Genomic DNA, 72,089 nt, shown 5'->3' on the forward strand with positions numbered 1-72,089 from the left:
ATTAGTAGGTAGAGCTTGAGCCTCCACCCATTTAGAGACATAGTCAACCGCCACTAGAATATATTAATTGCCATTAGACTTTGGAAATGGCCCCATGAAATCAATACCCCATACATCAAACATCTCACAAAATTGCATCGGGTTCTGAGGCATCTCATCCCGTCGCGATAGATTTCTGGCCCTTTAACAATTGTCGCATCGAAGAACAAACTGATATGCATCTTGAAATAAAGTCGGCCAATATAATCTGGCAGCCAAGGCTTTTTTAGCAGTTCTACTTGAAGCATAATGTCCCCCAACTAGCCTACGAGTGACAATGTGCAAGAATATCCCAACCTTCCTCCCTGGATGCACATCTTCGGACCACATGATCCGCTCAAATGTGGAACAGGTATGGATCATCCCAAAAGTAATTCCTCAAATCGCTGAAGAACTTCTTCTTTTATTAGAATGTGAGGCCCTATTTAAGTACTTTCTCCGACAAGTAGTTTGCAAAATCTGCGAACCATGAAGTGCCCTCTAATTCTGACCTCTGAATTGCATACAAGTATCCCTCGGGAAAGAATTCGTTAATTTCTTTGCTTGATGGCTCTTGACCTTCACACCCCTCTAATAGAGACAGATGATCTGCAATCACATTTTTGGTTCCTCTCTTATCTTTTATCTCCATATCAAACTCTTGTAGCAATAGGATCTAATGAATCAACCTCAGTTTCGCATCAGCCTTGTTCATAAGATAACGGAGTGCCGAGTGATCAGTAAATACAGTGACCCTAGATAAGATACGGTATGGTCTGAACTTGTCAAAAGTAAACACCACTGCTAACAATTCTTTTTTGGTAGTTGTATAGTTCTCTTGAGCACTTGTGAGAGTCTTGCTAGCATAATAAATCGGTTGGAACTGCATACCTTTCCTCTGACCCAAAACTGCTCCGACAACATAATCACTTGCGTCACACATGAGCTCAAAGGGTTCGTTCCAATCCGGTGTGACCAAAATCGGTGCTTGCACTAATTTCTCTTTCAATAAGTTAAAAGCAATCAAACAATTATTCCCAAAATCAAAGGGGGCATCCTTTCAAAGAGTTTTGTCATTGGTTGAGTGATCTTCGAAAAATACTCGATAAACCTCCTGTAGAAACCTGTGTGCCCTAAGAAACTACAAACTCCTTTTACATTGGTAGGTGGAGGGAGTTTTTCTATGACTTCAATCTTTGCCTTGTCTACCTCCATTCCCACTTGGGAAATCTTATGTCGAAGGTCAATGCCTTCTTGGACCATAAAGTGACACTTCTCCCAATTAAGAACAAATTTGTCTCTTCACATCTCACTAGCACTGTCTCCAAATTTCTTAGACAAATGTCAAAGGAATCTCCAAACACAAAAAAGTTATCCATAAACACCTTCATGATGTCCTCTAGGAGATCATCGAAGATGGTAGTCATGCAGCGCCAGAATGTTACCGGTGTGTTACACAACCGGAAAGGCATTCTTCTGTAACCAAAAGTACCGTATGGACAAGTAAAGGTTGTCTTCTCTTGATCTTCATAAGCTATAGGGATTTGAAAATATCCTGACATACCATCAAGGAAGCAATAAAATTGATGCCCTGCCAATTTGCTCCAACATCTGATCAATAAATGGTAACGAAAAATGGTCCTTTTGAGTTGCATCATTCAACCTTCTATTGTCAATGCAAACGCGCCACCCTGTAACCGTCCCGGTTGAAATTAATTCATTCCTTTCATTTCTCAAGACTGTCCTTCCTCCCTTTCTTGGGACCACTTGAGTTGGGCTCACCCATGCACTGTCGGAGATGGGATAAACAATTCCTGCATCTAGAAGTTTTACCACCTCTGCCTTTACAACTTCCGTTTATATTTGGGTTTAATTTTCATTGGGGTTGAATTACATATTTGTAATTATCCTCCATTAAGATTTTATGAGTGCAAAATGATAGATTTATGCCTTTTATATCAGAAATCTTCCAAGCACTGGCAGGTTTATTAACCACACCCCTTACGTGTGACCCGCAAGTGCATGGGTATGTCGAAGTAATAAATCTCAGGTGAGTGGGGTATCGTATCCACAGGGAATAAGGAATAGAAACACCAAGATTGCTAGTTAACTAACGGGAAATGAAACAATGATGGTGTGGATAAAGATAGATGCAAACGAACTAAAGAAAATAAGAAAGAAAGGCATAAATAAATGAGAGGAAAGGCAATCGATAAAAGTGGGGTACTCGGATATTGTTTCTCCTAGGATTATTGCTTCAAATGCAAAACCAACTATTATGCTTCCTAACTAATGCTTAATAAGTCGTGGACATCCTTAAATACATGGTTCCAAACCTAAGGTCAACCGTGACTAACTCTACACTATGTCCCAACGGAGAAATCAACCAGTCTCAATACCTCATACTGTGTAAATTTGCAAGAAGCTCTAGGGATTCCAAGTGATAAAACCTATTCCTATATGTAGATCTAAACCTTTGGTCCAGGCGAAAGACCCCTAGTCACAATTAAGCCCCAGGTGTTAAAGTCACTTCAACGCTTCACTTTGTTGCTCGGATAACTAAGCCCCAGTGGAGTTCATCCCTTAACCCTTCACTCTATCGTGACCGCAAAGAACTCTTCGAACGTGAAGGTAGGATAAATCACACTGGAGGAGAAAGGGGAAGCTCCGCTACATCTCGACTCACCCTCTCGGCCCTCTCCAATCTTGCTTTATCTAACCCTCATGGTGTGTCACTCACTCACAAGGATTACAAGTGTAGACTCTCAACCCTAGTGTCACTCTAAGTGAGAAATCATTCAACAAGCATTCAAGATTGGAACTCAATTAAAGACATCAATTAAGGAAAGCATAATAAAAGGTTAATGAAACAAATACATCCTAGGGTTCACAAATCCAAGTATCCACTAGGGGTTTTAGCTTTCCATTTAGCAAGATATAATCAATAATGAAATCGAAAGTAAGAATAAGTAATCCATAGGAAAACCCTCTCGGTATTCATGTCGATGGTCTTGTGGAGTGGCCTTGTCCTCTCCAAAGGTCCACTTGTCAAGCTTAGGGCACACCTCGCTGGATCGAAGCCGATGAAAGCTACCCCAATAACTATCTTCCAAGAAAAATGTGGTAGAACCACTCCAAAAGCCTTGCCAAAGCCTCTCTAAACCCTAGCCGCCGGCCTCTCAAAAGTTGGAGATAAGATAGGAAAAAGGATACTGAAATCAGGCTGAAAACGGCTTTAAATAGGCTGGAGTAGGGCATCCACATGGGCTAGTAGAATTTCCACAGGGAATGTGGAATTTTCACACGCCCATGTGGATTCTCTGGAATTCTGATTTTCAGCCGGTTGTGAACAGTAATTGCTACAGTGATTTGCTACATCAACCTGCTACAATACCCCCACCAAAAAACACTCCCAAATCCTCTTTTCATCGAGATAATATAAACGGGTACATGTTTATGCCGTAGATCACGTTGCTTCTTCAATAAATGGGTTCATTGGTGAAAATCTTGCTATCATTGCACAAGTTGGGATACGCAAATATGACTGCCTTCATGGCCCTCCAACTCATCGTAATTGCTTGAATACATGGAGGTTGGCACACATTCACGTATCTTTGAGCCCAACTTGTGTCTTCACATTTGTTCCTTCCAAGATTTCATCAAACAATGCGTTCACTATCTACTTTGGCTTCTTTCTTCCATATTTGGCTTCACACCCCTACATGTGCAAAAGAACACAAATGCACATGTATTAGCACTAAAATCTGATAAAATTATTGCTCATCATAAGAAAAAAATACTTCATATTCTTAACACACAAGCACTTATCATTTATGTCTCTTCAACATGTTCACGGGCTTGTCCTTCTGATCTGTAGAAAGGTTTGAAGCCACAATAACAGAGAGCTTTGATCCTTCCATCTGAAAAGCATATTCCAGATGTTTCGGCAAAGTTTTAAGCTCTGTTCTCCTTCAATCTGTCAATTTCCTTGAACTATGTTAAATCTTGATCAAGGGTGTCCCCTAAATTATCCACTTGCTTATGTGATTCTGGATGATCTTCAATAACAACCAAATTTTCTCTTTCACAAGTTTCCTGGACTGCCTTCAAAATACCCAATGAGAAAATCTCATGCCTTTCTTCTTGATGAAAGGAATTATACTAAGCAAGAACATTTTCCAAACTTCCTTCAATCTGGTAGCCTATAGATAATAGTGCTGACTTTTTAAACTGATCTAACACACATTCTAGCTCACAATCTGTATCCTGAATCTCACTAATGTGATCAACAACTGATTCTTTACCGGGGTGGTTTTTTGTAGGGTATTCTTTCTCGCAACAACATGTAGTGGACTGTATTGCAAATAATTACATCTTTAGTTCTACATTCTCAACCATTCCCGTTATGGTGTCAAATACTTTTGTAAAGTTGATCATCTTTCCTGAAATCAAAGAAAGAAAAACAAATTAGAACGATGGAAGAATAAGAAAGTGTGAAATAGAATAAGTGATGAATAACAAAAATAACAAAGTGCAAAGTGTTTCCAAAGCGCCTATTCCCCGGCAACGGCTTCAAAAACTTGATAATGCACTTTTGTGTGTGAACCGTAAGTGCACCAGTTTGTCAAAGTAATAATACCTTGGTGAGTGGGTAGCCATATCTACAGGGAATAGAGATCAGAAACACAAAGATTGCTATTTAACTAGAATAAAGATGAATCGATAGTGGTGTGAACAAAATCAATAAAAATAGAAGTAAGGAAAGAAGAAGAAGGAGGTGCAAATAAAAGATTGGAGAGACAATCGACAAAAATTGGGACACCCGGACTTTGCTCAACCTAGGACTAATGTTTCAAGTGCAAAACGAACCATTATGTTTCTCAACTGATGCTTAATAAGTCATGAAAATCCTAAAACACACGGTCCCAAACCTAAGGTTAATCGTGACTAACCCTACACTATGCCCCAGTGGAGAAATCACTTAGTCTCGACGCCTCACACTGTGTAAGATTGCTTAAAGCTCTAGAAACTCCAAGTGATAAACGTTATTCCCTAACATAGATCTAACCCTTTGGTTCAGGAAAAAGACTCGTAGTCACAATTAAGCCCCAGAGACTAAAGATTACTTCAATGCTTCACTCTATTGCTTGCGCAACTAAGCCCCAGTGGAGTTTGTCTCTTAACACTTCACTCTATTGTGACCGCAAAGAACTCTTGGAATGTGGAGGTAGGCTATATCACATTAGAGGTGAAAGGGAACGTTCCGCTACCTCTCAACTCACCCTCTCAACCCTCTCTAATATAGTATTATCTAACCCTTCATGGTGTGTGATTGCTTCCCCGCAAGTGTATGGGATCGCCAAGTAATACCTCGTGTAAAAACATGAGGATCATATTCCACGGGGCTAAGGATCTCCTATTACTCCTTCTCGAGCTATTATCTAGCCTAAGATCTCAAATGATGGATTTTTACTCTACTAAAAGCAATTAAAACTAAAACAAGGTTATGAACAAATTAGAGAGCACAAGCAATGAGAAAGCAAGAAATTTAATATAATGCAAAGGCTTATGGATGTGGATCCCCTTGAGGAGTTATCATGCAACATGGATGATGATCTAAAGATGCAAGGGTAAAATGGACCATGAGATTTCAAGATTAGAACAACCCCAATTTCTCGGCGATTGAACCCTAATCCCATACGAACATAGATAGGAATTTCTTCCAAATCTACATTCCTACGATTGCATTGAGTACGAGGAAATCTTACTTAGGATTAAACCTACTCTTCTTCGGATTAAACCTACATGGAGGGCTACCAAACACCCGATTTCTCGGCATGATGATACAAGTATCCCCTTCTAATCCATTCATGATCTAATACATGCGAGCAAGTCACATCTACATGCATCACTCATAAAAGAGCTACGGATTTCTCCTTAGTGTAGCACTTAGCATGAAAACAATGGATTAAATCTCAAAATTACCCAAGCATGGAATTAACAAGTTATCATCCAACATACATGATAAAACCCCCCAAGGTTCACCAACACCACGTGGCCTTGAGGGTCTAGTATGTCATCATCCCACAACAAGCAATACAAACAATCAAAACATGAAACAAAAGCATAAATGACACTCCCTAGATGAAATGGTGAAGGAGGAGGTGAAGAATATGCCGAATGACGCTTTCCCCGCCAAAGGAGTGCCAAATGATGCTTCCTCTAGCCGTGGGTCTCCTTCCTTCAAATCGTGGTAGATCTCCCCTTGAATGATGTTGCCTTCTTGCCTTGAGAATCTTGGACCTTGGGCTTGGATGATCTTCTAGCTTCCTTGCCCTTCTTCTCCTCCCCAAGGTCGCCCAAAAACTCTCAAGTGTTCTCCCAAAGTCGGCCAAGAAAAGGGTCAGCCAAAAAGTCCTCTTTTCTGCCCTAAAAGTTGGTATTTATACCCTCCCGAGGCATACGGGTCGTATGGGGGTCGTATGGGGATCGTATAGCACCCAAAAACCCTAGATTCGCGATCCATACGGGGTGCATACGGCCCCCATACTGGGTAGTATGAAAATCTGGGCAGACACTTCAAATCAATCTGCTGCTACAGTGCATACGGTCCCCATACTGGGTAGTATGGGGGTAGTATGAAATTCCTGTTTTCTTCTCTTTTCGCCCAAATGATATCTTCTTATTCTCTATGGCTTCCTTATGCCCTACAAAGCAAATAATATACGATTAAGCGCAAAACGGGCATCAAACCTCACAAAATATATGCAAAGTGAATACGATATATACATGAAAACATCTACATTTAGACACTTATCAGTGTGTCACTCATTCGCAAAGGTTACCAAGATGGATTCTCAACCCTAGTGTCACTCTAAGGGAAAATCAACTCAACAAGCATTCAATATTGGAACTTAATTGAAACATCAATTAAAGAAAGCATAATAAAAGGTCAAAGAAACAATATCATCCTAGGGTTTACAAGTCCAAGTACTCACTAGGGGTTTAGCTCTCCATAAAGCAAAATACAATCAATAATGGAATCGAGAGTAAAGATATGCAATCCATGAATAAACCCCCATTGGTGTCCGTGTTGATGGTCTTGTGGAGTAGCCGCATCTTCTCCAAAGGTTTCCTTATCAAGCCTAGGGGCCGACAATCTTCTTTACACACAATATTATTACATGATAGGCACATACACTTGCTCTATCAATAAATAACAAAGTTAAAAGTTCCACCACATCATCAGTAGAGGGTATAATGAAATATTGTTGCACAAAAAAATGACATCAATAATATTGAGTTTGAGGCTCCAAGAAATGATAATGATAATAATTATAATAATAATGGTGATGATTATGATAGTGACACTAAGGACAAAGTAATGATCATAATGACAGTCTCCTACTAATGTGGAAGAAGGTGTAATACTAAAGGATGTCATATGTGTGACTATCTCAAATATGATTAGTATAACACAACAACAATTGATATCACAAAACAACATATATCTATTGGAGATGAAGACTCATTAAACTTTGATGATTGAGATGGTCAAATGCTATATCAAAAGCTTAATTCATAGACCTACTTAGTTGATGGCCTATGAAAAGACAGTTACATTTATTTGTGTGAAGAACAATAAGTCCAAATTTATCTGTAACTTGTGTTATTTTAGATTATACTTGTTATCTTCATGCTTTGGCTTCATTTAGAACATCACTATTGGTTGTAAAAGAATCCAATCTGACAATTGATATTGCACTAGAAGGTTGATTTGTGAATTACTATTGATGACATTAAGAGCTGATCTTAGCTTAAGTATAGCGTAAGTGGAACCCAAGGTTAAAGACATTTACCTGGTACATGTTAGTAGTGTAAAAGCTTAGAAAAAAAGAATAAAACTCCTAAAAGTATATTCGGATAATGGGAGCAATCTTATGCTGAATTACGGATATAAGTTAATACTTTAGTCAGTTACAATCTTGGCACTATTGTTGACTTTGATTTTGAATGTGGTCATAAATGGAAGGGTTTAAAGAGAGTATTTTAGGCAGTTGGACCATCTATTATTAATCTCAATTCTTATCATCTTGTTCTCTCAGTAGATGGAACATTTTTTGCATGGGAAGTACCAAAGAACTCTATTAGTAACAGTGGGAGATGATGCTAAAGGCCATATGAAACCTTATGCAAATGCCATAATTGAAAGTAAGAATCAAAAAAGTTGATTGTGATTTTTAAATAATGTATATAAAACACTAGACCCAATTCATCCTATGTTTTATCATCTTTGATTGATTTAGAGGTGATATAAATATCATCCATGATGCTTTCCCTTGGCACTTTGATCATATTCGCTGGTACTACTTGTGACATCTTACTAATAACATTTTACAAGTTTGCAAATGTAAATATTTACCAAATCTCTTTAAGAGATTTTATAGTTCCAACTTATAAGAAAGTTTTAACTCTGCTCTTAGAAGTGCCTATGGTTTACTAATAAGACCTTTTTTTATCATTTACCTTCCACCATAATACAATGTATTTTTTTTTCAAAAACCATGAGCATGGGTCTTGCTATGGAGTAACCTTTGGCAACAAATCAAGAAGAAAGGATACATGATAGTATCTTGAAAGGTAGATATTTAAGTGTGTGGTGTTTTAATCAAAATTTATTTCAAGTTATGGAGTGTGTTAATGAGGAGGTGATTGACTATGAAGTAATCGTCAAAGGATTTTTTTTTTCTCCACATGCACATGTAGGTTTATGGTTACATGTAGATTCCTATGCATACATGTCTTGAGGGGTTGTAAGGTGATAAGTGCTTGTGTATTAGTAATATGAAGTACTCTTTTCTTATGATGAGCATTTCTTTTCTCAGATTTTATCGCTAATACATGTGACTTTTATGTTCTTTTCTGTGCATGAAGGGTTGTGGAGTCAAATGTAGAGGAAGGAAGCCAAAGTAGATTGTGATTATACTTTGTTGATGGAATCTTGGAGTGAACAAACGTGAAGACACAAGTTGTGCATGTGAAGACACAAGTTGTGCTTGAAATACGTGAATGTGTGCCAACCTCCATGCGCTCAAGCAATTACATGGTTTGGAAGGGGCACAAAAGCAGTCACATTTGCGTATTCCGACTTGTGAGGCTAGCAAGATCTTCATCAATATTATCCCTTATTGAAGAAGCAACGTGATCTATGGCATAGGCGTGTGCCCATTTATGTTGCCTCAATGAAAAGTGTAGATTCGGGAGTGTTTTTTTGGCGAGTACTGTAGCAGGTTACTATAGCAAATCAATGTAGCAATTTATTGTTTACAAGCCGCAAAAACTTAGATTCCTGCAGATTTGGAAATTCCACATGCCCATGTGGATTCCCGATTCCAACCCTATATAAAGCCGCGATTCACCCGATTTGAGGATCTTTTTTCCCATCTTTTCTACATCTTTTCCTCAACTTTGGAGAGACCTGCGACTAGGGTTTAGAGGAGTTTTGGCAAGGTTTTTGGAGTGGTTCTACCACTATCGACACCGCGTTCCTTTGGAAGAAAGTTATTGGGGGAGCTTTCGTCGGCATCGATCCAGCGAGGTGTGCCCTAGGCTTGACAAGGGAACCTTTGAAGAGGACGAGGCTACTCCACATGACCATCGACATGAATAGCGAGGGGGTTTTACTTATAGATTGCATGTTTTTACTTTCAATATCATTATTGATTATATCTTGCTCCATGGAGAGCTAAACCCCTAGTGGGTACTTGGACTTATAAACCCTAGGATGTTATTGCTTCATTGATCTTTTATTATGCTTTCCTTTATTGATGTCTTTAATTGAGTTCCAATCTTGAATGCTTGTTGAATGATTTCTTTCTTAGATTAACACTAGGGTTGAGAGTCTATAGTGGTAGTCCTTGTGAGTGAGTGAGACACCATGAGGGCTAGACAAACCAAGATTGGAGAGGGTCGAGATGGTGAGTCGAGAGGTATTGGAGCGTCCCCTTTCCCTTTTATTGTGATTAATCCTACCTTCGTGTTCCAAGAGTTCTTTTTTATCATAATAGAGTAAAGAGTAATAGAGTGAAGCGTTGAAGTAATCCTTAGTGCTGGGCCTTAATTGCGACTAAAGGTCTTTCGCCTGGACCAAAAAGATTAGACCTATATTAAGGAATAGGGTTTATCACTTGGAATCCTTAGAGCTTCTTGTAACTGTACGCAGTGTGAGGTGTTGAGACAGATTGATTTCTCCGCCTGGGTATAGTGTAGAGTTAGTCATAGTTGACCTTAGGTTTGGGACCATGTATATTAGGATATCCACGACTCATTAAGCATCAGTTAGGAAACATAATAGTTAGTCTTGCATTTTATGCAATAATCCTAGTGGGAGCAATGTCTGAGTGCCCCACTTTCTATCGATTGCCTTTCCTCTTATTTTATTGCGCCTCTCTTTCTTATTTTCTTTAGTTCTTTTCATATTGATTTTGTTCACACCACTATCGATTCATTTTCACTTTAGTTAAATAGCAATCTTTGTGTTTTTGATCATTATTCCCTATGGATTCGACTACCCACTCACCGGGGTATTATTACTTCAACAAACCCGTGCACTTGTGGGTCACACGCAAGGGATGTGTCAAGTTTTTGGCGCCGTTGCTGGGGAATAGGCATTTTATAAGCACTTTGCACTTTGCTATTTTAGCTATTTATCATTTAGTCTATTTCACACTTTCCTATTCTATTATCATTCTCATTTGTTTTTCTTTTTTTAGTTGCAGCTCCAAGTTATAACCCTAGGGAGCCCTTCGACATTGGTTGAAGGAGATCCTGAGCTTGAACGAACACTTCGTAGAAGGGGTAAAGAACCTGTGCAAGAACAGAATCATTCAGCTGAAATAAAGAGTGAAGGATCTGAAAACATGGCTGAACATAAGGGCCAACGAAGAACTCTTTCAGATTTTGTTAGACCTACTATTCATGGGACATAATCAAGCATTGTGAGGCCACCGGTAGCAGCCCAAAATTTTGAGTTAAAGCTGGCCTTTATTCAGATGGTTCAACAGTCTGCACAATTTAATGGGTTAGTAGATGAAGACCCGAACAATCATATTAAGAACCTTCTTGAAGTGTGCGACATGTTGAAGATCAATGGGGTTTCTGATGATGCAATTCTCTTGAGGTCTTTTCCCATTCTCTTTGAAAGGAAGGGACAAACAGTGGCTCCATTCATTGCCAAGAGCTTCCATCATAACATGGAATGAAATGGTCGAAGATTTCCTTGCAAGGTACTTCCCTCCGGGAAAATCAGCAAAGCTTCATAATGAGATATCTTCATTTGTTCAGATGGATCTTGAAACTTTGTTTGAGAATTGGGAATGATTCAAGGACCTTTTGTGGAAGTGTCCACAACATTGGTTCCCCGAGTGGATAATCATTAATACATTTTATAACGGGTTGAGCTCAAGCAACAAACAACTTCTAGATGCCACTACAGGAGGTACAATGGGGAACAAGACCCTGAAGAAGCCTAGAAATTGATTGAAAAAATAAGTTTGAATAGCTACCAATGGAATGCAAGAGAAAGGAAGAAAGTGGCCGGATTCCATGAAATTGATGCGGTTACATCCTTGGCAGCCCAAGTAGAGGTATTAAGTAAGAAATTTGATACATTGACTTCACCAAGGGTAGCCGCAATCACAAGTTGTGATGGTTGTGGGGGTTTGCATATGCCATCCGATTGTCTTATTTTGATTGCTACTTCAGCCCCAACTGAACAAATAGACTTTGTGGGCAATTCAGGAAGAGGACAAGGCAACCCTTATAGCAACACCTACAACCAAGGGATGGAGAAGCCATGCCAACTTTTCTTGGAATAACTAAGGGTAACAAAAGGCCATGGCACCACCGGCTTTTCAACAACAAGCCCCAAACATGGAGAACCGAGATTCAGGCTTGGAAACCCGGATAACCTATTTAGAGAAAGCTTTGACGAGATTCATCCAGTCATCGAACACAAGGTTTCAATCGGTTGAAGCTACACTTCGCAACCACACCGCGTCATTGCACAATCTAGAAAATCAAGTGGGGTAAATTACAAAATCTCTATCGGAGATACCACAAGGAAGCTTTGCCTAGTAACACCAAAACCAATACGAGAGAACATATGAAGGCGATCACTTTGAGAAGTGGTCATGAGGTTGAGGGTAGGATTCCAAGTGAGAGAACCAATGTTGAAGCACCCGAGGTCGTGGAGGTTGAGGAGAGAGCAAACAAGGAGAAAGAGGTGGCAACCCCACCTTACAAGCTAAGAATTTATTATCCTTCAAGGTTGAAGAACGTCCAAAATGATGAACAATACAAGAAGTTCCTAGGTCTATTCAAGCAATTGCACATCAACATTCCTTTCGTGGAGGCGTTGTCTCAAATACCTCGGTATGTAAAATTTTTGAAAGATCTTTTAACCAACAAGAGGAAGTTAGAGGAGAGTGTATCGGTGATCTTAGATGCCTCTTGTTCAGCGGTATTGCAAAAGAATATGCCAAACAAGAAAAAAGACCTTGGAAGCTTTATCATCCCGTACAACATTGGTAATATGGGTGAAGAGATGGCATTGGTGGATTCAGGGGTTAGTATCAACGTCATACCATACTTGTTCTTTCAGAAGCTAGGTTTGGGAGAGCCTAGGCCCACTCGGATGACACTTCAATTGGCAGACCGAATGGTTAGACATCCGAGGAGTATCATTGAAGTCTTGTTTATGACGGTTGATAAGTACATATTTCCTGTGGACTTTGTAGTGTTGGATGTCGACGAGAATGTAGATGTTCCTTTGATACTTGGGAGGTCGTTCTTCCACATTTCCAAGACACTTATCGACATGGATGGTGGGGAGTTGACACTGAGGGTTGGCGACGACAAGTTGGCATACCGCCTCACCGAAGCCATGCGACATTCTCTTGACTTTGATGATACTCTTTACTTTATTGACACTACCGATGATCTAATAGATGAATATGTGCAGGAAATGATGAATCCAGACCCATATGAAGGGGTGCTAGACCAAGAAGTGGAAAATGAAGAAGTTTTGATGCTTGGTATAGAGAAAAATGGTACCATCTCTCCCGGGGATCGTGAAGAAGGTTCTCCGAAAGATGAAGCGAACAAGGAGACGCCATAAGAAATGCCCAAGGCTAATGGGGATATACAAGAATAGAGTGAGGGTGACAAACCCTCGTGTGGTAACATGCTCGATAACTCCTCCTCTACCCTTAAAAGATTATGTTCATCATGCTTTCAAGTTATGGGTAAGATGGAAACCTTCATCCATGAGCCCGTGAGGTAAGGAGAGGTATGTCAAACTTAGTGACGTTAAACAAGCGTTTCTTGGGAGATAACCCAAGTCTTTACTGTTTCTCTAGTTTTTAGTTTAGAACATACATGAATAAGGCTTTGAGTGTTGGTGTCTTGATTTTTACATGCAAATTGATGTCTTTTTCTTGTGGATCATTGATGTTTTCATGTGTATAATTGTATTTGGCGAAAGTATCTCGGTCGTTTGAGCATGTTTTTAATGATTCTCTGGGTTACTTGTGCATATTATAGCAGGCTTTGAATAGGTGTAAATGTTCAAAAAAATTTTTGGTAATTCTGTGATTTTTTCTAAGTCATCCAGAGAAGACACATGGCCATGTGGAATTTCCACACGGGTGTGTGTTTTCGTTCAGAGCTCATCCCGAGAGGACATAAGGGTGTGTGTCTGCCCCTGTAAATGACCTTGTGGCGATCACACGCTTGTGGGTAATTTCCACACGGGTGTGTGTTTCTCTGTAGACGTTTAGAGCTCTATCTTGAGAAGACATAGGGGATGTGTGTTTGCCCTTGTGTCTGACCTTGTGCATTTCACATGAGTGTGGGTAATTTCCATACGCTCGTGTGATTTCCTGCAGAAAAGACCTCGCCATCTTGAGAAGACACATGGGGCGTATAAATGCCCCTATAAGTAACGTTGTTAAGATCCACATGCCAATGTGGAATTTCCACAAGGGCGTGTGAAACACTTAGACAAACTTCTCATTTGGACAGAGGAGCCACAGGAGCGTGTGTGTGCCCCTCTGGATCGGGCACACAGGCATGGGGAATTTTCACACGCCCATGTGGATGCGATCAAAGCAGAAAGTATGTCATCCCGAGATCACACAGGGGCATGTGTCTGCCCCTGTGAAGCTCCCCTGTGGAGTCACACGGGCGTGGGTAATTTCCACACGCCCGTGTGGATGTACAGAACACCAAGAAGCGCGAGTTTTCTTTAAAATCTCTTCACATTTCTTCATCTTCTCACTCCTAAACATTTTGAGAATGCGTCCTTGCACTCTCTCGACTTCATACTATCATTTTAAAGGGATTTTACTCGAATTTTCCGGCCGATTTCCAAGTTTTCTATCTTCATCTTGTCAGTAAACCCTTATTTTCTTTTTTCTTTGCCATACTTGATTTTATTCAATTGAATCAGGTGAATGTGCTTCGTTTTGATATCTAAATGATAGATTCATGTTTTAATTTAGAATGAATTTATGATGTATTTTTAGTATACTGCATAGAGGCCGTGCGGCTTTCACGCCCCGTGGATCCACATGGGCGTGTGGAATTTCCACATCACTGTGTGGATTTCTGCAGTTTTGTTCTGTGAGTTTAATTGATCATTTTTCTTTTTCAACACTTGAAGATATGGCTTCTAGGACTAAGAAAGTGGCCGGCAAGCATCCCCGAGAGGCATCTCCCGAGTCAGAGTAGTTAGAGTTTGCTATTCGAGCACCGAGTTTGATTTGTGAGATTATCCAAAACTCAAGTTCGGTCAGACTTGATTTCCAGACTTGAGTGCTATTAGGGAGATGCAGATTAGCAGATGACATGGCTGATGAGGTTGAGTAGCTCCTCCAACATTATACAATTTAGAGCATTCAGACACCACTACAGTATGAGCGTTACACAGTTTTTAGTTCGTTTGGGCTTGTATGACGAGGCTTACATAGATATAGAGGAGTACGATTGATTACCTACTGATTATCCCGGTAGTTTGACCCTGCAGAGAGCGTATAGGATATTATGTGGGTAGGGTCAGTATGAGCCGAGGGTGTCGAAGGCTACTTGTCTATCTTGGCCGAGTTACAGATACATACACACCATCCTGAGTAGATTAGTGAACGGCCGCGGTGACAGTACTGGAGTTTTGAGCAGATAAGAGCTTCTATACTTATATTCCATGGTACAGAGTGAGCTGTTGCATGTAGGGCACATTATGGCCGAGTATTTGAGATACCAGGAACAGTACGCCCGGATCGGTATCCTTGTCTCCGGTCCCTACATTGCGAGACTCATCATGGGTATGGGTCTCCTAGATGCGATTAGAAGGATCGAGAAGGCGATCATAATGCTCCCCTGGGCATAGAGACGATGACGATGAGACAGATGGGGATGGTACGCAGGTATCGGCCGAAAGTTTATGTGTTGATTACACGTGCACCAGAGATAGCTGAGGGAGAGGGTAACCCAGCAGAGGGGTCTCAGCCGGTTCCCGAGCCTTGGCCAGAGCAGATGGAGATCGAGGCACCTCTTGCAGCACAGGAGCCGCCACCAGTGCTCATGTTCTCCTCATCTTGAGCCTATGATCATTTTGAGAGGCTCGAGAGTGCTGTAGGGGATACTCTGGACTGAGATTGCCGAGGTTCACACGACACAGGCCACGCACTACACGGAGTTCATGGTGCGTCTAGATATCCTACAGCAGATCCTCGAGCAAGACAATGCCTCATCTTTATTATGAGATTCAGGACCCCTCAGGTATCTCCAACACCACCATCACCGGTTCCAGCGCCAGTCGATCCACCTATTTCACCAGCACTACCACCAGCAGCAGCATAGGAGCCCTAGCCAGACACCAATGCTTGATGTGTCTTACTTTTCTTTTAGTTTCTTTATATTTTCGTATTTCATTTCCATATTTTATTTTGGACTTATATCACTTAGATAGGATCTTCCTTCTGAGTTTATCGTTTATTTTTGTTTCAAGTTGTATTTCATTGCTTTTATCTTTATATACTCGAGTTATTTTTGTTTTTGTTGAGCTTCACTGAACCCCCTTGTATATATGTGTGGATGGTCTCGTGAGTATGGAATTTGAGAATTAGTCATGAACACGGTCTTTTGGCCGTGTGTGCTCCATAACCCATTGGGACTCAACTCTCAATGAATATAGCTCCATCAAATATACCATTCAGAGTTCAGGGGAGTATTATTTCAATTGCCCACTTCCACATATGCTTTTGATTGATTTATATCTTATTGTGCTTGCTTGCATACATTGAGGGCAATATACAACTTAACTGGGGGGGAGTTTACATTACACATGTTCATTACATAAGTTTTGACTGAAATACATGCTCACATAACTAATGGTGGCTCACCTTAGTTGCAATGATTATATTCTTAAGATTAGGGGAATTTTTAACATTGAATGTTCTCATGCTCTAGTTTTTACTTAAATTTCTAGGAATTTTTGCCCGATTGACAATTGTTGCACTACTCGCTCATTAAACCCTTTTGGAAATTCAAGTTTGATGTTTAAGGTACTAGTTAGTTTTGTTTTCTTGTGTTAATTTTTCTATTAAAAAAATAAAAATGAAAAGAGAATAATACTTGTTTTAGTTGTGCGTTTGGGGTGGAAAAGAGCTACCACCTATGAAGTATGAATCTACTCTTATAAGTTGGATACTAATTATGCCCTAATAAGAGAAAGAGTTATCTCATGGGATGAGTGAAAGCTACTACCTTGGTAGAAAGAGTTACCACCTCGAAAAGTGTGAAAGCCACCTTAGAGGCCATTTTGGAAAGGGCTACCTTAGAGGATGTGTGAAGCTACTACCATCTCTTTATTTTGTGTTGTTTATAGATAAATAAGTCCCCTTATACCTAGAACTTTGAGGAGTATAAGTTGGGTCGACTTGAGTGAGTTTACACACACTTATACGATTTCAGGTTTGTTGCCCTTTTTTATTCGAGTTTTTAGCTAGAGCATTGATTTTTCGTATTTGGTGTTGAAATTTTCCTTACTTGTAGAATGCTTCCCTTGCATGCTTTGGTGAACCTAAGGCCAAGAACTTTTAATATTTCCTTCTTCTATGGTTCAATGTTTTATTTTTTTGTTTGCCAAAAGCTTAAGTGTGGGGGGATTTTATAAGTGCTTGTGTATTAGTAAGATGAAGTACTCTTTTCTTACGATGAGCATTTCTTTTCTCAGATTTTATCGCTAATACATGTGTTTTTATGTTCTTTTTGTGCATGAAGGGTTGTGGAGTCAAATGTAGAAGAAGGAAGCCAAAGTAGATTGTGATTATACTTTGTTGATGGAATCTTGGAGTGAACAAACGTGAAGACACAAGTTATGCAAGTGAAGATACAAGTTGTGCTCGAAAATATGTGAATGTGTGCCAACCTCCATGCGCTCAAGCAATTACATGGTTTGGAGGGGCACAAAGGCAGTCACATTTGCTGTATTCCGATTTGTGCAGTGCTAGCAAGATCTTCATCAATGTTATCCCTTATTGAAGAAGCGATGCAATCTATGGCGTAGACATGTGCCCGTTTATGTTGCCTCGATGAAAAGTGTGGATTCGAGAGTATTTTTGGCGGAGTATTGTAGCAAGTTACTATAGCAAATCACGGTAGCAATTTACTGTAGCAATTACTGTTCACAGGATGTAGAAAATCAGATTCCTACAGATTCACACGGCCGTGTGGAAATTCCACATGCTCGTGTGGATTCTCGATTCCAACCCAATATAAAGCCGCGATTCAGCCCAATTTGAGAACCTTTTTTCCATCTTTTCTCCATCTTTTCCCCAACTTTGGAGAGGCCTACGGCTAGGGTTTAGAGGGTTTTGGCAAGGTTTTTGGAGTGGTTCTATGGCTATTGACACCACGTTCCTTTGGAAGAGAGTTATTGGGGAAGCTTTCGTCGGTACCGATCCGGCGAGGTGTGCCCTAGGCTTGACAAGAGAACCTTTGAAGAGGACAAGGCTACTCCACAAGACCATCGACACAAATACCGAGGGGGTTTTACTTATGGATTGCATGTTTTTACTTTCGATTTTATTATTGATTGTATCTTGCTCCATGGAGATCTAAACCCCTAGTGGGTACTTATACTTATAAACCCTAGGATGTTATTGTTTCATTGATCTTTTATTATGCTTTCCTTTATTGATGTCTTTAATTGAGAGTTCTAATCTTGAATGCTTGTTGAATGATTTCTCCCTTAGAGTGATACTAGGGTTGAGACTCTACATTGGTAGTCCTTGTGAGTGAGTGACACACCATGAGGGTTAGACAAAGCAAGATTGGAGAGGGTCAAGAGGGTGAATCGAGAGGTAGCGGAGCGTCTCCTTTCCCCTTCATTGTGATCAATCCTACCTCCATGTTCCAAGAGTTCTTTGCGGTCACAATAGAGTGAAGTGCTAAGAGAGGAACTCTGCTGGGGCTTAGTTGCAAGAGCAACGGAGTGAAGCTTTGAAGTAATCCTTAGTGTTGGGGCTTAATTGCGACTAGGGGTTTTTCGCTTGGACCAAAGGGTCAGACCTATATTACGGAATAGGTTTTATCACTTGGAATCCCTAGAGCTTGTTGCAACTATATGCAATGTGAGGTGTTGAGACTGATTGATTTCTCCACCGGGGCATAGTGTAGAGTTAGTCATGGTAAACCTTAGGTTTGGGACCGTGTATTTTAGGATATCCACGACTCATTAAGCATTAGTTAAGAGACATAATAGTTGGTCTTACACTTGAAGCAATAATCTTAGGGGGAGCAATGTTCGAGTGCCCCACTTTCTATCGATTGCCTTTCCTCTCATTTTATTGCACCCTCTTTCTTATTTTCTTTAGTTCTTTTCATATTGACTTTGTTCACACCACTATTGATTCATTTTCACTTTAATTAAATAGCAATCTTTGTGTTTCTGATCACTATTCTCTATGGATTCGACTACCCACTCACTGGAGTATTATTACTTTGACAAACCCGAGCACTTCCGGGTCACACACAAGGGGTGTGTCATAATGTTACAAATGCAAACATTAACTCATCCGTGTTATGTACTATAGACTTTTATATGTAAATCTTTGCTCCCTATTTTTATATAGTTTCAATTTCATAGTTTTGACAACCTGTGTCTAAATCAAAAATGGTTCCACTATAGAGCAACACCCCATTGAGTGACCAAAGATTAGAAGCACATGTATACACATGGATTTAAACCTTGATTCTAGTAGGCATAATATATGCTCTTTATATTGTACCCAATCCTTATTTGGACTTAGTGTCTCATTAGAAATTTGTGCATGCATTAAGGGTAAAATTGTCATTTAGCATTAGTGACATTTTTGTATGTTCGCACAATGGTTTTTGTGTGAAATTCAACCAAAACCCGTGGCAATTCGGTCATTTGAACCCTTCTTTATTCTCTCTTTTAATAGAAGGCAAAATGGCAATTTTATCATTTTCTTTTAAAAAAAAAGACAGAAACTTTACCTTACATACACCTCTCTCTCTCTCTCTCTCTCTCTCTCTCTCTCTCTCTCTTTCTTTCTTTCCTTCTTTCTAGCTTCAACTATGAGTCCTCTTCTTTTTCTTTGATTTCAACGGCCGATCTCAATGAATCAATGCCCAAAAAAACTCTCTCTCTCACTTTTTCTTGAGTATGGTATGAGGTCTTACCTTAGTTTTTCCTTTGTATACTCGTTTAATTTCGTTGTTTTCCTCATTTCAAATCCTAGGGCTATAATTTCATGAATATCGTTAAATCATGGGTAATTTGGGCTCAAAATGGAGACCTTGTTTTTGTTAATATTTTGCCTTGAAAAATCCTTTTAAAATGGTGTTGTAAATTCTAGTAAAAATTCTTTGTTTTGGTTAGCTTACTATTGCACTTTCAGGTTACTCAGCAATTTTGGGTGACTGTATCACTAAAATTTTACTCTCATTTCTTTTGCCTCTTAGGTCCAAAATGAAGCTCTTCATGCTTGAACTTCATTAGTATTAGTTTTACTTGAGTATAAGGCTTTTCGAGTCCGAAATCATGTCATTTTGCCCTATATCTCTAGTATTTGTATGTAGAGCACATAAACCCCATGCATTATGCATTTTAGCTTGTCATTCTCGTATTCATCACTATATGAATTCTAGGCATGTGTCTAGGTGGTGAAACATCTTTGAAGAGAAAAATAAATCACCAAAGTGTGGAACGTGTCTCGAGACGAGATGACCTATTCAATGAGTGGTTGATTTGTGTTTGCATAGCCTAATAAGAGTAGTATAGTATTTATTTACATGTTTTGCGTTCTATTTCTCATAATAAATTATATTTTCACCAAAGGTGGATTTATTAGAATGGTTTTTACATATTTTGTGCACTTGAAATCTATGGATGCATTTTATTAAAAACTTGAATATCTATTTTTGTTTATATTGAAAGAGATATGTTCATATGCATACATATTTATACTCAAAAGTGAATACAATTTAATGTTTCCTTGTTTAGCCAATGTATGGTGATTTATAGAGTTGATCTTGAGAGTATGATCTTTGAGTCGAAAATGTTGAATGATGGTTTCTTGAGATGTAAATTGAAAAATGAGATGCTTTATGCATGAGTCTGAGCTTTGATGGTGACTAAAAGTGACGACTCGATCCCGAACTTATGTTTGACATTGTAGTAGGGGTCCCCATGGTCCTACCTAATAGGAGACGGCATGGATGACCCTATGTTTACCTTGGTCAAGAGGTTTGTAGAACCATTGACACGAATCAAGAAAGGTGATATTTTCATTCGTGTGAGAGACTCAAGGTCACCACACGGGGATTTTAGTGCCCAACGCAAAGGGAGGCAACGTTCTGAATTTGAAAATTTAAAACACCTTGGTGGTCTCGTATCTAGTGGAGGCCATGATTAGATTGGGAATGATTTGAGGCCAGCCTATGGTTTGTTTGATTTTGATTAGTGTCTCGAAAACTTTATTTGTATTTTTCAATAATCATTCATATTTGAACCGTCAATTTGTTGAGCTTTTTTTGTTGTTGTTGTTGTTGTTGTTGTTGTTGTTGTTGTTGTTGTTGTTGTTGTTGTTGTTGTTATTATTAGAAAGAACTATTTTTGATGCAATACTATTTATAAATCATTGTGATTATTCTTTTATGTCCTTAACTACATTTGAAAAATTTATTATTATTATGGAATACTTTAATACTCTGTTAAGTCTATGCTGTCACTACTCATTGAGTAACACCCGTTACTCACCACTCTCTACTCTCTCTCCTTTCTCTCGGGTTGCAATGTTGAAGTTAGTTGTGCTAAGCTATTCATCGAGTGATTTGCATTCCCCTCTTATGTCTAGGTCGAATTATGTTTTGGCATGTAGTATATATGGATCGACTAGACCTTATCCTTATGTTTTGTTGTTGTATTCATACTCCCTGTATTTTTAGTGGGCGATAACCATAACTTCATATTTTGATGATGTTCTCTGTATTTAATATCTCTAATATTTGAGAATCTTGATCTATCTTTATTGTTTAGTTTATGATCATCTTTGTGAGATTGTGAATCGGGATTATTGAGCCTTGTGGCGAATTAGGTGTGGGGTAAAATATAGCCCTCTCTCTAGTTGTCGTAGCGATTGCCACGTGTTTGGTTAGGGTCGGGACGTGACATTTTATATAAATAATCTGGGCATTGTAGAACTATTTGCCCAACATAGACCAAAAATAATGTAAGTAAAATGATGGATGTACTTTTTAAACTACAAATAAGTTATTCGACTCAAAAAAATTTAAATAAAATAAAAATTTATCATTGATTTCTCAAATTAATTATTTTTTTAAAATATTATTATAAAGTGTGAAGCCAATTTAAGGAAAAAACTATATTTAAATAGATTTAACAAAAATTAAAAATGAATAGATTTTAAACAAATAAATTTAAAAAAATATGCAAAAAAGTTTCCTGTTTTAATAATAATAGTTCTCAAAAATCAATGGATTTTGAAAAATTAATAAGTTTATAAAAATAACAATTTAAAAAAAAAGGTTTTAAAATTAAAAAAAAATCATTTTAGTGATTATAAGAATAAATTATCAAATTAAAAAAGCCATTTCTTATAGTCCTTGCTAGGTGTTGATTTGGCACTAATGAAAGACTAATGCTATTTAGGCCGAATAGATAGGTCAAATAGATAGTCCGAATGACGTGGATGTTAAGTTGGCATCCATGTCAACATCCACTTTATTTTTATTTCTCTTTTTTGAAAAAGAAAAATTCATTCCATGTAAGTGCATAATTCATTTACCTCACTATTTGTAATTTTTAAAATTTAAGGATTTATACTAAACTCTAAGCCCTAATATTATAAAATCTTAAACCAAAATATTATAAATCTTACACCCAAAATTCAAAAAATCTAAATGCTAAATCCTAAAGCCCTAAATCATAAATCCTAAGGTTTGGGGTTTAATGTTTAAGGTTTAGGGAGGGTGTTTCGAATTTATTGTTTATACTAAGGGGTTGTTTGGTTGGCTTTAAGTCAAATTACATGTAAGTGAAATTTACAGTGTAAGTGAAAATGCTATATTTTAACTTACATTATTGTTGTTTGGTTTGATGTAAGTAAAATGTTGAATTTACTTTTTATGTGTTTGGTTTGAGGTTTAGATGATAAAGAAAAATTAAAGTTTTTCTATAAAAAAGAGAGAAAGAATGATGTGAATACTGACATTAATGCCAATTTAGCATTCAAGTCATTCAGACTACCAATTCAACCTAAATATCATTATTGCTAATGAAATATCTCTAATTCTCATGGACGGAATATTTGTGGTAACTAAAAAAAAAAGAAAAATTACCTTTTGGTCCCTGGGAAGTTTCATTCTTCCTGTTCATTCCCTTTGACTTTTTCCATATTCCATATAGTCCCTTCTTTATTATTTTCATTGCCCTTTCAATCCTTGCCGTCAAACTCGTCAGTTAAGTGGATGTGAATTGTTAAGGTTGCCCTTGTCTCAAAAGCAAAGATTGGAGGGATTTTTCCCTCTATGTCACACCTACTTTTGAAGAAAAAGTAAAGGCAAATTCCAAGGAAGTGTACAATGTCAGAACTTTTCAATTTTTTTTATCAAATTCTTCTTCTTTTTCTTCTTCTTCTTCTTCTTCTTCTTCTTCTTATTCATCTTGTTGTTGAAGCTTCCCGTTTTTTTGTTCTCCTTCGATTCTTCATTGTCCTCGTTGTTATTCTACACCTTCTTGAGGCCTGGAAAAGAGTTTTCTTAGGTTCATCATTGTCTCATTTTTTTATTCTCCATCTTGTAGAGACCGTGGGGAAAGTTTTTTGAGGTTCTTCATTTTCTCATTTTTATAGTAAGTAACAGCCGATAACTTTTGTGGCTTTTTCAAATTTCATACATGTGTTCATAATCAATGGAAACCTTTTCTGACGTGGCACAATATAAAGGAGAAGGACGTATGCTTTAATTAACCATATTCAGTTCATGGGAAACAATAATTAGTAACATATGTGAGCGGTGTGCATTGGATGTTTCCCGAGTAAGGGTAAAGTTCGTGATATTTGACGCGTACAAAATGCTTTGCTAAATCTAGTGCCCATTACCTTTAATTTTCGTGTTTCTGTGTAATTAAATGCTTTTATGTGTATTAAATTAACTTCATGTGTTTCTGTAGTAACAGTACTTGCTGTGTAATACTTTCTGTGTAATATTATGCATTCTTGTGTAATATTATTCATTTCTGTGCAATTTTTAAGTTTGATGTGTAATAAACGTTGTTATTGATATTGTCTGTCATATGTATTGTTATGTAGGGACTCCTTCTCATCAATTATGAACGCCGATATCGAGACTTTCAGTCCCAGCATTCTCCTGCAGGGGTGCTCAGTATTGCCATCATTGAGAATGATGGTGAGCAATTCAAACGCGCATTCTTCTCATTTTGGGCTTGTTTGTTGGGGTTCAAACAAGGGTACATGCCATTGCTTTTTGTTGAGGAAATACATTTGCTTGGCCAGTACGACCGGATTCTATTAGGTGCAACCGGTAAAGACGACAAAGAGGGTATCTTCAATGTAGTATTCGTTGTCGTTGACAACAAAATAGATGAAAATTGGACTTGGTTTCTTACCACTCTCAAGGAGGCATTGTACGGTCAAGACGACTGCGCAAAAGTTGTTACATTCATCTCGGATCGATCCAAGGGTCTTGTGAACGTAGTTGTGAGAGTTTTCATCTCATCGCGTCATGATTATTGTCTGTGCCATTTGGAGGCCAACTTTATGAAGGCTAATGACATACTTGGGAAATCATTGAAAAAACAATGTTGGGCACTAATCATCAAAATTGCGTACGAGTACACATCTAAGGAGGTCGACGATGCAGTCAGTGAACTTTCATTTACTTCGGCCAATGCACACGCTTGGTTGTTACACAAAGTCCGACATTGATCATTGGTCTAACTATTTGTTCAAGGGTATACGGTGGTACGAGATGTACTCGAATGTAGCGGAGTCTTTCAATGACCATAAAGGCAAGACATCTACAAGTAACGAGCATGATCAATTCTATAAGGTTAGATTAAATCTACAATTTAGTGGTTTTCTGTGTATTAGTAAATGTTAGTATGTAAAATTTTTTATTAGTGTGTAAACCCATTTGTTCCTATGTAGTACTAGGCGGTCATGTGTAGATAAAACTGTTAATGTGTAAAACTTTTTATAACTGTATACTACCTAACATTAATGTGCAAAATAGTATTTTCATATGTATTATTTTATGTTTGTGTGTACAATATTACGTTCGTGTGTAATATTATCATTACTTGTGTAGTAAATATAGTTAATGCTTAAAATCGTACATTACTATGTATTATTATAGGTTTGTGTGTAACATTAATTGTTTATATAAATTACCAACTTTCAGTTAGTTTCTCGCATATTAATGTGCATGTTTAAACTTATGAACATGCTAGCAGAGCGGTGCGAAGTGTCGGCCAGGTGGGATACATACCTTTGCCCTGAGATACGCTAGAAGCTTGAACAAATTGTCGAACACAATCGATTTTTGTGGGTGGGCTGATCAATCGATGACACTTACGAAGTCATTGTGGACTATCAATTAAAAATCCTTTATGTAGTTATTTTACTTATTTTGAAGTTTCTACTGTTTACATGTATGTTTACATGTAGGTGTGTGTATACTTTATGTGTTTCCTTTGTAATAAAATGCATTTTTGTGTAATGTTAGATGTTCTTGTGTAGTATATAATGTTCCTGTGTAAGTATTTTTTTTTTTGTTTAATTATGTTTGTTCCTGTGTAGTTATAGTTGTATTTGTGTACTATATAATTTTTTCTGTTTATATGTGTTTGAAGTGCTGAAATAAAAATTTTACCCAGAGAAAAATAAATAATAAATAATAATAAATAAATAAATAATAAATAAATAATAAGAATAATATTAATGAATAATAAATAAATAATAAATTAATAAAAAAAATAAAAAATAAATAAGAAGAAGAAAAAGAAGATAGATGGTAATCTCGCCATTTCGCATGGTTGGAGTCTCCATTCAGAGGGGTAACTTGATAATTGCCACTTAACCCTGTATTTCACACCGTTATAGAATTTGAACTAGATTATAAAAGCTCAATAAAAGAGGGATTTTTAAGGAAATGAGAAACTAGCAGGGACTTACCGGGAAAGTGCAAACTTCTCCGGGACTATTAAATACTTTCTGCTTTTATAAAAGACCATATTTATTTAATTAAATAATTATTATATTGAATTTAATGGCATGCCGTATTTATTAAGAAAGTTAAGGGTAGTTCTGGAATTTGAATTCCTGCTCCTTCTCATGAGATTCATTCCGGGCTCAACATCTCAAGTCTCTTCTCTGCTCGCCATCGATTGAGAAAGAGAAAGAGAAAGAGAAAGAGAGAGAGAGAGAGAGAGAGAGAGAGAGAGAGGGAGAGCAATCTCATCGTCAATGGCATCGCAGCAAGAGCGCGAGGGTTTGGTCTACATCGCCAAGCTTGCCGAGCAAGCCGAACGCTATGAAGGTACGCTTGACAAGCTCTTCCCTTCCGATGATCCGATCTAGGGTTGGCGTTTTTGATCCGATCTTGAACTTCTTTCTTGTTGCAGCGATGGTGGAGTCGATGAAGAAGGTGGCGAAGTTGGGTGTGGATCTTACTGTGGAGGAGCGGAATCTCCTTTCCGTGGGGTACAAGAACGTGATCGGAGCCCGTCGGGCGTCGTGGCGAATCCTTTCGTCGATCGAGCAGAAGGAAGATGCCAAGGGGAACGATAACCATGTCCGACTGATCCGGGAGTATCGCCAGAAGGTGGAGTCTGAGCTCGCGAACATCTGCAGCGATATCATGACTGTGATTGATGAGCATCTCATCCCTTCTTCATCTGCTGGAGAATCGTCTGTCTTCTTCTACAAGATGTGAGTGGGATCTGGGCTTTCTTTGTTGCAATTTCTTGGGATCTGTGGTGATTTTTTTTTGGGTTTTAGATTTCTTCTTTTCATCATTGCAGGAAGGGGGATTATTATCGATATTTGGCGGAGTTCAAGTCTGGAACGGAAAGGAAGGAGGTTGCTGATCTTTCTCTTAAGGCCTATCAGGTAAAAGGCCTTTTTATGGTTTTTGTATTTTCGGTTTTTTTTTTAATTTTTTTCCCCATTTTTGAAATTATTAGAATTAGATTTTTTTTTGTTTGTCATTTGTGCTGCTTTAATTGGAGTTAGGGGTGTATTTGAGCCGAGCCGTTCGTGAGTAGCTCGGTGTTCGGCTCGATAAAGGCTCGTTCGTGTTTAGCTCATATTGTAAACGAGCCAAACTTGAACATCATTTTCAAACTCGATTAATAAACGAGCCAAACTTGAGCAGCCAAAAGCTCGGCTCGTTTTGGCTCGCGAACACAGCTCGTGACCAAGCTCATGAACAAGCTCGTTTATAAGCTCGATTGTGAGCTCGTTTATATATATATATATATATATATTACATTATATATATGTATATGTATATTAAGGTGTATATGTGACTATGTCATTGTTGTCAATTTGAGTTACACATATAGGGCTATAAACTACTATTCGAAGGCTAAGCTCATTAAAAGCTCAGGTCAACTAGTTCATTAAGTTAAATGAGCTCATAAGATAAAAGAACCAAGCTTGAACACCACCAAACTTGGCTCATTTAATCTTGTGAAGAACTTGTTTATTGTATAATTAAAAGCTCGTTTATAGTATCATTTATAATTTTATTTGTAACAATCATTAATATAATTAAACTCAAATCGAGTTGAGTCACACTTGATAATGATTCATTAAATAAATTTACTAAATAAAAATATAAAATATAAAAAAAATAGTCAAGCCTTAATCAAGTTAGCTAGCTAAGTCTAAGCTTCGAATTTTCTTAACAAGTTGAGCTCGAGCATGAAGCTCGAAAGAAGCTCGATTAGAGTTCGAGTTCGGTTAAAATATCCAAGCTTGAACATAAAAAAATGAAGCTCGAAGAAAGCTCGGCTCGAGTTCAAGCTCGATTAAATAGTAATGAGCCAAGCTTGAACAAAGCAAAGCTCGGCTCAGCTTGGCTCGTTTCCAGCCCTAATTGGAGTGCAACTTTGTGGAGTATGTTGTTAGTAGGTTTGCTTCTGTAAAGGAATTGCTTCCTATTTCTTATGCTATTTTTTTTTTATTTTTAGTTTTTTTATACATATAAATGCTTTATTCCTCTGCCTTTTTGAGCTTTATGGAATGTTTGTTTTGATTTTTCAATGATTTTTCTCTAGTCTTGAAGCTACAATAGAGTGTTGTGAATTTGTACTACTGTAATTGGAGTGTGGCTTTCTATAGCATGTTATTACTAATTTTGCATCTGAAAAGTGAATTGCTTCCAATTTATTATTATTCTATCATTATTATTATTATTATTATTATTATTTTTTTATTTTTTTAATATGTCAAAGCGCTTTATTCCATTGCCTTTTTGAGCTTTACTGGAATCACTATTTTGATTTTTGTTATGATTGTTCCCCAGTTATGAAGTTATAATTGGATGTTATAAATTTGTGCTACTTTAATTGGAGTGTGGTTTTTATGTTGTGTGGTGTTAGTAAATTTGCATTTGAGAAGGGAATTGCTTCTTTTTTTTTAAAATTTTTTTTTAAAAGCTTTTCTATCAAAGTGCTTTATTCCACTCTTTTTTTAGCTTTATTGTTATTGCTTGTTATGATGTTTTGTGATTTTTCCCCAGTTTTTAAGTCATGATTGGATGTTGTAAATTTGTGCTACCTTAATTGTAGTGCAGGTTTAGATAGTGGGCTTTAAGTGTTTTGCATCTGGAAAGTGAACTGCTTGTCTGCTTCTAATTTCTTATGCTTTTTTTTTTCAAGAAAAAAAATATATGGCAATAACTTATCCCATTGTCTTTTGGCTTTATTGAAATGCTTGTTTTGATGTTTTATGATTTTCTATAGATTTTGAAGTTATAATCAGATGTTGTAAATTTCTGCTACTTTAAATGGAGTGTGGCTTTATATAGTGTGGTGTTAATAGTTTTTCATCTGATAAGTGAAGTTCTTCAATTTATTAAGTCTTATGTTTTTTTTAAAAGTTCTTTAAAATTTTTCGTTTTTTAATATCAGTTAATCAAAATGCCTTTTTTTTTTAATTTTTTTTTATGTTTTTGGCCTTTATTGGAGTGTCTGAAATTTTTTGTCTTCTGCTTGTTATGCGTGAAGTTCTGCTGGTATTGTATTTAATCCAAGTGTGTTGCATAATTACTTGATTTGAATTTTTGAGTTCTACAAATGTGGTATTTGGTATATTTTGAAGACAAATCCAAAGATTGTGTAGTGAACTGAATAACATTTTTAATCTATCTCAGTCTATGCTATATTTGCCTTAACTTTGCAATTTATCCTTTCAGCTGCAAAATATGACTTATGATTTCTCCAATAGTTTGAGGAAGCAATCTTACTCCGAGTACTTGCTCCATGTTTATTGCGTAATGGCATGATTAATGTTTCTTTTTAAGTCTGTTATCTTTCCAAATGTGTCCTCCAACCTATATAACAATTGTTTATACACCTCTCAAATTTGAAATCATGTTGTCTATTTTAATTTTTATGTTTAATATGTATTTTGTATCTGCAGGCAGCTTTCAGTACAGCTGAGTCAGATCTGCCTCCTACTCACCCAATTCGGTTGGGATTGGCATTAAATTTCTCAGTATTCTATTATGAGATCATGAACTCACCTGAAAGGTGTATTATAATATACCGTAGACTGCCATGTTATCTGCTTCACTATTTTCTTTTCTAGTTCTAAATTTCTCTTTTGATTATTTTATTTTAGGGCTTGCCACCTTGCCAAACAAGCTTTTGATGAAGCTATTTCAGAACTTGATACACTCAATGAGGAATCTTACAAAGATAGTACTTTGATCATGCAACTTTTGAGGGATAACCTCACTTTATGGACTTCTGATATCCCTGAGGATGGAGGTAATTTAATATTCTTATGTAATTTATGAAAGTTCATGGTCACAGTGTTACATTGAAGGTTATTCTTGATCTTCTTACCAACCTTAAAAATCCCTCTATTTATAATGCTTTGTGAACATGCCAAGCTTTATATCAGGATGTGACATGCTCTTGTTGACCAATGTATATATTCCTTCCATTTGGATGACATTTCGATTAGATCTCTGCGATCTTTAAAGACACATCATTGCTATTTCCTAATATCTTGCTAGAAAGGATTGAGGTGGCAATCTTACCTTCCAAGCTTGTGTTTGGAGCCATTGCTCAATCTATTTTGGGTGGTACTTTGCTATATTTTTGGTTTTACATATAAACTTTGTACTATACCATTTTTCATGGATTCTTTATTCATGCTCCCAAAAAATGCTCAGTGTTCAGAGTTCCTCATTGAGCTTAAAAGTTAAAACTAGAAGTTTCTCTTTTGGTTTTTTCAATTTGTTCCTCTTCATTTTGTAAAAGTACAAGGTGTCATATTCATAGGATAAATGATGAAGAATCTAATAGGGCACTGATTTATTTTTACATGGGTTGCAAACAAACATAATAACGTGATCAATTTTGGGACTTATTTGTTTAACATGAAATTGAATGATATTCTTTTAGCTATTGCAATCGGTTTTATCTCATTATGTAGCACCAGGTGTGTATACTATCTTTAGAAAATAAATGGTGTATGATCTAGTGGGTGCTGATGTTATATTACATATGCTGGAGGGAAAATGTAACTTACATTTGAACATTTTACTAATGAAATTCATGGTTACTTTTTCTGGGGAAAAAAATTTCCTATCTTAGTATTCTGAAATTGACGTGATGGAACCTATTTAGGCCTTTGATTGTGTTGACTGCCTTCTTGTTTTATAACCTAGAACTTAAACAATGTACTTGGACGAGATAATTGACTTGAATCAGCCCATCACAACTGATTATTTCATCAGAGAGTGGAAACACATTATGATAAAATTGGAATTTCAAGGCTTATGATCAATGATATATCTATGTTTTTGACGTTAATAGATTACAACCCCAAAGTTTTTAAGTTGAATTTGATTAGAGATACAGTGGCGAACCTAGTGCTGTCATTTTATTCGAGATATTCAACTTTTTTATTTGTTTCTCATTCCATTCTCTTGATTCCAACTCCATCATGCATGATGGATGACGTGACATTGTAGATTTGTGCTTGTTCTAGGCATTCCTTGATTGTTATAGGTGCAGAAGTGTGTTCTATATGCATGTGACCCATGTTTTCTGAACATATCCTCTTTCAATTCCGTTATTGTCATACTTATATATCACGGCTATTCTCATGGTTGTTCCTGTCCACTCTCTGGATGATGAATAGTTAACTTGATAGCTCTTCATTAACAACATTGTCTATTGCTTATCTGCCTTTCTCATGGTTGTTCCTGTCCACTCTGTAGATGTTGAGTGGATAGCTCTTTATTAACAACATTGTCTTTATCTATGTCTGCTATTCTCATGGTTGCTCCTGTCCACTCTCTGGCCTTCCTGCATGACCAATGTACTTAGTGTAGGGGGAATGTTTTCTTTGAAGTCTTTCTTTATGGGTAAATTCTTATTGCTGTTTCATGACAACAGAAGATGTTGTGAAGGAGAGTACTGCAAAGGTTGGTGCAGTGGAAGATGTTGAGGTTGGTTTTGCATGGTTTATATGTTTGACTTAGCTTGTGATAGTAAAGTAAAGCCGCCTTCTTATTTTGACTCACCTGCTTATACTCTTAACCTTTGAATTTTTGGAAAATAAGATGCAGTGAAGGAAGCCACTGAGGACCCCGGACTAGATGTGAAGAAGGCAGCTATTTCTGTGAAGGCAAATGGTTTGGTTTCTCTTGCGTGTTAGATTTTCATGTGATTGTTGATTGTAATGATTGTTGTACCAACACATCCTTCTAGGATTTGTTTTGGCTATCAATGGATTGTTTCTGCAACCTGTTACAGAACTGGTATCAATTGAGAGATCGGTGTGACGTATATATATATACATGATGTGGCTGCTTTTGAATGTTATATTATTTAGGGAAGAGAACTTTAATGCTTTTACTTGTCTACAGGCCTAGCTTTTCAAAAAGGATCAGGCCTGATTGGCCATTGAAAGGGCCAAACTGGAACAGCTTGGACCAGTTTAATCATGCCAAGAACATCGCATTCCAGCTAACGTTGTTTAGTTGGCTGAGGAACAAATTGTCTGGGGGAGATAAACAGTCGAGGTTTTAAGGGTGGTGGTTGCTGGCAATTTTAAGAATGTGGATTATTTAGTGGTCTTTGATCAATAAAAAGGTAGGTTTGCAAAAAATCTTCTAGTAAATGGCCTGCAAGGTATTGAGGTTGTTTCCCTTTTTGCTAAGTGTGATATTTTGATCTAGTGGAAGGAATTGCTCTTGAAGTGTCATTTTTCTAATTGGAGAATAAAAAAAGAAAGTGTTCTTTGAGATCTTGGAAGTCCCTTTGGGATTGACTGCCTTCCTTATCTCATTGCTTCTCATTTTCGATCCAATTATCTTGGATCTATTTCAAGAACAGTATGCAGATTGAAAAGGATTCAAATATGTTGATTTGGCATTCACCAGGCTCGTCAAAGCTTTATTGGAGTTCAGACCAATTGGGTTTTTCATAAATTTATGTATTGGATTTTTTTTCTTTAAAATTCTCGTTGCCTCTTTGCTAACCATATTAAATTATTATCAGGAGGAATGACTAATGGCGCTCAAGCTATGTTTGTTGGTGCTAGACAATTTTGCTTGATAGTATCAAATGATGCAGGAGATGATTCTTTCTTGGTGGTCTTCAAAGATAAACTGAGGTGGTCTTTCCTTTCTGAGGTGTTGTACTGTGGTCTTAAGAGAGGTAAGTTGATCAGGTGAAGCTAGTCGGATCGACCTCGATAAGTTGGACCCAATAGTTTTTGACCCAAAATAAACTTGCTAATTAGTGTGTCAATATTGTCTCGTTTCTTTATCGGTGTTGACTAACTGAATTTGAGCAAAAGTCATATTTATCACCTGCAGACAAATCATGAGACTGTCACCTAGCAAGTTTTAATTTATGCATAAAATTTCCAACATGAGGTTTCCACCTATTTGAAATATAAAAGTGAAGCCCACCCTGAAATGTTGTACTTTTAGACTCTTAAATTTTTGTAGGTTACAAATGGCAATATCTATTAACTACTATTTTATCACATTGGTACTTTAAAAGTCGGTGTAGATGCTCTATTGAGTTTCAAAGCTGGTGAAATGCTATTCTGAGGACTCACATGCCAACAGAAACTCTAGATGGCACGGTCATGATACGGTAGCAGGTGGATGATTGCGGATGATCTTCTCAACAACAGTGGTGTGCTTTTTCTAATGGCTTATATATTTCCAGCAAGTTTCCAAGAAGTGTTTGAAAATAGTGTACTGGTTGATGGAGATGACTGCTATTTGCGGAATGATGCTCAAGATGGAACTTAACAACATAAATGAGAACACTGGGAGGTGGCAAAATCTTGCATTATTACAACTGGGCTGTGCAAACACTTAGGTTATTCGAATTAAACCATTTATTATTATTTTTTTAAATTCTGTTATATTTAACCGAATTTTATATGAAATTAATATTTATTATATTATAAATAAATAAAATTTTAAAAATACTTTGGTATTTCAGTTTTGTGGAACAAATCTGGTTTCCCGTTTGTTACAGAGAAATTTGTTTTTAGTTGTTGACTTATAGATATGCAGACAAAAAAGTAAGACATTCTAATCACGTCAACATTTTTAAAACATATGATGTGCTTGGCATGTTGAAATTTAAATATTTTACTATACATAGATTGTGTTGATGTTCAGATTTATGTATCGAATGGATCCAGATAGAAGTAGTGGTGGCACAGGACCCGTCGGGTTGTGGTTCACTGGCCCACCGACCCGGACCCGGTCCGACTGGGGTGTAGAACTCGTTAGGCCTAGGCCTGCAATCGAGCCGAGCCGAGCCGAGCTTTGAAGTGTTTGAACTCGGCTCGACAGAATTAACTACTGGCTCGAGCTCGGTTCGAGCCCAAAATTGTAAGCTCGAGCTCGGCTCCAGATAATAAAATTAAGCTCTAGTTCGGTTCGAGTTCGGCTCGGAAAAAAACTCATTTATGCTATAAACGAGCCGTGCTCGAGCTCGGCACGAAAGAAGTTTATTTATAATAGAAACCGAGCCGAACTCGAGCTCGGCTCGTTAATGAGCTTGTAAGCTCATTAAATCATATTTAGCTCGAGTTTGAGCTCATTTAATATATCAATATTAATTAATGACTTATGCTTGTAGATATTGGTAGTAGTTAGTAAATTTTAATTAATAACTTTAGATAATGTCAATATTGCATATATAACCCAAATCTAAATGATTACATATATCATTTATATGGTGAAAATCAGTATTATATAACTCTTAATTTATATGTATGATGATAATGTCAATATGGGATGTATATGGTTATTAATAATAGTGCAAGTATATAATATAAGATACTTATTATAGACTAAATTATGTATACATGGATCTATCATGCATGCATAGATGGATGTGTGTGTGCTCCATGAATAATGTAACTATGTAAGATACTCAGGCCTCAGGGTGCGTTTGGTTAGCTGTAATTAAAAAAGCAGTGGATTTCTATTATTAAATTAATTTATAAACATATTATTATATTTTGTAATAATATGGAATTTTAATTTTTCCAAATTTTGTAAATAATTTATTAACTAAATAAAAAGTTAGAGATTAAAATTGAGACGGTGAGCTCAATGAATTAAAAAAACTTTTTATTTATTATTTCTAAGTTGAAAACTTATTTATATTCAAATAATTCAATATATATACAATTGAAGATAATAAATTTGATATATTAACATTAAGCAATTGAATATATATACAATCTCATATTATTTAATTCTTTTATTAATTTTAATACAATAATTTAAAAAATAAGACATAAAAAAAATAATGGGAGGGTTGATAACCCCGGTATCGGGGAGTTAGTAACCACGACACCGAGGGTTATATCTCCATTAAAAAAATAATGGGAGGGTCGATAACCTAACCCCGGTGTCGGGGGTTAGTAACCACGATGTCGGGAGTTATCAACCCTCCCATTATTTTCTTTTTAATGATTCTTTTTTCTTATTTTGAACAGTATTAATTAATATATTCTCACATAAATTAAACTAGAAAAATTTATGCACTAGAATTAAATATGATTTATATACAACAAAAGAATTATGGGTATATAGAAACATTATTAATTTACCATGAATGTTGCATTTCCAGAACATTCATATATATATATATATATAAAACAAAGGCTGAAATCCCAAACAATAAACATAATAAGCAAAAAATTAGACCAACCAAATAAAGAGATAATTATTTTTTAAAATTCTCTCAGTCTCTTCCTTTTGGTTTTTTATTTTTATTTTTTTATAAATTAATGCCAATAGTCTAAAAAACTAGTATTTTTTTAAAAAATATCTATTAAACTTATTATTTGGTTGGTAGTGGTAGATATTTTTTAAATTGGTTTATAACTTTATATATCATAAAAATTTATATTTTTAGAAAATATTTTTAGAAAATCTATATCATACTTGTTAGGAGGCTCGCGAGCAAGCTTGTTAAGAAGTCTCGCGAGCCTGCTCGTTAGAGCTTGTTTGTTATAAGGTCGCGAGCCTGCTCGATAGAGCAAGTTTGTTAACGAGCAGGCTCGCGAGCCTTAACGAGCCGAGCAGTATGTGTCTCGAGCTCGGCTTGTTTATAACTTCGAGCTCAAAATTCTGGCTCGAGCTCGGCTCATTTAGTTAATGAACGAGCTTTTTCGGAGCCGAGCTTCGAGTAGCCCATGAACGGCTTGGTTCATTTGCAGCCCTAGTCAGGCCGGGTTGGCCCGTCTAACCTGACGAGTTCGGGTCACAGAAAACTGGATCCGGAACTGGCCCGGTTTCCATGTTGACCCGGCGGGGCGGGCATGTTGAGCGGGTTGGGTTGGCTGGTCAACCCGGCGGGCCTGGCAGGATTGGGCCACTCGATAAAAAAATTAAAAAAATTCTAAAAATTTCCGAAAATTCAAAAAAAAATAAAAGAGAAAATTTCTGAAAATTCAGGAGAAAAATAGATGAAAAAGTTTTTGAAAATTCAGAATTAAAAGAAAAAAATCGGGAAAAATTTCGAAAAATTCAGGATTAATTAAGACCCCAAGAATTAAAACCTCAAGTTTCTAAATAATAAGAGATGTCCCAAGTTGAAGTTGGGAATTAATGAAATTAAGAGAGAATAAGAGTAGGAGTTGGGAAATATTGAGATTAAGAGAAAGAGTTGGGGAAGGATGATAATTGGTAAAAAATAAATAGGGTGTAGATGAGAGGTATATATATAGAAGTTTATTAAAAATTTAAAATTTGTTTTTCTTTTATATATTTTTATTTTAAAAAATATAAAATAAATAAAAAAAAACCCAACGGCTTTAATAGCGGTTGGGTGGCCCCAAATTTTCAGATTTTGAAATTTGGAGCCGCGTTGGCTCCAAATTTCAAAATATGAAATTTGGAGCCCGGTTTGGAACCGGGTGTTAACCCGGCTGGTCAACCCGCCGGGTCACGGGTTGGGAAAACCTCAACCTGTAACCGTCCCGTCTACAGTACGGGCCAGTTACAGGTCAATGAACTGGTCCGTTGTGTCATTGAACCGCGGGTTGGTTTCGGGCAGGGCCGGTTTTTCGGACGGCCTGTGCCTATCTCTAGATAGACACTAGCATAAGGTAGGAAATCATCTGTTCATTTTCCATGACTGTATTTTACAATCCTCTTATTTGTAACTTTTAAGCTAAAACCTAGTTGAGATATGTTTATTCATTTGATTCCCAAATTAAAGTGCTCATTAAAACTTTCGAGGTCCTTTTTTTATTAAAAGGAGAAGATTGTAATTAGGGTATCTTTAATAGTCAGATTATTTAAAAATTTAATATTCATATCACTTTAGAAATTCATTAATCTTATGTATATAAAATTATCTTTGATAATGGTTTTACCATAATAAGCAATCAATAATCATTTCACACATCATTTCAACTATTCATAATATATGTTTTCTAATAAATATTTTTATCAACCCAAATATTTCATTATTTAACGAGAATAGATAGTCAATATATATATAAAAACATTTTTAAAAATTATACAAATTTTTATAAAATAATATATTGTTAATTTTTTAAAAATTATTTAATTCTTTGTCAATAAAAAAAATAAAAATATTATGTCAAATTGATGAAAAAAATAAGAAAATATAAATTAAGAATGACAAAAATTATTACACAGTTAACGCCATTATTAATAGATACAATAAAGCGAGAAGTATTATGACAAATAATACTAATTTTCATTTTCATTCCCTCCGAAAAGTTCCCAAATATGCTCTATTAAATCTGATTGAAGTTGATAATGCACTTCTTGAACATGTTGTTATGTTCTTCTTCTTTGCTATTATTTTAAATCTTGAATACATCCTTGACTAGCAAGGATTGGAGCTTCACTTTCATTGTCATCTCAATTTTTTATTGTATGTCTTCCATCTTCAATATTCATATTATGCAATATTATACATGCTATATTATATTTAGGGGAGAGCAAAAAAACCCTGATCCAATGATTCGATCCAATATTCCATTTTTTAACCTGTATTTGCGATTACCTGATACAAATTTTTAAGATGAAAACCAGATCGAATTTGGGTCGGGAGAAAATAAAAATTGGGTACCCGAATCTGATCCAATTTTTAGTATATTCTTATATATATATATATATAAATTTAAATTTTACATGGCTAAAAGTAAAAAAATCCAAATTCATAATCTAGCCCCTTTAAAAGTTATATGTATACATTAATAAATTAAATTTTAAAAGGGTTAAAAGTAAAGAAAAAATAATCTAAATCACTAATATAATTAGGAGTTATATATATATAATAAATTTAAATTTTACAAGGGTTAAAAGTAGAAAAAAAATCCAATTACTTAATACAATTTCTTTAAAATATATATTTTTTCCTTTTTATTATTCTCTTCTGGTCCTTATAGCACGCTCTCTCTAGTTTCATTATTGATTAGATGTTTGATGTTTTTGAAGATATTTGATTTATTTTTTGTATTGTTTAAGCTTTCAAAAATATTTGATTTCTATTTTGTATTGCTTAGAATTGATAAAACTTTTTTTTATTTTTGTTGTGTAGAAAATAATATAAGATTTTAATCTTCTTTGTAAATTATAAGTTTGTTATATTTATTTTTTTATTTGATGTTATTATATTCAAAAATTACATAAGGCCAATAAAACTTAAATCCGGATATTCAATATCCGATCCGGTTTAAACTGGTTACACGGTTTTTGGTATCTAGTTTAAACCGAGTTGGATACGGGTCGAGTTTTTGTAGATCCAAAAAATCGAGTACTTGATCAGGTTTTCAAAACCAGATCGGGTATCTGGTTTTGCTCACCCCTAATTATATTTTTCAATTTTTTTCCTATAGCAAAAAGTGGATAGGGCTACATATAATTGCCCACCGAGAATAAAGCACACCGAATGCTACCTCAATGTCCTTTCATGGAGTTTCTTGCATTTGTTTGAACTTGATCCTTTTCAGGTCTTTTGGATATAAAAATCCTTTAACAAATATTGCCACATTTGGATAAATACAATCAACAAGATAATAACATTTTGTCTATTTTGTACCGTTAAAGGTGAACTGAATTTTTTGAGCATATCCATATAATATGTTATTGAACAGAGGAGATTGGTTGAACACATTTATGTAATTATTAGACATGCAAATATGAAAAACACATGCCAAATCTATAAGTCGGTTGAAGCAATTGCTTCTGGCATAATTGTTGAAACCCCTTGATCACTTTGGATGAATCAGCCTCTTTATGTAATTGAGCATTTTTCGCAAATACCAATGCATACAACCTATACTACCAAACATGCCGAGAAAGCCATGACGCTCAAAATGCAATTGAAATAAATGCTCAAAGTCATTATTATTGGGTCTTCTAAGATACTTTACTGCAAAAAAATCAATCACACATCAACAAAAAATGAATAAACACTCAATTACAATACATTCAATAATCCTCATACACATGCAAGGTTGATCAACTAGTACACCATATGCTAGTTAATGGATAGCAACAAACAACATATTTCTCACGTAGTGAAAGTCCCCATTTAACAGTTACATCATCTCTCAATAGGAAATATTCTAAATGATTTTCAAGAGTTTCTACAATTTGCAAAAACATTACCTTGAGCATTCAAAATCTTTGAAGGAATATATTATTAGGATAAACTGATTTATCAACTAAAAAAGTCATTGAAAAGCATTTTGTGTCCTACTTTACGATCACAAGTCAAATGTTTTTGGTTTCTTCTATGGCAACTGGATGTCTTACTTTGTTTACATTTTTCCCATTCTTCTACTAACATAAACATCTTCTCTTTATAATCTTTAATCAACTCTTTTATTAGAAACTGTTTGATTTGCTCTAAATGAGCAGGGTTCATTTTCTAGGATGTAACAACCTAATATATTTCTTGCAAAATTACAAAGTATGTTGAGTAGAAAAATGTGGAAATTATTATCATTATATATAGAAGTATAATATAAGCTAATTTCATTATGGCTAGCTAACTTTACAATGGCTAGTTTCATAATTGTTAATTTTCTAAGAGCTAGTTTTATAACGACTTGTTTTATAACAGATAGTTTCATAACTATTTGTTTTTTGACAGTTTGTTTCATAATTGCCAGCTTTTTAATAGGTAGTTTTATAATAGTTGCTTTCATAAATTAATTTACATTACTTTAAAATTACATATTAATTAAATCACATTAATAATAAAATTCATTAATTGCAAATTACATAATGATGAAACTACATTACACTAGTTTGCCTTAATTTGAAATTACATAATAATAAAATTACATTGCATTGAAGACCTAAGAAAAAGGATATTGCATTTAAAATACAAGAGATAAATATTAAATATTATATTTTATGACATTGTATATTAGACTATGATGCTTAAGTTGCTTTGCATTAATATGGCTAGTATCTGTGGTTAAAATTTAATAATCAACCACCATTTCAAAAGATTTCTTCAAACTTTGCTCTTCAGCTTATTTTGCATTCCTCCATTCTCTTAGTTTAGCCATTTTCTTCCATTTATTCATTCACATTTTAATCAATCATCTTTAACTTCCCCTTTTACTTTGCCTTTGCTACTTTTTGAACAATTGGACAAACTTGAACTTCATTGTCATCTATATTAAGACTTGTATTAAATTTAGTTGAAGAGGTGAGGGCATTTGATGCATGGCATATGCGCATTCGCATAAGTGCACGTGTCGTACAAATAATATAGTGTGCAATGAAAGCAATATTGTCGATTCCACAAGAACTAGGAGCACTAGTTTTACAATTTACTCATTATCTAGCCAAATAACAACTGGGTTGGTTAAAGCTAAGATCTAAGTACAGTAGAGAAGAGCTATGATGAGTGCAATTCATATATTGTTTTTCTTACTCCCAATTCATTCATTTGCTTATCTTTTTAGCACATTCTGGATATATTTAATGCTATTATGGGTATAATTGTTCCTGGTGCTGGAATTTAGGGTTCAATGTAATTGGGAGTAATATCGAGGATGAAACAAGCAAGGAATGTAGATTTTTCTAAGTGTCCAAGCCAAACACGAGCAGAGCATGGTCGTGCTCTGTCCCCATGATAATCATTGTCAGAAGACGCCTGAGTAGCTGACCAAGCAAGGGGGTGCTTCCAAGCTAAGCATAGTCGGAGCACGGACGTGCTCCCTCCCGGTGATTTTCTCTAAATTGAAGCACGCTCTTCTCACAGGAGAAGCACGACCAGCGTGATCCTTGCACGGTCTTGCTCAAGCGGAGTATAGGCAGAGCACAGTCGTGCTCTCCCCATGATTATCTTTGGTAGACATTTAGCCAATTCAATCAGAAGTCCCGCAGAAGAGCAAGATCTGAGCATAATCGTACTCTGATCGTGTCAAACCTAAAAATTCTTTGTTAACTCCTAGAATTAGGGTTTCTCCTCATCTTTTGTTAGGGATCTTTCTTCTACAAAGAGGGGAGCTCTCAAGAGGATGATAACCAAGCTTCACCACACCGTCTGAGGGGATCAAGTTTGAGTTGGAGAGACAAGGAAAAGTGAAGTTAGCTCATCCATGAAGCTTTTGAAGCACAATGAAGAGGAATTTGTAAAAGGGAGAATCATGTTTTCTTACATGTTCTATTAATTCTTCTTCTCAGTTGTATGAATTAATGAGGGGCTAACCATTCCACGGTGCCTGGGATGTCGAACTATGTTGCATTTATACTTTAACTATTTGATTTTAATATGTATGGAGTCTTGTTGCATTCTTATGTTTAATCATGTGTTTGTATAACTTGGCGTGCTTGATTTGCGTGGATGCTTGTGTAAAACTTGGCATGTGTGGATTATCGTAGTTGTGATTACCTAGTGTAGTTGCAAAACTTGGGGTGTATGAAGCCCATAGTTACACTTGCAGTACTTGGCATATTTGATACCCGTAGACGCAACATTGCTTTAGAGCGCCCACAAGGATCTCAGGATGTACCTGGTAGATATTAGAAGAAAGTCAGTACACTATAGCATATAGGAATCATCCCGGTTCATTGCTATCTTTTTGTTGAATACTCGATCCTAATCTACCTGATCTTTTCATCCTTATCTTTTTATTCTCGTTTAGTGATTGTTCTACTAATCAATTCTTGTTCCACTAGACATTAGAGAAGTAATTAGTACTAGAAGTATAGTCCCTGTGGTTCGACAACCCTACCCCTCGTGGGATACCACTTTATTACTGGGTACAATCCATACACTTGCGAAGAGTGCATCAAGTTTTTGGCACCATTGCCGGTGACTGGTAACTTTTAGAAAAATTAGGATTCTAGTGATCTAGTTTGTTTATTGAATTCATATTTGTGAATATCTCTTTTTCACTTTTTATCATTTGTTCATCTTTCTTTTTGTATTTTGATTCTAAATCTTGAGCTCATTGTGTTCTTTCTTATATTGTGAAGGAAGAATTGTATGAACCAAGGGAGTACTTTATCTCCATTGGAAAACCCCGATCCAGAAATCGAAAAAAAGTTTTTAAACAAGTTTGAGGCAAGTCAATCTAAATGAAGCTGGGTCTGTGGAAGTTAGTATTGAGGTGAATCAAGAGGAAAAAAATGGCCGGGAATCAGTAGCAAAACATTTCAGATTTTGCCTGACCAAACTTGGAAAGAGTGGGGTTTAGCATCTTTCATCCTACTGGTACGGCGAACAACTTTGAGTTGAAGCCCAATTTTATACAAATGGTACAATAGATGTGCCAGTTTGATGGGTTTCAAGATGAGGACCCATATGAACACTTGAAGAACTTCTTGGAAATCTACGACACTTTGAAGACAAACAACATGTCTGAGGATGCTGTTCATCTTAGACTCTTTCCATTCTCTATGAGAGGAAAGGCTAGGCAATGGCTAAATTCCTTGCCGTAAGGGTTTATCACAACATGGAAGTAGATGGCCAAGACTTTTCTTACAAGATACTTCCCTCTAGCAAAAATTACCAAGTTGAGGAGTGATATCTTCTCTTTCCTACAGTTGAAGCCCAAATCCTTGTATGATACTTGGTAGAGATACAAGGAGATATTGAGGAAATACCCAGAACATGGAATAGTGGAATGGATGCAAGTCCAAATCTTATATAATGGGCTGAACTGTGCCACTAAGAAGATGCTCGATACAGTTTTTGGGGGATTCTTATGCAGTAAACAACCAAGTGCAACATACAATTTGATCGAGGAAATAACAAACAATGGTTATCAATGGAGTTCTGAATAGAATAAGCCGGTGAAGTCAGTCGAGATTTATCAAGTGGATGCATTACTACCTTGGCAACACAGGTTAAGGCAATTACAAAGAGACTAATACTATACAATTAGGTTCTCAAGCACTAGTAGCTCCTTGTGAGAATTGGGGGTCCTAGATCAATACTATATGTTCTTCTTCTAATATGGATGCAGGGTAGATTGAACAAGTTGATTTTGTTAAGAATAACTATCATCATCAGAACAACCCATATAGTAACACTTACAATGAGGGTTGGAAGAATCACCCGAACTTTTCATGGAGCCAACCAGGATAAGAACAAGTGGCATAACAATAGCCTACGCACCCACAGCAGAAAGCTCAACCATCCCCTCCGCCGGGACCTTCTAATGAACTCACGGTTTTGTTGACTCGGTACATTAAGGACAATGAAATTCATTTTTCAGGGCATGAAGAAATGATGAGAAATACCAATGCCACCATGAGGAATTTAGAGCATCATATGGCTCAGATGTCAAAGTTATTTGAGGAAAGACTTCAGGGCTCTCTCTATAGTAACACGGAAGTCAATTCCAAGGAATTGCTGAAGGCCATTACTTTGAGGAGAGGCAAGCAACTTCCAATCCCTATTGAGATGGAACCCGAGGTTAAGATTGTTGAGCCTCCGTCAAGAGCAAGGCAAATATTGGAAAGTGATTCTAAGGCTCCAGTTGACAGTGAGGAGAAAGGACAGGATCAGGGTAAGGAAAAAACTGAATTACCCAAGTACCAACCCAAACATTGTTATCTAGTGAGGATGAAGAAAGATCAAGAAGAAGAGTAGTAGAAGAAATTTCTGGATGTGTTCCAGGCCTTGCACATTAATGTCCCATTCGTTGAGGCTCTTGCACAAATGCTTAGATATACAAAACTCTTGAAGAAACTACTTACTAACAAGAGGAAGCTTGAGAAAATGTCTTATGTGACACTTAGTGAAGAGTGTTCAGCCTTGATTACCAACAAGCTTCCCAAGAAAGAGAAAGACCTTAGGGGATTTATCATCCCATGCACAATAGGGGGGCTTATGGATGAGAAAGTTCTAGCCAATCTTAGGGAAAGTATCAACCATATGCCCTACCGAATCTTCCAAAAACTCGGGCTAGGAGAACCAAAGGCCACCATAATGACATTACAATTGGTGGATAGGTCCATTTGGCAACCAAGAGGCATTATCAAAGATGTATTGGTGAAGGTGGACAAGTTCATTTTTCTACTGGACTTTGTAATCCTAGATATGGAAGACAAGGTGAAAGTGCCTCTTATTTTGGGATGACCATTCTTAGCAATGTTGAAAGCCTTAATTGATGTGAAGGATGGTCGGATGGTACTTCATGTAGATGAGGAAAAGATCACTTTCAAGCTCTGAGACTCTATGAGACACTTTATGGATTTTGATTATACTTGTTATTGTGTCAATGTTGTTGATGAGTTTGATTCTGAATATGTGCTGGATACATTCATGAAGGATGAATTAGTAGAGCTCTTGGAAGATGACACCCCCAAAGATGATGCATCGAGTGTATTGGTAGAGGAAGTGTGCTACCAAGAAGTGGTGGCCTGAAGTTCATTCGCCTCTAGCATTACCCAAGAGAAAATCTTCCCGTGCCAAGAGGTGGTGGAAACAAGTGATCCCACAAAAAAGGAAACCACCCATTCCACCACCAACCTCGACGCGATCCAACTTTTGGACTTTTGGTGAGATAAATTTTATTGACACCTTAAAACCATGTTGTCTTAGTTTTGTTTTAGTTTGGTCTCGTTTTGGATTGATTGCTGCATGTTTTCTCATTATTGTTGGTTCTCTCTGTTCATTTCGGTGGGCTGGCTTTGTGTAGGTTTTGTTTTATTGCATCGAGAGAGAGAGAGAGAGAGAGAGAGAGAGAGAGAGAGAGAGTAATGTGTTTCATTGAGTTGCACTGAGAAAACCTAAGTTCTGGTGTAATTCAGGCTAACTACGGGCAAAGCACACTCGTGTTGAAGCTGTGATTCTCTCTTTATTTTGTTCTTCAAGTGAATTCCAAGCTGAGCACAGTCTATGAGCTCCTTGCACGAGCGTGCTTCCCAGGAAGCACAGTTAGTGAGCTCCTTACACGATCGTGCTCCACTGCTTGGGCTTTGTGGTATTATCCTGAGAGAATCACGGCTAGGAAACATGGGGATAGCACGACCATGCTTTCTCCATTGCAAATACTCTAATCTGAGCACTCATTGAGCATGATCGTGCTTCAGGCGTGCTTTAGCACGGCCATTCAACTTCTCGTTTTTCCTTTAAAAACCTCTTCACCATCGATCGCTTTGCCTCACCATTGCTCTTTTTCTCTTCCACTGCTTCTCTTGTACCTGATATCGTCTCAAGTTTGTCGTTTGTTTGCTGATCTATCGCCGGTTTCCTCCTCGCTTATCTCCCATTTTTATCGACTCCGGTAAATCTTGTTTCTTCTATTTATTATGATGTTTTGTGTTGAAATCATGCTTATCATGCTTGTCAAGCTTAATGTATATCATTTTTCTTCTATTTGATAAATATTATCGATCATAGTTGAATAGTGAGCATGTTAGTTCTTAGGGACTTCGGAGAATATGGTCCCCCCGAAGAACGATCACGCTCTTTCAGAAGCACGATCGTGCTTTTGTGTTGTTCCTCGCTCAAAGGGGAGAGCGCATGCTCCTGCAGTTATGCTGATCACGGTCTGTGTGCTCCTAGTACGACCATGCTTCCCCTAAACTTTTTAGTATATGAACTAAATTGAGTTATTTTCTTTTACAGACCATCCCGAGGAAGCATGCTTTGTCTAGGCCATCCTCAAAGAGGCTCAAGCATGAAGACCCAGCCTAACCTATTAATTTAACACTTATCTTTTATACTTAGGTGCACTAGGATCGTTATACACTACTCTCCCATCGTCGATTCGGCGAGTCGAGGAAGATTGATTGGGATGTCCTCCATGAGGTTGGGTTGGAGAAAGAGGTGCAACAAATACTGAACACAGGGGCCTGGAGACAGATCTTCCTCATTACTGACAAAACCTATGAGCAGCTGGCTTTTGAGGTGTAAGCTACATTTGAGTTCTCATTACTGACAAAACCCATGAGCTTCCACCGAGTTGACACCATTCAGTTCCAGGTGTTCAGCACACTACATCGGATAAGTCTTATAGAGTTCTCCATTCGGCTAAAACTTTATGATGCAGAGTTCACTCAAACTCCAGTATATGATTCTTTATTGATCTCGCAGCTGACTTGAGAGCCTCTTGATGATGCATGGAGGAGGCTTAGCACCGATCTCACCTATGACCCTCATCGGTCGAAGGATACTACTCTCTATTCTCTCTCCATAAGGTACATTTACTTCCTTCTCAGTCATACCTTGATAGGTTACAACGAAAGCACCGGCGTCATTAGTTGACGTGACTTTGAGTTCTTACTGTCCATGCTCGACAGGTTTGAACTACATTTGGGTTACAAGGTTACCGTTTCTATTGTGTATCAAGGGACTAACCCTCATATTGGTTCTCTATTCGTCGGCCCCTACATTTCTTGACTCATCAGGGTCATGCGCATTATTGAGGGGACAGATCGGATGAGAGTGGTAGAACATGACCCTTGAGACCCTGAGGTCAATAGGGACGTTGCAACATATACACATTGCCCAAGGGATCGAGTACCGGGTATATTGACCTACTAGTATCATTGCCGCTACTGCCGCCCCTGACTCTTCCCCTTACTCCTACTAATGTTGTTGTTGCTAGTTCTCTATCTTGATCACCCCAGGTTCCTCACACCTGTTCAAGCCATGCTGAGCATGTTACATGTTCTTCTTCAACATTCAGATGGCTACAGAGGAGTGTGGTGAGATCGTTGAGCACCTTAGAGTTTGGTTATCTCCTGAGCCTGTTTTCCCTGTTTGAGCCACTCGTGACATTGGGACTAACACAACAGGTTGGGGAGAGTTCAAGGCTGACTTTACTTCTCCTGGTGACAAGCCTGTGATAAAGAATACTCCTTTTTGACTCTACTTTCATTTTATTTCAGTATTTGTGGACTAATTCAATTCAATTAGCAAGGGGAGTCCCCTGCTAAACTAACATTTTGGTTTGTTTCATTATGCATTTACTTTCCGTATTTTTAGTTGTTGTTGCTTTTATTTTGTTGTGTATGTGGGTTTCACTTGTGCGCTTCTAATCTCATCTCAGGAATTGTGTGGTTGATTGGAATTTGGCAAGCATGTTGAGAGTGGCAGCATCACTCTTCGTGTTTAGGAAAGTTGGATAGCCCCTCTTTTCATTCCTTTTGTTCTCAATTACTTGTTTTTCATTGCTTATAGTTGAACATTGAGGACAATGTATACATTTCAAGTGTGGGAGAGGGTTTGTTTTACTTTGTATGCCTGTATGATGAGTGCTTAAATAAGGATGATCTATGGTTATTTTTTGTTAGAACTTCTTAAACCTAGGGGGACATGTGCGTGTTAGTGACTTATTTAGAGCTAAATTGTAGACTCATTCTTATTTTGAGGACCTATGTTTCATCATATCGCCCTAAGTGTGGAGCCATTTGCTTTAGGATGATATCCTACCTCTTTTTGACTAGGTTATCTTGTTTTTATCTTGTTGCAAAAAGATTTGGAAGTCGGATCCCTTTTGGAATCCCTTATCTGTCATTTTTGATATTTTTGTGTAAAAGGATGGTAGAAAGAGCTATTGCCTTAGAAGAGTGAAAGCCACTCTTGAGTAGTCAAATTTTGGACATTACAAGTGTACATTTGATGACCTACTGAGAGAGAAGGCTACCTCTAGGGTGTATAAAGCTACGATCCACCATTGGTTGTCTAATTAAGGTCCATTGTTGTTAAGTTGCATCCTTGTAAGCATGGGGGCACTCAAATTAGGGTTACACACACACACACAAGATCTTTGAACTAATGAGTGTAGCTGTTTATTAAGCATTCATGTTTTCTTCTAACTCATGTTATTTCCTCTATGCTTAAGAATTTTCTACCCTCTATAGATCAGAAATGATGCACTCATCTTTTCTTTTGATTGAGCGATGTGAGATTGCTTGAGGATAAGCAATGATTCAAGTGAGGGGGTATTTGATAAGTGCAATTGATATCTTGTTTTTCTTACTCCCAATTCATTCATTTGCTTGTCTTTTTATCACATTATAGATATATGTGATGCTATTCTAGGTATAATTATTCATGGTGCAAGAATTTAAATGAAATTGGGAGTGAAATCGAGGATGAAACAAGCAAGGAATGTAGATTCTTCTAAGTGTCCAAGCCAAGTATAGGCAGAGCACGGTCGTGCTATGTTCCCATGATTATCACTATTTGAAGACGCTTGAGTAGCTGACCAAGAAGGGGGTGCTTCTAAGCTAATCATAGTCGTGTTCCCTCCTGGTAATTTTCTCTAAATTGTAGCATCCTCTTCTCACAGGGAAAGCACAGCCAGTGGGATCCTTGCACGGTCCTGCTCAAGTGAAGCATGGGCAGAGCATGGTTATGCTCTCCCCTTGACTATCTCTGGTAGACACTTAGCTGATTCACTCAGAAGACCCACAAAAGAACAAGGTCTGAGCAGGACTGTGCTTAGACCATGTCAAGCCCTGAAAGTTCCTTTTTAACTCCTGGATTTAGGGTTTCTCCTCATCTTTTATTGGGGAATTTTCTTCTACAAAGAAGGGAGATCTTAAGAGGATGATGATCAAGCTTCACCACACCGTCTAAGGGGATCAAGGTCGTGTTGAAGACACAAGGAAAGTAGAGTTAGCTCATCCATGAAGCTTTCGAAGCACAACCAAGAGGAATTTGTAAAAGGGAGAATCATGTTTTCTTACCTTAGTACTTTCAATTCTTCCTCTCAGTTGTATGAATTCATGAGGGGCTAATCATTCCCCTATGCCTCAGGATGTTAAACTATGCTGTGTTTTGTACGTTGACTACTTGATTTTAATGTCTACGGAGTCTTGTTGCATTCTTGTGTTTAATCATGTATTTGCATAACTTCGCATGCTTGATTTGCGTAGATGCTTGTGTAAAACTTGGCTTGTGTGGATTACCATAGTTGTGATTACCTAGTGTAGTTGCAAAGCTTGGTGTGTACAAAGCCCATAGTTACACTTGTAGTACATGGCGTATTTGATAGTGGTAGATGCAACATTGCTTTAGAGCACCCATAAGGATCTCAGGATGTACCTGGTAGACATTAGAAACAAGCCAGTACACTATATCATATAGGAATCGTCCCGGGGCATTACCCTCTTGTTGTTGAAGACTCGATCCTAGTCTACCTGATCTTTTCAACCTTATCTTTTTATTCTCGTTTAGTGATTGTTCTACCAACCAATTCTTTTTCTACTAGACAATAGAGGAGTAATTAGTACTAGAAGTCTAGTCCCTATGGTTCGACATCCGTACCCTTCGCGGGGTACCAGTTTATTACTGAGTATGATCAGTACACTTGTGGAGAGTGCATCAAGCTAAAAACATGAAAATACACTGGGAAAGTAGAAAGTTAAATGGAGAAGAAATTAATCAAGAGAGTAGGTACTCGGATATGGTTCAACCTAGGATTCTAGCAAGGATGATTGGAAATCAATATCGATTGGATAATCGCAATATCAGACCGAGGGAATTCAAAAGTATATTAACTGCTCTATATAATCTGATATATAATCCCATACTATGGTAGATTGAAATCTCTTTTGAGTCTACTTTTCTATGATTACAAACAGTTGTAGGAATTCCCTTTAATTGGGGTGGAGTGAGACCTAGCTACAATGGCCTCTAATCAGGAGAATCACTGTGTCCTATCTCTAGTGCACATGATGAATCCCTTCATCTATGTGTGAACTAAACATGATGCATCTCTTAATATCTATCGCATTCAACAAACATGAAAATAAGCTCTCACTGTACTAAACATAGCATTGAAAGTAACGTAGATGAATACAATAAAATAACATTAATCGATATTAATAAACCAATGTTAAGTATAAAACATTTTAGGATTTACCAATATCCAGGCACCCGAAGAAAGCTTAGCTATTCATCGAAGCAATGTTCAATACAATGTAAAATATTGAAAACAAAGAACAAAGCATTAATAAAACCTTATCAATAATGCCATCTTGGATCTCTCTTTTAGCAACTTCCTTTGAATAACCTCATATCTCTTCTGCGATCCCTTTCTCGAACTATTTCTCCATACCCTGATGGCTCTCCTCATCAAACCCTTGATGTTTTAATTTATATTTTCAAAAATTAAGGGGACTGTATATGGGCATGTACAGGCTGTATACTTTAAACTTGGCGTAGTTGGATGCTTTTGCTAGAAGCAATCACAAAACAAAAAGTTACATTGGCAAGTACATGGTCACACAAAGTACATGGGCTTGTACTTTGAGTTTGGCCAATGTATCTATTTGGACTACACTCATTTTGCACTTTTTTTGCTTTGATTTTCTTTTGAACTTATTTCTTTTACTCCAACTACATAAATTATGGCTTGAATAGATAAAAGAAGTATTTTAATTACCAGATCAACATCAAATCTGCCAAAACATAAGCTAATTGGTATAATTTCTAATAGGAAAATAAGCATGTTCAAGCACTTATCAACATCTATTTTGCTTATCTTTGTTTTCTTTGCTGACCTAGAAAGCAAAGTGTTTTTTTTTACCTTGGAAAGTGACAGACGCGTTATGGGTGTCTAAATTATGCAAATATATAAGCATGCAAGTATACACTTAAATACTACAATTGGTAGGTTATACCGCAAGTGTACGGGTCATCAAGTAATACCTCATGGATGAACATGAGGGTCGTATCTTCCCATTAACGGTGAGAGGCTCCTATTACTTCCTTTTTACTTAGTTAATAGCCTAATCATTTACGCTCTTTCTTTAGTTTCTACTTATACAACACTATTAAACAATACAATTGGAGACGACGTTAAACACGCTTAGAAGGAGTTGGGAGTATGTACTAAAGTTATCTTGATTATTAATTTTGGTAGGCGTTAAGTGTCAATCATGTTCTAGGTTTGAACCGGGGAATTCAAAGGCCTACTAGCCCCAATAAGCCATGGCGACTAGGTCTAAACCACTAGGAAGGAACTTAAGATGGAATCTTTTCTACCCGAGCCTCCTAGGTTTGCCATAAGTGTGGGATTCCCACGAGAAGAGACAATTAGACCCTAAGCCTAAGGGACAATCAATCCCTAATCTTGAAACCTAGTTATGCCTAACCTCTTAGAACATTCATAGATCTATCATGGCATGGGTGTAATCAATATGGGGGCATATCCTCCTCATCCACATCAACATGTATTAATCAATTAAGAACATGCAATGATTATGAAAACAAGAGCAATTTATATTAATTAATCAAGATTTATAAATAATAACCGAGGGACCTAGACATATAATTCCCCCGAATTAGGTTGTTATGGATCATACAAAATAAACCATCAAAGCACAAGAAAACCACAAGACCAAATAAAGAATAAATAAATGTTAATGTATTCCTAGACTAACTTTCTCCAATAGTTCTCGGAAAATGAGGATTAGAGGATCCCAAGATTATCTAATGATGTTTGTCACTCACGCCCCTCGATGATGACCTTTGAAGATACCTGTCATACGCGATCATCTTTCGGTGATGCTCATTGACGTACTCTTAAGAAATCTGTCGGAATCCATTGGAATATGGAAGAAACACCATCTCCCTGCTGCTCAGATTTCCAGAAATCCGACCACCCTAGGTTCTTCAGCAGAAGAGTCTCCCTAAAATTAGAGAATACTGGAGTATTTATAGTAATCGGCTCCGCCACGGCTTCAACATAGGCATTGGGATGCCCGTTGTGAGTAAGTTATTGCTTGGGCTCCAAGTTACATCCTTGCACTGTCTTTGGGCATTATGTGTTTTGAGAATGGCCGTTATAGTCATCACAATGGTTGTTATGATGCCTCTATGGCTTCTATGTTGCTACCAGTGAGCTTATGCTGCCATGGCCTAATTGCGGTAATGGTGAATGTAAACAACGGCCGTTGTGTGTCACTATAACACCCATTGTGAGCCGTGGTGCAACCTTAATTCAGCAACTTGCTTTATTTTGCTTCAGAACATCCTCGAATTTGCTTTTTATTTCCTAAAACAGAAATAAAGGTCATTGTGAACAAAAGAATAAAATTTCATCCTAATGAGATGCTAAATAAGTACAATTTCATGCTAGATGCAGTGTAAATGATATAGAAAATATGATCAGTTTAGCACTTATCAAATGTCCCCACACTTAAGCATTTGTTTGTCCCTAAGCAAATTGATAAGTGTTTGTGTATAAGTAATGCGAAGTATTTTTTTCTTACATTGAGCATTACTTTTCTCAGATTTTATTACTTATGCATGTGTATTTGTGTTCTTTTGTACATTTAGGGTTGTAGAGACAATTGTGGAAGAAAGTAACCAAAAGTAGATCATGGATGCATTTGTTGATGAAATTTTGGAGTGAACAAACATGATGACACAAGTTGTGCTCAAAGACATATGAGTGTGTGCCAACCTCCATTGAGCTCGAGTGAACACACAAATTGGAGAGGCACAAAAGCAGTCACACTCATGTGTTCTGACTTGTGCAATACTCACAAGATCTTCGTCAATGTGATTTTATTGAAGACACGACGCGATCGACCGCATGGATGTGTGCCCATTCATGTGGCCTCGATGAAAAGAGTGCAATTGGGAGCATTTCAAAGAAGAAAAAGAAATCTGGAAATCCACACGGACGTTTTAAGTGATTCTCTTCCTATATTTTCCCAACTTTTCACCATCTTTGGAGGCGCTCATGGCTAGGGTTTGGAAAGGCTTTGACTAGGTATTTGGAGTGGTTCTATGGCCTTCAACATCGCATTCCTTTGGAAGATAGTTATTGGGGAGCTTTTGTTGGCATCGATTCGGCGAGGTATGCCCTAGGCTTGATGAGAGAACCCTTGGAGAAGACGAAGCAACTCTACAAGACCATCGATACAGACTACAAGGGGGGTTTTATCTATGGATAGCATGCTTTTACTTTTGATTTCATTGTTGATTCTATCTTGCTCCATGTAGAGCTAAACTCCTAGTGCTTGGACTTGTAAACCCTAGGATGATTTTGTTTCATTGACTCTTATTTTGTTTATTTAATTTATGTTTTAATTGAGTTCCAACCTTGAATTTTTATTGCATTGATTTTCCCTTAGTGTGACACTAGGGTTAAGAATCTATCTTGGTAATCTTTGTGGATGAGTGACACACCATGAGGGTTAGACAAAGCAAGGTTGGAGAGGGTCGAGAGGTTGAGTCGAGAGGTAGTGGAATGTCCCCTTTCCCTTCCAATATGATTTATCCTACCTCCAAGTTCCAAGAGTTCTTTGTGGCCATGATATAGTGAAGTGCTAAGAGATGAACTCCGCAGGGGCTTAGTTGTGCAAGCGATAGAGTGAAGCGTTGAAGCAATCCTTAATGCTGGGGCTTAATTGTGACTAGAAGTCTTTCGCCTGGACCAAAGGGTTAGATCTATATTAGGGAATAGGGTTTATCACTTGGAGTCCCTAGAGCTTCTTGCAACCCCACAGAGTGTGAAGCATCGAGAGTATTCCTTTCTGCCAGGGCATAGTGTAGGGTTAGTCACGGTTGACCTTAGGTTTTGGACCGTGTGTTTTAGGATTTCCACAATTCATTAAACATCAGTTTGGAGACATAATGATTAGTCTTGCACTTGAAACAATAGTCCTAGGGTGAGTAATGTACGAGGTGCCCCATTTTCTATCGATTGCCTCTCATTATATCCCTGTTGCACTTTCCTTTTCTTCTCTTTACTTTTATTTGCATTGATATTGTTCACACCATTCTTGAATCATCTTCACTATAGTTAAATAGCAATTCTTGTGTTTGTGAGCACTATTCCCTGTGGATACGACTACCCACTCACCAGGGTACTTTATTACTTCGAAAACCCGTGCACTTGCAGTACACACATGCATGGGATGTGTCACAAATAAAACTGATAAAAAGTAGAATACATGATAAGTGCTTGATCTTAGGTAACTAAGTATGGAGTTCAGTAGTACGGGGGAATAATCAAACACCAGGTAGCATGATTATTCCTCTACAAAGAGTAGTCTACTGTAAGATAAAAAGTACTTTCCCAAGTGTCGATCTCTTGGTCCACTATCTTATAGTCTGGATTGTGCAACAAAACTTTTTGGGATTTTCTTCAGTCTCAGTCTTACACTTTTTCATAGTTTTTTAGATGATTATCCTTTTTCTCTCCTTTTTGTTTGTTTTTTTTCACAGTCAGTAGCTTTGACACTTCCCAGGAGGCAGCACTCCCTCCCACTAAGGTATACACTTCGTATCTGACTTGTTGGGAGCAACTACGCACTACAAAAAAAGTAGCTCTTTATGATGTACACATATCTTATCTTGGAGCAATAAAGTAAGTACCGATCATACTCCCATTATAAAACATCACTCAAACTCTAGAGAGGGAATGAAAGAATTGATAGTCTAGCATATCATGTCCCTAGACCAAAGAAACTCTAACAAGTAAGTGCAATTCCTGGAAAGATCAACACTAACATGTGTGTAGGATACAAGCACACCTAAAAAAACATTTTACAAGATAGATAGCATAGTATAGTATGAAATTCTCAATAACATGCAAAGAAAAATCAAACCTACACTCCCTCCCCACACTTAAAGATGTACATTGTCCCCAATGTACACATGCATGTACAAGTGTAGTGATATAAAGTAAGAAAAGAAATTAAAAGAGTGTATTTTTACTAGTACTCCCCTGATTTCTTAGTTTGTTCGACTAGGACGATGAAGTTACCCTTATCCAAGCAACACATTGTGCGGGCCAGAATAGCACCCGATCACCTCAAACCCTAATGAGACACAATTAGAGTGGTTAAATATATAATAAAAAACTATATACTGTCGTAAACTAGAATCTACTAATATCAGAAGGTACAAAAGAAACAGGGCAAGTATCCTTTGCTATAATAAAATGTACAATGTACTGAAATATAAAAGTACAAAAGTGCAATATAAAATAAAAAAGGTGGAGTCCGTTAGGGGAAGTCTAGTGCGGCATACAATAAATGAAGTACTGGTTGTGTCGAAAAGTTAGAGGACACTCCGGCAACATTGAAGCTGTAACTGTCGGTGATGTAGGCGTCGGAGTGCTCGAGGGGTCTTGGCGTTATAGTTGACCCAGGATCTGTCAAAGTAGACCCTCGATCCTCACTTGACCCTCCTTAAGATGGGTCAAGCACTCCTCAAGAGCTGATGGAGCTGATGTAGTCGGTGTGTCAGTCGTTGGAGGAAGAGGAGGAGGAGCAACAGTAGGAGTTAGAGATGGGTCAGGGGAACTGCGGTGGCGGCCATCTTTGGGAGACTCCTCATCATCCGAAGACTCAGAGTCGGTCTCATGGAACACCCGGTACTCATCCTATGGGGTGTGTCTCACTGCTACATGCCTGGAGTGTGGTGACTCTGAGCGGTTACATGCCCCCTACACGGCGCATACCTGCACAGCGATCGATCAGACCAATCCCCCATGCAAGCCTGGTGATGTAAGGACTAAGGAATATGGTCGCCATGCTGGGGTCCTGAGACTGATGTCTCAACTTGCAAGTGAGCTCGTGACGGACATGAATTAGATCCTAATCTACCATGCTCCAAAGGAAATATAAATCTCAGAGGTTCACGACCTCCGTGCTGTCTCCTCACCCAGTCAATGTCTGTGACAGGATGGCATAGATGCAGTAGAACGCTTGGCGTCCTAAGGCAAACACCTTCAAGGTCCTACAGAGGTAAGTTTCAGGGCCCCAAAGTGTTTGGGTCCAAACCTGATCTGGACTCATGTGGACCGGTAGGTCTACATGGAGCTTTGAGTATGATGTCATGCAGGTGTACTCTATGACTACCACCCCTCATCTGGACTGAGAAGTCCATGTAGGACATCATACACTCATCCCCGAACATCTGGAAACTAATCATCTCTTGATGCCCTAGGCTGGATAGTTAAGGTTGAAATAGCTCATGACCTCCATCGTGAGCTCCTATTACGTTGGCTTATCGATGCTGAAGAAATGATCCCAGGCCTGAATTGAAATTAGGCCCCGTACCACATTGGCGAGACTAATGTGCTCGAGCGTCAGCCAGTCTATCCAACACCCCCCAATGAATCTCTGATCAACAAGCCACCTGTAGTGGGGTTTGTGCTTGGGATCCCCAAACCACCGTACTAATGGCCTAGAAGACTATCCAGTCTTCTTTTTCTTCTCAACCTCTTCTTGGGGACCATTAGCAGTTTTCTTTTAACCCATAACCTGTAATTCAGAAAGAATACAAAAAATCAATCTATATAATACAGAAAATATAATGCAGGAAGGGACAACGGGTGTACAAAGGGTACATCACGGCCGTTATATGCCCATAACAGATCGCACAATGGGCGTTATCAAGGCCATGATGTATCTATGGATTGTTACAATGGGCACACAATAGCCTGTTGTGTGACTCAGCATCTCTATTGTGCATTATGTCAAGGCTACCACGGGAGCACAACGCCCATGGTGAATCTGTTGTGTCCTGTTGCCAAGTGTTGTTGAGGTGAGATGAGTGGGAAAAATATCATAATGTTCTCACAACAGGCGGACAACGGCCGTTGTGGCTCATCTTTTCCCTTATTCAGTGTTTGAGCACAATGGTCATCACAACGGTCATTGTTTATCGAGGAATGACAATTGTGATGGGCAACAATGGTGAAAAATTTCTATACATTGGTTTATTTCGAAGGAAATTTACATAAAAGCATTCACCAAGTATCATTAAACAATTTCATGCCATTTAAACATTATAAAATCGTGATTTAACAGGTTTGCAAAGGTTATTACAAAATTGGCCAAAAAAGAGAGATTTTCCACGGTGATAATCAATTGGATGAGGTGCTAAATCGAGTAGAAATAAACCCAAGCTCCTCGATAGCTAGGTAAAGATTAGGGAAGGGCCTCAGGTTGAAGTGGCAGAGAGGAAAGTGAGGTTTGAGTGAGAAAGTCCAAGGGTCGGCCATCAGTGATCCTATATCCTCCTTGTAACAGGGTTAACAATGGTCAAACAATGGACATTGTTCATGCGTTCAATCTCTTGGAGGCTGACAAGATCCCCTTGCGTATATCCCGCAAGTGCACGGGTTTGTCGAAGTAATAATCCCGGGTGAGCGAGTATCGAATCCACAGGGAAGTAGGGAGTAAAGACACTTAATTCGATTCTTAGCTATGTGGAATATCAACAATGATAAGTGTGACAATGATTCAATTCTCAACAATTAAAAGCAACAAGTAAGAGAGCAAAAGTAAGGAGGAGGTAAGGCAATCGATAAAGATGGGGTACTCGGATGATGCTTCACCTAGGATAATCGCTTCAAGTGCAAGAACTCTCTATTATGCTTCCTAATCAATGCAATGGTGAGTCATGGAAATCCTTACATACATAGTCCCAAATCTGAGGTCAACTATGCCTAACTCTATTCATGTCCCGGGAGGAAAGATTAAATAACCTCTCAACCTCGCACTTTCGAATAAAGTTGCAATGAGCTCTAGGGATTCCGGTGATAAATCTCTTCCCTAAATTATAGACCTAACCCTTTGGTCCAGAGCGGAAGGTCCCTAACCACAATTAAGCCCTAGATACTAAGATCCCCTCAGCGCTTCACTCCATTGTACGCAGCAACTAAGCCCCAGCGGAGATTCATCCCTTAGACCATTCACTCTATTATGGCCGTAAAGAACTCGAGGAACGGAGGTAGAATCTATCACGTCGGAGGGAAAGGGGACGCTCCCCTGCACTCTAGACTCACCCTCTCAACCCTTCTCCAACCTAGCTTTGTCTAACGCTCATGGTGTGTCACTCACTCACAAGCTTACCAACAAGAACTCTCAACCCTAGTGTCACTCTAGGGGAAATGTTCATATAATCAAGCATTCAAGGTTGGAACTCACAATAAACATCAATTTATTGAAAGCATAATAAAGAAGTTCAATGAAACGAATACATCCTAGGATTCACAATCACTCAAGTACCCACTAGGGGTTTAGCTCTCCATGGAGCTAAGTACAATCAAAGAAATCGAATGTAAAAGCAATGAATCCATAAAGAAACCCCCTCGATAATCATGTCGATGGTCTTGTGGAGAGTCCTCTACTCGTCGCAAGGGATCCTTTGTCCGGCCTAGGATACACCTCGCCGGATCGATGCCAACGAAAGCTCTCCCAATAAACTTCTTCCAAACGACGCGTGATGTCGGAGCCGTAGAACCTCTCCAAAAACCTAGCCAATACCCCTCAAAACCCTAGCCAAAGCCCTCTCACAAGTTGGGCAAAAGATGGAGAAAAGAATACTAAAATTGGGGCTGAATCGGCTTTAAATAGGGCTGGAATCGGGCAACTCCACGGGCGTGGACGCTACACGCGGCCGTGCGGAATTTCCACACGGGCGTGGATAATTTCCACACGCCGTGTGGATTCTCTGTTTCTCTGATTTCTCGGCCGGCTATGAATAGTGCTGCTACAATACTTGCTACATTATTGCTACATTGCTCTGCTGCAGTCTTCGACCTGAATAACTTCCCAATTCCATACTTTCAACGGGGTAACGCAAACAGGCACACGTTCACGTCGTGAATCACTTGCTTCTTCAATGATATACATGTTGGTGGAGCTCTTATTCTTATATGCATAAGTCGGAATACTCGAGTGTGACTGCCTTTGCGCCCCTCCAAATGGATGTGCTCACTCGAATGCGAGGAGGTTGGCACACACTCTAGCATCTCACACTTGTCCTATGTCTTCGCGTTTAAACCTTAGCAAGATCTCCTCCAAAATAGGTGCATTATGATCCACATTGGCCTATTTCCTTCATACTGGGCCTCACAACCCTACCTGCATAAAAGTAACATAAAAACACACATATTAATGTAAAAACCTGAGAAAAGTAATGCTCAACATAAGGAATGAACGCTTCGCATTCATATCGCACAAGCACTTATCAGAGGCACTACGACCATTATAAGAACATATGGGGCTATTTTCAACTCGGTTGGGGCTAAAAAGATTTTTAAGTGTTGGCAACAGCCGTTCTAGGCTCGTTATGTTCACCATGGCCATACAACTAGCTTCAGTGAAGCCATGTCAAACCTCTAGAAAAACCAGAGTCATGGCACGCTTTGTGGAACGGCTGTTGTATATCACCACCACCCGTTGCAGACTCACTCAATTTTCCAGAAAAGTCTATCTCTCTGCCTGAACATCACAACAGGTATAATGGGGTTACTACGCCTGTTGTGATGCTCCCAGTGAAAAACTAAAGATTTTCCCTGTGTAAAACGACATGAAAATAATTCCTACTGATAGTAGTACTAGAATCCCTAATCATGTTTTGCCATAAAATTCAGTGGGGATGAGCCAACTTTACAATTTCATATTAATTACCACTTTATGTATTTTATTAACTAATGAATAATATTGAAAACTAAGAGTAGATGAACTAAAGTCTAGAAAACTACTTGGGTTGTCTTCCAAGGAGCGCTTGTTTTATGTCACGAGCCTGATGTACCTGTTTTTACCTCAAGATGACTTTGGGTTACTTGGAGAAAGTAGAGAAGCCTTTCCTTCGATGCCTGTTTTCAAAGTATTGGAGTTTGTTACCTTGATTATGTGTTCCTCTTTTGGTTGTGCCTTCCTCCATACCTTCTTTGTCGATGCGGCTCTCACATTGCTTTCTTTATTGATCCTCTAAAGTCATGGCTTTGCGAGTTGTGTTTATCCTTCCCCAAGCAACTCCTCCATATATTCGTGAGGAGGGTTCCCCCTGAACACATCCTTCACTAAATCAAGTTGTAACTGTTGGGACTGGTATTGGTAGTTCTGTTACGGGGGAGACCTCTGCTATTGATCCTTACTCCAGGAGAAGTTAGGATGGTTCCTTCACCCTTGGTTGTAGGTGCTACTATATGGGTTATTTTGGTTTCTCTGACCCCTTCCCTCTCTGATATAGTTAACCTATTCCATAGGAGCTACTGCTGAGCTTACAATCGGGTACTGAGATGCTCCATGCCTTCCTCTACAAGTTTTATAAAACAAAACGGCCCTGGAATTCACCGCCAAAGCTAGTAGATCTAACTTTCATGTAAGCACATCTACTTTCACCGCCAAAGCGGTATCTGTATCTATCTCATGCAACCCAACCACCTTTAACTGTCTCTCTCTTAAACTTTAGTGCGATTCATTGTTTGCCATGTCTTCGAATAACTGTTCTACTTCTTCAGGATATTTGTTACTCAGAGATCCTCCTACTAAGACGTCAATGATCTGTCTGGTCTAATAGTTTAATTCTTTGTACAAAATTTGCAATCTCATCCAAGAACTGAATCCATGATGCAGGGCACCACCTAAAAAGGTCCTTGAATCGTTCATATGCCACAAACAGTGTTTTCTGATTCTCCTTGCTTAAATGCTGAGATCTTTGCCTGATCTTCACTATCTTGCTTGGTGGGAATTATCATCCAAGGAATTTCTCCACCAATTCGTTCCATGTCTTGGTCGAGCCTGATGCTAGGGAAGTAAGCCACTGGTATGCCAAACCTCTCAAGTTGAAAGGAAAGAGTCACAATCTGATCACATCATCTGTCATTGTGCCAATCTTGTATGTCAAACAAATCTACCAAAATTTTAAGAGATGGGCATTTGGGTCTTTATCTGCTAAGCCATCAAACTGAGAGGAGTTCTAAATCATTCCCATAGTATTGGATTTGATTTCAAAGTTGTTAGCTACTACTGATGGGGGCTTGCACATTGAATTCTTCCCTTGTAAGCTGCGGCCTCTCATACTCTAACAATGTTATTCTTGGTTTAGCCATGGTTGCAAATTCTTTCTCATTTTTATTTTCATTTTATTTTACTTTATTTTTTTGAATCTTGATTAGCGGCTTCATATCATGTTTATGATGATTTTCATTATGTTTTTTTAAGTGTTTTGCAATTTTCTTTTCATTTCTCCTAGATCTAGTTCGGTATTTTTTTTAATTGTGGTTTTCACATTATATTGTTGTTATTTATTTTTGTTTTTAATTTTGTTTTTTTTTTGTTGACCAGGTTCATATCATGTTTGATTTAAATTTTTTGGTTCATGATCTGGTTTTCTTCCTGTCTCACATCAAAGATAAAAATAAATAATCATTTCTTCTTGTAGATAAATTGAACTTAGAGTAAATAAAAGAAAAGGAAAAGAAAGTAAATCAAAACAAATAAACTATAGTGATACTTGTTTCATCATTTTCTTATCCATTTTATGTTCTTCATTGGCTTATCCATCATATTTTCTTCATTTTGTCATCCATCTTATGTTCTTCATTTGCTTATTTATGTTATGTTCATCTCAACAAGTGCAACAGACCAATTCGCACTGTTCCTTTTGTTTTGCTTTTTACTTCCCATCCATTAGAAATCTGAAACACAATGTCTTCAGACTGCATGCTTATTTGTCTTACGATCTTCATCTCAATTAGGACCTTTTGTTTATTAGGTCATTTGTTGATTGTTTTTAAATCTATTTTTTGTGTTTCAGATATGGAACTACTGTTTGAGATATGTTCTTTTTATACATTTTTGTTTTTGAATTTCTTAAAATACATAGATCATTGAGTGCATAAATAGTTTTCAATCTGTTGTTGATGTGATTTCTGACACTTTTTTGTTTGTGAAATACAAAATGCTTTAATCTCAAGTTATATGATGCGATTTCTTTCTGTTTTTGTTGTTATATACCAAATGCTTAAATCTTGAGTACTATAACAGTGTGGTTCTTTTTCTTTTCATTGGGACATTGTAAATGATTGAATTTTAAGTTACATGTGATCATAATTATAGATTTGTTCTTTGTTCCATCAATAAAATGAGATTTGATGACTTGATTTGTACCATCAAAGCTGCATCTTTTCATCACTATTAAGCATGGATTTAGTTTCCATATGGACTGCTTTAAAAAATATAGTCAGCAGTTTTTTTTTCTCTCTGACTTTTTTTTAATATTTAATTTCCTTTTAATAAAGTTCATGCATATTGGTTTGTGATATTGTATTCATGGTTGATGCTTATCTTACCATCATTAATTTCTTTCAATTGTTCACAACTTTTAACATCAAGTTGGCAAGGCACATATTGGCCAACTTTTGTGAATTTGATAGTTCTATTATGATGTTCATGATAAAATTGTCCTTTTTATATGTTTATATTTTAACCACAATGTCTTTTAGGGATCTCTCATATAATGACTTCTTGGGCACAATTCAAAATTCATTGGTGATCTCGAGAACTTTCTTGAGATGTAAGTGATATTATTGTTCACTAACCTTATTCCTTGCTGAGATGGTCTATTTAAATATATTATAGCTTCTCTTCCATATAGGAATATTTTGAGTAGAAACAGTCTCAGTGGATCGATACCTTCAGAATTTGGAAATATCAGGAGTGTGATATTCTCGTGTCACTGTGGTTGAGGTGCTTGATTTGATTCATGCATTTCAATGCATGTCTCATTCTAATTTTTCATTTATTTTTCTGATTCATGTAAGTATGCTTTGGAATTTTGTACATGAATAGTGTTTTTTCAACAATCTATTTACTTCTCAATTGGGTTTTGCAATCTTTTTGTTAGTAATATATGTATTTTTACTCCTCCATATTTGTTTGTCTGAGGTTGAAACCTAATTATATGATAATTTTGTTTTCTAAACACATATTCTCATACATCCAATTGCATCTCTATGTGATTGTCAAATTTATATTGATTGTGTGGATCTATCAATTATATTTCCAGGTATACGTTGAAATTGAGATGATGTTGATGTTGTACTTTTTAAAAAAATCTTGTATAATATAATTTTTTTGATACTTCCCACATTCATCACATTCTTATGCATTTTCATCATTCTTTTTCTTGTTGATTAATGCATGAGAAGATAAAACTATTCTCAGATTCGTCATATTCATCACATTTTGCGCTAGAAAATTGTGAGGATTTTTTTTTATTATACAATTAGAAATTCATCATATTCATCACAATCATGACAGAATATGTGCTAAATCATGCTATTATCTTAATGAATGTTGAATATTGAAATTTCTTGGTTGATGATATCTACCATGACTCATGTTTGGAGTTAACTAGTGGAGGGTATTAATGATTTAGCTCTTTATATAATACGAGAAGTTCTTAGCTCTATGTAAATATATATACAATGCTTAACAAAATAAACTTTTGCCACTTGTATGTTTGATTATAAGTGAATGACATAAAATTGAAAGATTCATAAGAACTATTTTGGGAATTGTGCCATTTTTATAGAAATCTTCTTAAGCTTTAAAAAATAAATTTTAGTTAACATAAACTATAAATTTACTTAACACCAAATGTTCTTGCAAAGTGACAAGGAGATAAATATTTCAATGGAAAATTAGGAAGTATATAATATGAACATTTTTAGTTATATGAATAACTTGTGTTGATAATATGGGCAACTTTTATGAAGTGAATAATAAATATGGAACTAATGGCAAGCCATGCGGATTTAGTGAACGTCAGACACATGCGGAGGTGTACGATCATCTAATGTGCAAGCCTTTCTGGAAAGGGTACATAATTTGGTATCATCATGGATAGTCTCATCCAAATGAAACAACCAATGTTTCAAGCAATGTCGGTGTTGCTTGATAAAGCAATGTCTTTATTCATGATCCGATTAGGGATATGGTAAATGATGCATTTGGAGTACATGGTCATTCTAAAGAAGCCTCCCTTGCATTAAATGAAGGGATTAAGCAAAGCAATAATGTCCCACTGAATATGAACCAACATCAGAGTGTAGCAAATGAGTTTTATGCCTTATCAAGTGATGGTCAACAACCACTTTATGAAGGATGTGCAAATCATTCAAAATTATCTTTCATATTGAAATTGTATCACATCAAGTGTCTTTATGGAATGAGTGACAAAGAAATGACGATGATATTGGAGCTATTACATGACGTTTTTCCAAATATAAAAATTCCAAGTTTTTTCTACAATGTAAAGAAAACCATCACGAAGTTTAGATTGAATTACGAGAAGATATATGCATGTCCAAACAATTGCATGCTTTTTTAGGCAAACAAAAAAGATGAAGAGAGACAAATTTGTAAGGTTTGTAGTACTCCAAGATGGAAAATGAATAATGGTAGGTCAAATGACATTTTTGGCAATAATAGAGGTGGAAGAAAAATTCCTCCAAAAGTGGATAGATATTTTTCTTTAAAACCTCTATTGCAATGATTGTCCTTATCGTCAAAAATGGCTAAGGTAATGAGATGGCACATCTTTAACCCCAATAATGATTGATTACTAAGACATCTAAGAGATTCTAAAGCATGGAAAAAGTTTGATTCGACCAACAGTCAATTTGCAGCAGACCCCCAAAATGTACGACTTGCATTAGCTATAGATGGGTTTAATCCTTATGGTAGTATGAGCCAAAGTTATAGTATTTGGACAATTGTTCTTATCCCAATCAACTTGGCACCGTAGAAGTGTAATAAGTGCCTAAATGTACTTAGTTTCATGTACTTTTCTTAAATACTTTGCATATGGTTTTTATAGAATTGATGTCCCGTATCATGCTTAATCTTGTGTTATTTGCTTTGTTGGGCATGAAGAAGCCATGGGGAACTCGAAGACACAATTTGGGTGGGAAAAAGAAGCAATTTTGAAGGTGCAGCATTGTAGCAAGGATTCTTCATCCCCCAATGAAACCAAGAGAAAAATCCCCAAACTTCTGGCCAAATCCAATGCCTTGCGTCCTGTAAGGCTTGGGGAGGTATAAAAGTGGAAAGTTAGGGCTAAAAAGGAGACTTTTGGCCAATGAATAAGAAGAGGGAACACTACAAGAATTAAGATTTTTAGTGACAATTTTTTTGTGTTACCTTGTTATTTTGCCACTAATATTAGGTTTTTGTGTCAAACAACTTAATGGACACTATTATTTAAATTAATTGTGATAACTTATATTTTTTTCACTATTATAGTGATAATTGAGATAATTTGGTTATGTCACAATTAAATTGTCATTATTAATATATTAATAGTGGCAAAATTTCTTTTGTGTCCAGTGTTCGTCACTAAAAGTATATAAGATTTGGTGTCAAAAAATTTCTTGATGAGAATGATGTATACTTGTGATAAGAAATATTATCATCATTATAATTTTTCATTTGTTGTATTGAAAGCATTCTATGATACGCCCTTGCGTATCCGTAAGTGCACGAGTCTTATAAGTAGTAAAGTGTACCCAATAAGATCAGGTAGTCGAATCCAAAGGGACTGGCATAGCTCTCGATACTTATTCGTTTCCTAATATCAAGTAGACTCAAAGATTGGTTTGAATTAATTAATCTACTAAAGGAGAAAAGAATAGAGAATGAAGAAGAGACATGGTTTTTAGTTGAAGAGATAGCAGTAGAAAGGACAGTGCCCCGGATTTATCCCCTTGACAAATGCAATAACTAGGCAATGATTCAAGAGTTTCTTCTTGGACCATGGTAAACACCTATGGAGGGTTTGATAACGTACATCCTCACCCAAGGCTCGGAGTGGACTCAACCCCTTCCTTAATATGTGCCCTACCTAGACGAGTAGAGATTAACCTCTAGACAACAAATCAATCTAGGGTTAACTAGCAACTTAAAATGCAATGGAAACCATCAGGGAACTAGCAACGAAAAATCAACCCTCATGTGGCTATCAGCAATTCCCTCATTAGGCTAGCTTCATACAAGAATCAAGGCAATCAACACATAGAAAGATAAGCAATATGACCAAAAGGGAGACTACAAGGGAACTCAAGAATCAATATCATTAAAATCAAAGCATTAGAAGTCAAGGTTCATAATCCGGGGCATCCAAAGATGGTTAGCCCCTCATAGTCTTATAAACAATCATAGGAAAGCAATAAGAGAAATAGAAATTGTCCATTAAAATCAGTAAATCGCATGGGGTAAGCATATGAGTGCTTACAGACTGTGCTCCCTCAACATGATAGTGCTAGGGGCATCAAAACCTTGCTTCTAAATTCTGTGCAGACTCCAGTTTAACGCACGTGGGTTTAGCACGCCCGTGCTTTCGAGCAAGGGTATGCTTCGGACCCTGCTTGTCCTAAAACTTGCATTCCAAAGCTATTTTGCATTAAAATTGTTCTCTTTTAGTTCCTTTTGGTCTGAACCCCAATTATGTACAACATTTAGCAAACATACCTCAAGTAGCATCGGTTAATCATAAAAACGTGCTAAAAGGTCAAGTAAAATACTTAATATGGTATATAAAATATCTATATAAAATGCACTCATCATTCTCCATCATTTAACATATACTTTTTGTTAGAACAATTTTGTCACAAAAAAATTCAACAATTTAGTGCATACTAATTATTATCATAAAAATTAAATTTCTTAACGATGTTATTGGGGTTTTTATGTTAAAAAAGTTAATTGGAATTATACATTTGGATTATTTGTGATATCTAATTATTTTATCACTATTACAATTTCAATTGTGACAATTTAGTATGCATCAAAATTATACACTTATCTTTTGCGCCAACAATTTTGGATATAAAAAAAATTCAAACACATCGTGTCTAGTGAATGTCATCATAAAAAAATATAAATTAACATATATAGTATTTTCTAAATTAGTATATATAGTTATAAAATTATATTCTTAATAAATTATTAAAAAAAGCCTATTTTCCCTACCCAATCTCAAAGGCTATGTACAGATTTCTTAAAAATTTATTAGATGTTATCAGTAATTATAGTTAAAACTTTAAAAAGTTTTTAAAATTAAAATTTTACATAATTTTATCAAACAAAATTATTATTTATAAATACTTTAAAATAACCTAGTAGGTACTAAGATATTTTGTTCAATTAAGCCAAAATATTAACCTATTCAAACATTTAAAAGCAATTATGCCGAAATACTAAATCATCATCGCATTGGTATAGCCCCGTATGTACATTGCGAAGAAGAATATTCCATTTATATATATATATATATATAAATGGAATATTCTTCTTCGCAATGTAGATACGGGGCTATACCAATGCGATGATGATTTTATATATATATATATATATATATTCATCAATCATTTGTCACAAATATAAAGTTTTTTGTGATTAAAAAATTAATTAACACTATTGTTTAAGCTAATTGTGATGATTTTTTTGTTACTAAAACTATTATAATTGTGATGATTTAGGATCTCTCCCAATTACGTTGACACTATTAATATGCTAATAGTGTCGTAATCATTTTGTAATTGTCAGTGGGAATAAAAATATATTGTGATGCAAATATTGTCGTCAATAATATTTTCATTTGTTGGGAAGAAAGTGTTCTTCGCCACTGGTCATTTTATTTTTTGTGATCACATTTTTTATCACAAAAAATTCAACTATTTAATTTATTACTAAATGTTGTCACAAAAAACAAGAAACATTTTTTTAAAAGAAAAACTATTCAAAAATATGTAAAAACATATCCTCCAAATTTATTGTTTTGCAAGCTACTATTGTTTACCCAAGGCGTAGAAAACAAACTTTTAATTTAGATCATCCCTAGAATTTAAATTATTAGAGAATTATTTTATATATAGAATCTAAAAAAGAAATAAAAAAATATTTTTTTAAATATATATAAAAAAAAAGAAGAAGATAAAATTGCATGGGAAGGGACGTAGTAGCAGACTCAAGATCAAGACACCTGGCGAGTAGAAGCATGAGTGGAAGATCATTTATAAAAAAAATTACTAAAAAAAAGAGGAGATAAAATTGCATGGGAAGGATGAGATGGCTACCTTGTTTTTTTTGGTTGAACATGCAAACTCAAAAAAACAAGACACGTAGCAAATGGAAGCTAAACAAAATAGAAGCATGAATGGAGGATCATTTATATAAATATAAATAAAAAAAATTAATTTGCATGAGACACATAAAACAAAGTTTGCACATTTGCTGGTGAATGGCCCACCATGAAAGAGACATTAAAAAAATGCTGAATATTCACAAGTCATGTTTAAAGAAGCATTAAAAAAATCCCACCATGCACATGGCAGGCATGGATTTATTTGGATAAATATCCCAACTTATATATATATATATACTATAAAAATGCGGGAGAATAATTATTTTGAGGCAATAGCAAAAAAAAAAATTTAAGTATACTCGGATTCAAAACACAATGAGACATGTTTCAAGGCAACAGCAAAGCATGCAACGCGATGATAAGGTACAGGTATCAGTGACTTATTCATTTCACAACGGCAAAAAAAAATTATAATTTTTAAGGAGGTCATGAACTATTTATTTGAAAGATGGCAATGAGGCACACAACGTGGTGACAAGGCACAGATAGCGGCAACGATATATGATATATATATATAAAGAAAATTATATGAATATATAATTAGTAAAATTTCTTACCTTTTACTTGTACTTTTGCCCTTAATCGGAGGTTCCTGATATTTTAATCTAGGGTAATTAATAATAAAGGCTTGCCTCTATTAGGAATAGAAGAACCCACAAAACAAATATGATATTTGTGCTTCGATGTGCCGTCTGGTGTCTTCTTCACAGACATGATGCCAGATGCATATTTTTGATCCCACAAATTCTGGAACGCCCGGTGGGGACTTCATTTCTCCTTCCATCTTTAAGGCAAAAGTACAAAGTAAAGGCATTGTTCCTACATCCGGTGGAAGAAATCTAATAATATTTCTTTTTATTTTGCAAAAAAATAAGAAGAAATGGCACTCAAGAACTCAACCATGGCACTCAAAAACTCAACCACCTCTAGAATCCCGAAACTCATAATTTTCCTTGGCGAAGGAACTGAGGTTCAATTGCCCAATTGTACCTCCAACACTGGAGTCTGCAGTAGGTGAGCTGATATTTGGCACAATATTTGAGTCGGTGCAATTCATAAGGAAACCTCCACCTTTGGAGGAGAACCTGATAGTCCCACGGCTTTCATCTAGAGATCGTCGCCCTAATGTGATTGTTCCTGCAACTGGAGAGGACGTTGCTGTCAGGGAGTCACCAAGAGTATCTGCATTCGAGAGGTTATCCTACCCTAAAAGGGTAATTCCTGTAAATGATGATGATGATGATGATGAACCCACCTTTACCATTACAGCAAAGGGGCGGGAAAGTGGAATTTTCCATTCATCTGATGAAGACACGCCAAAGAAGAAAAGTGTGTTTTCAAGGCTCACACAAAGGAAAGTCAAAATTCGAAAACAAAGATTGGATTTTGTGTTATTCCAAGAGCACAAAAATAATCAAATGGGTACCTGCAGCAACTCATTTGAACCTGTTAAGCTAGTGAAAAAGAATGCAACCACTGCAGATTTGCGCCCCTAGCTGAATGAAAATAAGGTTGGTAGACCTCCAAAATCCTATCACAAGAACTCATTTGGTCAAAATCTTTACAAGACTTATACAGCATCAAAGAAACTGCAATTAGAGAAAATAAGGCCAAGAGAATTTTATCAGAAGAAAAAACAATTGATTTCAACAACGAAGAAGACGGTGTTTGACCGTTTAGCTCCTACAAGAACTCAACCCAAGATTTCCCGGTCTAAATTTCAATGGAGAAGGGAAATAAAAGATGAAGAAATGTCTGATGCAGATGTGAAAATACACACTTGTCGGATGGTCACTGAAACAAGAGGAGATCCTGCACCATAACAAGAACAACCGTGACCTGTTACACGATCCTGTCGAAGAGCAGCAAACTCCCTGAATGGAGAAGAAGGTTCTAGTCATGTGCCACTGCATGAGTAGCAAGGGATAGGGACTAGCCTTCCACCACTCCATATGCCAAGGAAACATAAAAAAGTACATCCGTTAAATGAAGATGAAGAAGATGAACCTGTCTTTGTTCCTCAAAAGAGACACCATGATACTGAATATCAAAGATTCAATGATAACATGGCAATGTTGATGGGGGCAATGTTACAAATGCAAACCAAATCAAAATCCTAATGGAAAATCGACCTTAACAAATAGGAAGATAAAGGAGTCCATTCCGACGGACGAGAGAAGCCCTTAGGCCAGTTGAGCAAGGGGTAACCCCATGGTTTCCTACGAAGAATACGCAGATGTCGAGAAGTCCAATACCTCATCTAAAAGAAACCTTTAGGCCGATGGAACATGGGGGAACCTCTTACATTCCCGTTCAGGAACAATCAGCTGTAATGACCCAGGGAATAGATATAGTGAATGGTAGTTGCTGAATTAAATCAAACCAAAGGAATTTAGACAAGGGCAGATGGAGACAAACCCTATCCCAGCTACCATGACCTCGTGTCCTACCCCAAGGGATATAATATTCCTAAATTCAAGCAATTTACTGGGATAGGCAATCCTGACCAACATTTGGCTCATTTTATGACGGCTTGTGGAGATACAAGTGCGAAGCCATCACTCCTCCTCAGACAGTTCTCTATAAGTCTCGCAGGAGTAGCATTTGAATGGTATGCGAATCTACAACTCGAGTCAATCCAAACATGGCAGCAGCTGAAAGATGCCTTTCAAGTATGGTTTGGGGGCATAAGTGATAAATCACAAGTACTGACCTTGCAGCCACTCACCAAAATAAAGATGAAAAAATGGCCGATTACATTATGAGATAGAGGAAGTTGAGCATTAAATATGAACAACCACTTGATCAGCATCAGGCAGTAGGTTTACTGCTCGGGAACATTGATAATTGGATGTCGCCTTTCTTAAGTACATCTGGCATCACTACATTCCAAGGTTTAATCTCACAAGCTAAAAAACTGGAAAGGACCAACCCAAAGGTGTTATCCAATTTCCAGACCACCTCAAGCAATGATAGAGATAAATCCAAAAGGACAGAAGGCGTCAAGTACACTGCTACAACCTTCAACATTGAGAAAGGGAAAGGTGTGGCGGAGTCCCATAAGCCAAAACAAGCTAAAGCACCTAACTTATGTATCGCTGACAATGAATCAAGACCTCTTCCTTCCTTGAAGGATAGGATGAATAAGAAGTACTCCTTCAAAAGAGATAAAGTACATAAAATCTTCAAAGATGCTGTGAGAGAAGGTCTACAACTCCCTGAATGCAAAAGGCATGAAGAGCAAAGCATAAAAGACCATCCCAATTACTGTCCATATCATAGGGTGTTGGGACATACAATAGAAGATTGTTATGTTTTCAAGGACTGGGTCGAGAGATAATATCAAGAGGGTGAAATCACACAGTCAAAGAATGTTTTGTCTGAGCAACCAGTTGAACATACACGCAATGAGACTGCCCTAAACCTGGAGGGGTCATCCCAAGGGGAAGTCACAGTGGTTGGCAATAAAGTAATACTCCTGTCGACAGAAGATGATAAATCTTTTGCTATTCCAGAAGAGTTGTGGGAAGTATTCATAACCAAAAGATCAATGAAGATGTTAAAGAAGTTGGTTGAACTCCTAGGGATCACTTGGAAATGCTCTCAGCAACCTCCTAAAGGTCACCCGAGTAAACAGTCAAAGAAGAAGAACAAGAAAAGAAAGCAAAAGCGCGAACAATCAAAGCGCAAGAAATCCATTATTGAGGAGTATATAGAGACCCTTGAAGAATATGAGCAGAAGGAAAGAGTTCTGATTACCCTCAGAGATTATTTTCTCGAATAAGTCGAAGAATTACTCGGGGAATTAACTGAGAAAATTGATGAAAATGAAGAAGATGTGCAAGTGGAGATGTGCAGGGTTATTTCGGGAGGGGAACCTCTATATAACCCAGAAGATGATGATAATGATGAATATGATAGCTTCTCTGAGCCAGAAGAGTCATATGACCGTTATGGATGGACCTATGTCAGTAAGAAGCAAAGAAAGAGGATAGCATTCAAGAAGATAGTTAAGAAGGCGAACGCCAAGTTCTTGGAGCTCTACCCACAAGTAAAGCCCAAAGAATTATATTATACCTCGAAACTCCAAGATATAAGGTCTTGAAGAAAGTTGTGCCTATAGAAGACATCCATGTTTTCATTAAAAGGGTAACAGAAGAGTCCGCTAATCGAATACTGCAGTTACACATTAAAGATGCAGAATGGAACAAATTCAAGACGTACGCTCCAGAATCATCAGGACAAAATTTCATCTCAGAGGTTATGGCTTCTCCAGTTCCTACCAAAGCAATAGATGCTATGGAAAGATTTATCAAAAAAGATAAGA

General features: G+C 37.0%; 1 protein-coding gene and 1 non-coding gene across 5 annotated transcripts; one reads left to right on the forward strand and one right to left on the reverse strand.

Moving 5' to 3' along the window:
- Positions 1 to 11,328: 11,328 nt before the first annotated feature.
- LOC120253810 lies at positions 11,329 to 11,435 on the reverse strand. Its single transcript, XR_005534432.1, has one exon. It is a non-coding gene; the product is annotated as a small nucleolar RNA R71 (small nucleolar RNA).
- Positions 11,436 to 25,970: 14,535 nt separating this feature from the next.
- On the forward strand, positions 25,971 to 31,745 carry LOC120253807 (14-3-3-like protein D). 4 transcript variants are annotated; one of them, XM_039262029.1, is made up of 7 exons: positions 25,971 to 26,184; positions 26,270 to 26,576; positions 26,669 to 26,756; positions 29,295 to 29,404; positions 29,496 to 29,644; positions 31,286 to 31,338; positions 31,453 to 31,745. In XM_039262029.1, exons 1-7 carry the CDS (start codon positions 26,112 to 26,114, stop codon positions 31,459 to 31,461), a joined length of 789 nt encoding a protein of 262 aa, XP_039117963.1. In that variant the 5' UTR covers positions 25,971 to 26,111; the 3' UTR covers positions 31,462 to 31,745. The 4 variants fall into 4 exon arrangements, with proteins under 4 accessions (XP_039117963.1, XP_039117965.1, XP_039117964.1 ...); XM_039262031.1 differs by having other exon boundaries at positions 31,459 to 31,745; XM_039262030.1 differs by having other exon boundaries at positions 31,289 to 31,338.
- The last annotated feature ends 40,344 nt before the right edge of the window (positions 31,746 to 72,089 follow it).

The sequence above is a fragment of the Dioscorea cayenensis genome, unplaced genomic scaffold (genome assembly GCF_009730915.1).
Source record: "Dioscorea cayenensis subsp. rotundata cultivar TDr96_F1 unplaced genomic scaffold, TDr96_F1_v2_PseudoChromosome.rev07_lg8_w22 25.fasta BLBR01000215.1, whole genome shotgun sequence".
Lineage (NCBI taxonomy): Eukaryota > Viridiplantae > Streptophyta > Magnoliopsida > Dioscoreales > Dioscoreaceae > Dioscorea > Dioscorea cayenensis.

What these genes read in the sequence shown, in the direction of transcription:
- LOC120253807 (XM_039262029.1), top strand. Translation starts at nt 26,112, where the DNA reads ATGGCATCGCAGCAAGAGCGCGAGGGTTTGGTCTACATCGCCAAGCTT. An exon ending in GCAAGCCGAACGCTATGAAG is followed by an intron (nt 26,185 to 26,269) that starts GTACGCTTGACA and finishes TTCTTGTTGCAG; the next exon opens with CGATGGTGGAGTCGATGAAG. An exon ending in ATCATGAACTCACCTGAAAG is followed by an intron (nt 29,405 to 29,495) that starts GTGTATTATAAT and finishes ATTTTATTTTAG; the next exon opens with GGCTTGCCACCTTGCCAAAC.